The sequence below is a fragment of the Manihot esculenta genome, chromosome 16 (genome assembly GCF_001659605.2).
Source record: "Manihot esculenta cultivar AM560-2 chromosome 16, M.esculenta_v8, whole genome shotgun sequence".
Classification (NCBI taxonomy): Eukaryota; Viridiplantae; Streptophyta; class Magnoliopsida; order Malpighiales; family Euphorbiaceae; genus Manihot; species Manihot esculenta.
In genome coordinates this window covers 5946465-6018553 of record NC_035176.2, presented here as the reverse complement: position 1 = coordinate 6018553, position 72089 = coordinate 5946465, and the positions used below count along the sequence as shown (strand labels likewise).

The following is a 72089-nucleotide window of genomic DNA, read 5'->3' as shown; positions in this document are numbered from 1 at the left end:
GTCGGAAGCCTCTAGTAGGGTAAAACCATGTTTTTATGAAATGTTTTAATGTGTTTTATGTTTTAAGCATGAAAGAAAATGAGTTTTTGCATGAAAATAGCATTGGAGGAAAACTCAGGTTTGGCCGCCGAACCTCAAGTTCGGCCGCCGAACATGCATGCGTTGCGGGTGTGCTTTAGGCCCCCGAAAGCATAAGTGAGGGAAGTCCAGGTTCGGCCGCCGAACCCCAAGTTCGGCCGCCGAACATGGCATGCATGCGGAGGCACATTCGGCCCCCGAACGTGGTCTGGCCAGCCACTATAAAAGGGTCCCTTAGCCGAAAACGGGCGAGCTTTTTCCCCATTTTCGGCCAAGGTGAGCTCTTCGCCGTCCCTCACCAATCTTTGATGTTTTTCCTCTAGATCTTTCAAGATTTTCATTTCTTTTAACTTTGTTTTGAAGATTTGAGCTTTTGAGCAAAGTTTTGGAGCTTGGAGGTTCAAGAACCCAATCTCTCCCACCTCCGAGTTTTAGGTCGTCTCTCTCTCGATCTTCAAGAGGTAAGAGCCGATCTTAAGCTCATTGCATGTTTTAAGTAAGTTTTAAGTAGATCTATGGGGGTAGAATGCATGTTTAGATTATGGTTATGTTTATGGGTATAAATGTATGTTCATGAACAATGTGGATGCTTGATGTGTTGTAGATGGGGTTTATGATGGTTTGAGGCCCCTAGGAACATGTATGCTTGTGTATGTGTGTTGTAGAATAGGTTTAATGCATGTTTGGAAGGTTTGGAGGCGAAATGTGCAAAAGGAGCCAAGTTTCTGCCCTTTGGCAGAAATCAGGTTCGGCAGCCGAAGGACTTTCGGCCGCCGAACATGGCTGGGGAGGCAGCCTTTCGGCTGCCGAAGCTTGCCCCCGAAAGGGAGACTTTCGTCTCTGTCTGGCAGTTTCGACCGCCGAAAGTGCCGTCGAACATGCATGAGTTTCGTCTCTGTCTGGGAGTTTCGGCCGCCGAAGGTGCCGCCGAACCTGCCTGACTTTCGGCTCTGGAGGGACTTTCGGCCGCCGAACCTGCCGCCGAAAGTGCCCTGTCCAGGCCTCCTTTGCATGTTTTTCTATGGTTGTTTCATGATGTTTTAGGGGGTTTTTGGGGAGTAGTTTAGAGATATGTTCTAGTATGTTTGGTCCCTCATTTGAGTCCACCTGTGTAGGTTCGAACCCGAGGACCCCAGCAGTGAGTTCAGCTGCTTCGGTGTTGTCAGAGTCAGCCAGAGGTGAGTGGAACTAACTTAATCTTTTAAATTAAATGTTTTATCATGTTTCATGCATCATGATTATGCAATAGGATGATTGCATTAGTTTCACGAATATGCCGCATTGCATCGATTGTTGTTGATGTGGGTGAATGTTGGATGACCCAATTAGTCCATGACAGGAAGACCAGGACCCCATTCTACGGCCTGGCACAGAGTAAGGAAAGACCAGGACCCCATTCTACGGCCTGGCACGGTAATGGGACTCGAAGACCAGGAGCCCAGAGGAGGCCCTGGGATAATGGTAAGTAATGTATGTATGACAGGAAGACCAGGACCCCATGCTACGGCCTGGCACAGAGTTAGCTTGGACTAATTGGTGACAAGTTCACCCAACCCTTATGTGAATTGTCTGTGTTATGATGCATCTCATTGGAGCATAGTGTTAATATGTTTTATAGTTCTGCTCACTGGGCTTTTAGCTCACCCCTCTCCCTTTTACCCCCAGGCTTGCAGGTACAGGATAGAAGAGGAGGTCGGTTAGAGTAAAGCTTATTTATGTAATAGATAGAATGTGGACATGACAAATCATAGAACGATGTAATGTAAAAGTACAGTATAGTTATGTAATGAGATGATGTTTATGGATGTTAGAGATGTGCTTGACCATAGATTGTTGTATCCCTTTCTATACATGATCTTAGAGATTTTTATGATGTTTTTGTAAACCAACTCGACATATGTTATGTCACCCATTTGGGGGCACTGATGAGATCCCACAGAGGGATCAATGTTTATGAGTTATGTTATATACAGTGCATGCACAGGTTGAGTATGGTTGATGTATATGGAAAGGAAAGTTTTAATTTTTATGTATGTTGTTGATCATGTATGGGATTATACAGGTTTACAGGTTAGATGTCAGGCTTGCTACGGGTCCCGGCGGCCTTAAGCCGATCTGGATCCTAGCACCGGTAGCGGTCCGATTTTCGGGTCGTTACAGAATGGTATCAGAGCCCTAGGTTCATATGGTCGGACCTAGAGTGTCGGGCTCATAGATGTTATAGAAGGTCAAGCACAATAGGAAAGATCATGTCCACTAGGATAGGATGTGGAGTCCTGTCTTGAATAATGATGCGAAATGCCATGATGATATGCATGTGCATTAATGATATGCTATGATATGTGATGTAGGTGATGCGGGTTCATGTGTGCCCACATGAACCATATGATGCTAATGTTTGTGCTATGTGTACTGTTTTTCAGAAAACAGGATGAGAGGAACTCGTCGATCTGCACGATTGACTGGAGTACCACCTGAGGATGAGGGCACGAGCGCCCGTCCTCCAGCATTGCCGAGGGCAATGTCTAGTAGGTCTAGCAGAGAAAGAGTAGCAAGAGACCCTAGAAGGTCTTTGGATCTGGGTAGGAGCAGATCAGTTAGAGGAACAGTTCAGGGCGGAATGTCAGAGGAAGTAGGGGACCAGATGGATGTAGAGCAGAGGAGGGATGGCAGTTTGGGAGTTAGCATGTCGGAAGAAGGTATGGGAGAGTCCCAAGGAGGCACTCAGGCCTCGGGATTTGTTCAGCCACCCCACTACCCACACTTCTCACAACATCCCGGGTATTCGATGGGAGGTACATCGGATTACCCTAACTTCACCCCTTATCCCACACAGATGCCATACCCACCATACTACCCACCATATTCACAATACCCAATGTATCCACCCCCACCATACTATCCAAATCCAGCAGACCCTACCTCAGAAAATGTTGCACCACCTCCACCACCTACAGAACCAGCAGCCCCAGTTGCTCAGCCATCTAGACCTAGCTCAGCCAGTGGGAGCAAGGTTAAGATGACTAACTACATGAAATTGGGTGCTCCCCAGTATGAAAAAGGGGATGACCCATTTGTATACCTTGAAAGGGTTAAAGTGATCACAGAGGAGATTGGGGCTGATGACAGTAGAGCCATTCAGATGGCTGGGTTCACGCTTAAGTGCAAGAAGGCACGAGAGTGGTTCAAGAATTATGTGAACCCGAGAGTGGACAGCATGTCCTGGGAAGAGTTTTCAAACGAGTTTGCAGGTTGGGCTTGTAACGACCCCAAAATGGACCGTCACCGGCGCTAGGATTCAGGTCGGCTTAAGGCCGCCAGAACCCGTAGCAAGCCTGCTATACTCTCTGTGTACCTGTAAAACTCATACATGATCATACATTTTCTGTGGAAATAAAAACTCTTTGCTGAACCAAGGCTTAACCTGTGCATGCACTATCTCTGTACTCTGTACTCTGTACTCTGTACTCTGTACTCTGTACTCTGTATTCTGTACCCCTGACTAGAGCTTGCTCTAGATGGGTTCATTCATACCTGTTAAGCCTGGTGATAAAACATATATACATATCCTGATCATGTATGTAATAAAAGCTTTACAACACTACACAACTAAGGCAAGCACAACTCTAACGTTATACACAACGATAACATCTCTTTTAAACTTTACATGTCCACTCTATACTATTACAAGCTCTTTTACTCTTTCTGTACGCTGCTGAACTGTCCCTGTACACTGAACACTGAACCTGCAAAACTGGGGTTAAGGGAGTGGGATGAGCTCTATAGCCCAGTGAGTAGAACAGTAAAATATCTCAGTAAAACATGCTCTCATGGAATGCGTCATAACACAGATAAACCACATCAAGAGTAAACCTGTCACCACATAGTCCCAGTAACTCTGTGCCAGGGCGTAGAATCGAGCACCTGGTCTTCCTGTCATATATGTATATGTGTATATAACACCTCTGTACTTACCATTGCCAGGGCGTAGTCAAAGGCTCTTGGACTTTACTATATACCTGCCAGGGCGTAGTCAAAGGCTCCTGGACTTCACTATACCTGCCAGGGCGTAGTCAAAGGCTCCTGGACTTCCTGTCTGTGACTATTGGATCATTCAGCATTTACTCACATCAACAGATAACTATGCAATGCAACATATTCGTGGATACTAATGCAATCAACCTATGGCATAATCATGATGCATGAGATATGCTTAAAACATTTCATGTTCTAATTAAAAGATTAAGTTTAGTTCCACTCACCTCTGGCTAACTGGACTGACTGACTCTGCAGGCTCTGAAAACGCTGGGCAGTACTCACTACTGCTCTCTCTGGTTCCTCTGGTCTGTATAGGTACAGATAAACTCAAATGAGGGACCAAACTAACTGCTGACCAACTCTATTAAACTTCCCAAACCTCCCCTTAAACCCACTCTATACCTCATGCAAAACATGCAAAGGAAAGCTGGACAGAACACTTTCGGCGGCAGGTTCGGCGGCCGAAAGTCTTCTCCAGAGACGAAACTCAAGCACCTTCGGCGGCACCTTCGGCGGCCGAAGTCCCCAAACAGAGCCGAACATGCAAAACTCTCGGGGGCAAGCTGTGGCAGCCTAAGCCACCATGCAAGAGGTTCGGCGGCCGAAGGAACCTTCGGCTGCCGAACCTGAGTTCTTCCAGAACTCAGCCCGACGGCAAACCAAGCTCTTCCTTCCCTTCACCATCTCCAAACAGGCATATAACAACTCCTCAACACTCATATACATAAGTATATGGTCACAGGGGTCCAAAACTATCTACTAACCCCAAACAACAAATCAAACATAACACATAAACATGTATACATCTATAAATCATCAAAACCACCATGACTAACCTAAGCATGCATCTCTTTCCTTAATCCCCATAAAACCTTCAGAAAACATAGAACAAGTTCAAAAGCATTACTTACCTCCTGTAACAAGAAGATGACCACTCTGAACTATGGAAAACGGACCAACTCTCCTCAAACTCTCAAACTCTCACAAACTTAGCTTTTTGCTTCAAAACTTTCAAACTCTTGTGAACACAAGCTAACTAGTGCATGAGTTGTTAATACAGATGAGTCATGAGAGACGGAAAGGCCAAGAATCTGAGGCCAACATCTGTCAAAATACATGACTCAGCTGGCTGGCCACCTCAGCTTCGGCTACCCAATCGCATGCAAACCCATGCAACATTCGGGGGCCGAACGTGCACTTTGGAAGCCGAACCTTGAGCACTTTCGGCGGCCGAACTTACCTTCGGCGGCCGAACTTGGCTCATCTGCCTTGGGTCCTTTCAGCTCAAAACTGACTTCCATTTGACTTTAACATCTTAACACACATCATAACACATAGTAACACATAACTCCTACCTTCCTCTAGAAGTCCGATACCCCAGATTCCACTGGACGACAGGAATTCCGGTGCCGGATTCTAGCCGGGTATTATAGGGCTTTTCCCGATAGTTCAAGGGAGTTGAAGATGATAGAGTTTGAACAGTTGAGGTAGACAGAGGATATGAGTGTAGAGGAGTACACCGACAGATTCTTGGAGCTGTTGCCTTTTGCTGGGCAGAGTCTGGATACATATTCGAAGAAGTCAAGGAGGTATGTCATGAAACTTCATTCCAGGTATTCCTCCTTGATTCAGTCCGTGGACAGGGAGAGCTTCCATGCCATAGTAGATATGGCTAGGAAAATGGAGGCCAGTGCCATCATTCAGGGGACAGTTAAGCAGACAGTGGCACAGCCTTCTGGTTCTAAAACTCCGGGTGGGGGAAGATTAGATCCTTCTACCCTGAGTGCAGCAGCTTCAGGCAGTAAGAGATGGGGTAAGCCCAAGGGTAAGAAGAATAAGTTCTGGAATAAAGTCAAGTCTAGTCTGGGATTTAGGAGTGGCTCAAGCTCTGGTGCGGATAATACAGTTTGTGCGAAGTGTGGTAGGCCACACAGGGGAGTATGTCGGTTTGGGACGAACGCCTGTTTCAGATGTGGTCAGGAGGGGCATATGGCTCGAGAATATCCAAGAGCAGTCCCGATGGCTCAGTCCCAGCAGACAGCCTCAGGCAGTGTAGCGCAGCCAGCAGCTCCAGCCATGACTCAGGCCAGTGGCAGAGGCAGAGGGAGAGGGGCAGCCTCTTCTTCAGCGGGTTTCAGAGGTGAAGGTCCATCAGCTCCAGCACGGATCTTCACAATGACACAGCAGGAGGCAGATGCATCTAACACCGTAGTGGCAGGTAACTTAATCATTGGTTGTTCAGATGTGTATGCCTTGATGGACCCTGGTGCATCTCATTCTTTTATTGCTCCGAGAGCCGTGGGGAGGTTAGGTCTGATGACTTCTGGGTTAGAGTGTCCTCTCTGGGTCAGTGGACCCAAGTGTGATCCATCAGTGGCAGAGTCAGTCTGCCAGTGTAGTCCTGTGTTTGTTGAGGGAAGATGTTTGTCCGCCGACCTAGTGGTTCTAGATTTGACAGATTTTGACGTCATTCTAGGGATGGACTGGTTATCTACCCATGGTGCTACCTTGGACTGCAGGGACAAGGTAGTCAGGTTTAGAGGTCATGATGGGTCTGAGGTTGTCTTCAGAGGAGACAGGAGGGGTACTCCTAGAGGTCTGATATCAGCTCTTCAGGCTCGTAGGTTGCTCAAGAGGGGATGTCAGGGGTATTTGGCTCATGTGAGAGAGCTTAGCGGTCAGGTCAGAGAGCCCGCCTCAGTGCCAGTGGTTAGAGAGTTCTTAGATGTGTTCCCAAACGAGCTGCCAGGTTTACCACCTGCTAGGGAGATAGAGTTCGAGATAGAACTGATGCCTGGAACCCGACCGATCTCTATCCCTCCCTACAGGATGGCGCCAGCAGAATTGAAAGAGTTGAAGGAGCAGTTGCAGGAGCTGGTAGACAAGGGCTTCATCCGACCGAGTACCTCACCCTGGGGTGCTCCAGTTTTGTTCGTGAGAAAGAAGGATGGATCCCTTAGACTTTGTATCGACTACAGGCAGTTGAACAAAGTCACTACCAAGAACAAGTACCCTTTGCCAAGGATCGACGATCTATTCGACCAGTTAGCAGGAGCGGGTTGTTTCTCCAAAATAGATCTGAGATCTGGGTACCACCAGCTGAGGATCAGAGATGAGGATGTGCCAAAGACGGCTTTCAGGACCAGATATGGGCATTTTGAGTTCCTTGTAATGCCGTTCGGGCTAACCAACGCCCCTGCAGCATTCATGGATCTCATGAATAGAGTGTTTAGCCAGTACCTGGATCACTTCGTTATTGTCTTCATAGATGATATCCTAGTGTATTCCAGGAATGCAGAGGAGCATGCCCATCATCTGAGGTTGGTTCTACAGACCTTGAGGGAACATGGCTTGTATGCCAAGTTCTCTAAGTGTGAGTTCTGGCTGAGGAGCATTTCGTTCTTGGGACATGTAGTGTCAGAGAATAGGATAGAGGTGGACCCCAAGAAGACAGAAACTGTGGCTAACTGGCCTAGACCCACTTCAGTGACGGAGATCAGGAGTTTCTTGGGTTTGGCAGGTTACTACAGGAGGTTCGTTCAGGACTTCTCGAAAATAGCAACTCCTCTGACCATACTAACCAGGAAGAATCAGAAGTTTCTGTGGACCGACCAGTGCGAAGAGAGTTTTGAAGAGCTTAAGAAGAGGTTGACTTCAGCGCCAGTTTTAGCTCTGCCATCTAGTGATGAGGACTTCACAGTCTTTTGTGATGCGTCCCGTGTGGGACTGGGTTGTGTACTGATGCAAAATGAGAGGGTGATTGCTTATGCTTCGAGGCAGTTAAAGAAGCATGAGTTGAATTACCCCACACATGACCTTGAGATGGCAGCAGTAATCTTTGCACTCAAGATGTGGAGGCACTACCTCTATGGGGTAAAATGTGAGATCTTTACAGATCATAAGAGCCTGCAGTACATCCTGAGTCAAAGAGATTTGAACTTGAGACAGAGGAGATGGGTGGAGCTGCTGAGTGACTATGATTGCAAGATTCAGTATCATCCGGGTAAGGCGAATGTCGTGGCAGACGCCTTAAGCCGGAAGTCACTAGGCAGTCTATCCCACATCACGGCAGAGAGGAGACCAGTGGTGAAGGAGTTTTACAAGCTCATTGATGAAGGTCTAAAGTTGGAGTTGTCTGGTACAGGTGCCTTGGTTGCTCAGATGAAAGTGACACCCGTGTTTTTGGAGCAGGTGGCTCAGAAATAGCATGAGGACCCAGAGTTAGTGAAGATTGCCAGGACTGTTCAGTCAGGCAAGGACAGTGAGTTCAGATTCGACAATAAGGGGATCCTCCGCTATGGGAGTCGTTTGTGTGTACCAGATGACATAGGGCTAAAAGAAGACATTATGAGAGAGGCTCATAATGCAAGATACAGCATTCAGCCCGGGGCCACCAAGATGTATCAGGATCTGAAAAAGGTTTATTGGTGGCCAGCTATGAAGAGAGAAGTGGCACAGTTTGTGTCAGCCTGCGAATTGTGTCAGAGAGTGAAGCTGGAACATCAGAAGCCGGCTGGAATGCTTAACCCGCTACCTATTCCAGAGTGGAAATGGGAGAATATAGCTATGGACTTCGTAGTGGGGTTACCGGCGACGTCCAACAGATTGGACTCCATATGGGTGATTGTGGACAGACTCACCAAATCTGCTCACTTCATCCCTGTCAGGAGTGGCTATTCTGTGGACAAATTGGCGCATGTGTATGTTGAAGAGATAGTCAGACTGACGGACAGTCAGAGAGGACCATCCAGACCATAGAAGATATGCTAAGAATGTGTGTGCTGGGCTTTGGCGGTTCTTGGAGGCAGCATCTACCTTTGGTGGAGTTTGCCTACAATAACAGCCATCATGCTAGCATCGGGATGGCTCCATATGAAGCTTTATATGGGAGGAAGTGCAGGTCACCTGTTTGCTGGGAGGAAGTTGGAGAAAAGGCCTTGGCAGGGCCTGAGCTAGTAGAGATCACCAGCAGGGTGGTACCCTTAATCAGAGAAAGAATTAAGACTGCTGCAAGCAGACAGAAGAGTTATGCAGACATCCGCAGAAGGCAAGTAGAGTTCCAGGAGGGGGATCTGGTATTGCTCAAGGTGTCTCCAATGAAAGGAGTGGTTCGGTTCGAAAAGAAGGGTAAGCTGGCTCCGCGGTACATCGAACCCTTTGAAGTCCTGCAAAGGATTGGGAATGTATCGTACAAGCTGGATTTACCTGCTTCAATGGAGAGAATCCATCCGGTTTTCCATGTTTCTATGTTGAGAAAGTTCGTGTCAGATCCGGGCAAGGTTCTTAGTGAGCCTGATATGGAAATCCAAGAGGATCTCACCTATGTGGAACAGCCAGTACGGATCCTAGACACCCAGATCAGAAAGCTAAGAAACAAGGAAATCCCGATGGTGAAAGTCCTGTGGAACCACCACAATATGGAAGAATGCACTTGGGAGACACGGGAGTCCATGCTCCAGCAATATCCTCATCTCTTTTAAGGTTAGTCTCTATGTGTTTCATGTTGTATGCCTTGCATGTGCTAGTTGAGGAACATTCGGGGATGAATGTTCTTAAGGGGGGGAGAATGTAATACCCGGCTAGACTTCGGTATCAAAATTCCTACCGTCCGGTGGAATCTCGGATGTCGGAAGCCTCTAGTAGGGTAAACCATGTTTTTATGAAATGTTTTAATGTATTTTATGTTTTAAGCATGAAAGAAAATGAGTTTTTGCATGAAAATAGCATTGGAGGAAAACTCAGGTTCGGCCGCCGAACCTCAAGTTCGGCCGCCGAACCTCAAGTTCGGCCGCCGAACATGCATGCGTTGCGGGTGTGCTTTAGGCCCCCGAAAGCATAAGTGAGGGAAGTCCAGGTTCGGCCGCCGAACCCCAAGTTCGGCCGTCGAACATGGCATGCATGCGGAGGCACATTCGGCCCCCGAACGTGGTCTGGCCAGCCACTATAAAAGGGTCCCTTAGCCGAAAACGGGCGAGCTTTTTCCCCATTTTCGGCCAAGGTGAGCTCTTCGCCGTCCCTCACCAATCTTTGATATTTTTCCTCTAGATCTTTCAAGATTTTCATTTGTTTTAACTTTGTTTTGAAGATTTGAGCTTTTGAGCAAAGTTTTGGAGCTTGGAGGTTCAAGAACCCAATCTCTCCCACCTCCGAGTTTTAGGTCGTCTCTCTCTCGATCTTCAAGAGGTAAGAGCCGATCTTAAGCTCATTGCATGTTTTAAGTAAGTTTTAAGTAGATCTATGGGGGTAGAATGCATGTTTAGGTTATGGTTATGTTTATGGGTATAAATGTATGTTCATGAACAATGTGGATGCTTGATGTGTTGTAGATGGGGTTTATGATGGTTTGAGGCCCCTAGGAACATGTATGCTTGTGTATGTGTGTTGTAGAATAGGTTTAATGCATGTTTGGAAGGTTTGGAGGCGAAATGTGCAAAAGGAGCCAAGTTTCTGCCCTTTGGCAGAAACCAGGTTCGGCAGCCGAAGGACTTTCGGCCGCCGAACATGGCTGGGGAGGCAGCCTTTCGGCTGCCGAAGCTTGCCCCCGAAAGGGAGACTTTCGTCTCTGTCTGGCAGTTTCGGCCGCCGAAAGTGCCGCCGAACATGCATGAGTTTCGTCTCTGTCTGGGAGTTTCGGCCGCCGAAGGTGCCGCCGAACCTGCCTGACTTTCAGCTCTGGAGGGACTTTCGGCCGCCGAACCTGCCTCCGAAAGTGCCCTGTCCAGGCCTCCTTTGCATGTTTTTCTATGGTTGTTTCATGATGTTTTAGGGGGGTTTTTGGGGAGTAGTTTAGAGATATGTTCTAGTATGTTTGGTCCCTCATTTGAGTCCACCTGTGTAGGTTCGGACCCGAGGAACCGAGGACCCCAGCAGTGAGTTCAGCTGCTTCGGTGTTGTCAGAGTCAGCCAGAGGTGAGTGGAACTAACTTAATCTTTTAAATTAAATTTTTTATCATGTTTCATGCATCATGATTATGCAATAGGATGATTGCATTAGTTTCACGAATATGCCGCATTGCATCGATTGTTGTTGATGTGGGTGAATGTTGGATGACCCAATTAGTCCATGACAGGAAGACCAGGACCCCATTCTACGGCCTGGCACAGAGTAAGGAAAGACTCGAAGACCAGGAGGCCAGAGGAGGCCCTGGGATAATGGTAAGTAATGTATGTATGACAGGAAGACCAGGACCCCATGCTACGGCCTGGCACAGAGTTAGCTTGGACTAATTGGTGACATGTTCACCCAACCCTTATGTGAATTGTCTGTGTTATGATGCATCTCATTGGAGCATAGTGTTAATATGTTTTATAGTTCTGCTCACTGGGCTTTTAGCTCACCCCTCTCCCTTTTAGCTCACCCCTCTCCCTTTTACCCCCAGGCTTGCAGGTACAGGATAGAAGAGGAGGTCGGTTAGAGTAAAGCTTGTTTATGTAATAGATAGAATGTGGACATGACAAATCATAGAACGATGTAATGTAAAAGTACAGTATAGTTATGTAATGAGATGATGTTTATGGATGTTAGAGATGTGCTTGACCATAGATTGTTGTATCCCTTTCTATACATGATCTTAGAGATTTTTATGATGTTTTTGTAAACCAACTCGACATATGTTATGTCACCCATTTGGGGGCACTGATGAGATCCCACAGAGGGATCAATGTTTATGAGTTATGTTATATACAGTGCATGCACAGGTTGAGTATGGTTGATGTATATGGAAAGGAAAGTTTTAATTTTTATGTATGTTGTTGATCATGTATGGGATTATACAGGTTTACAGGTTAGATGTTAGGCTTGCTACGGGTCCCGACGGCCTTAAGCCGATCTGGATCCTAGCGCCGGTAGCGGTCCGATTTTCGGGTCGTTACATCTCTTATGTGTTTGGGCAAATCAGTGGGCAAATCACCTATGGCAAAGAAATTAACAATATCAGCATACCATGGTTCCTCTTCTTGGACAGCAAAGAGGTGTTCATCAAGGAAGGTCTCATTGATGGGGCATGTCTCCATCTCGGTCAGAATTCTGCTGAGGTGATCAGCCACAAGATTCTCTTTTCCCTTCTTGTCACGAATCTCCAAGTCAAACTCTTGTAGCAACAATATCCAACGTACTAGCCTTGGTTTGGACTCTTTTTTCTTGATTAAATACCTCAATGCAGCATGGTCTGAGTATATGATCACCTTGGTCCCAAGTAGATAGGACTGAAACTTCTCCAATGCAAAGACAACAGCCAACAACTCTTTTTCCGTGGTTGAATAATTGCATTGTGCAGCATCTAGGGTGCGTGAGGCATAGTGAATGACATGAGGAGAGTTACCTTTACGCTGTCCCAATACCGCTCCTACAGCAAAGTTGCTGGCATCACACATGATCTCAAATGGAAGGGTCCAATCAGGTGGCTGGATGATTGGGGCAGAAATTAGCAGTGATTTGATCAAATCAAAGGCTGTTTTGCAGCTGTCATCAAATTCAAATGGGATATCCTGCTGTAATAACCTGCACAAAGGCTGAGTTATCTTGGAAAAATCCTTGATGAACCTCCTATAAAAACCAGCATGTCCAAGGAATGATCTAATCTCCCTAATGCTGGTTGGATAGGGCAGATTTTTGATGGTGTCAATTTTGGCTTTGTCTACCTCAATCCCTTTTGCTGAAACAATATGGCCCAAGATTAAGCCATGGCTGACCATGAAGTGGCACTTCTCATAATTGAGAACCAAGTTTGTCTCCAAACACCTTTGAAGTATCTTCTCCAAGTTGGCTAGGCATTCATGGAATGAGTTGCCATACACCGTAAAGTCATCCATGAAGACTTCAATGATCTTCTCCACATAGTCAGAAAAAATGCTCATCATGCACCTTTGGAAAGTGGCTGGTGCATTGCAAAGACCGAAGGGCATCCTCCTAAATGCGAAGGTGCCAAATGGGCATGTGAAAGTGGTCTTCTCTTGATCTTCAGGTGCAATGGGAATTTTATAAAATCCCGAATATCCATCTAGGAGGCAGTAATGACTTTTTCCAGCAAGTCTTTCAAGCATTTGATTCATAAATGGCAAGGGAAAGTGGTCCTTCCTTGTGGCTGTGTTGAGCTTCCTGTAGTCCATGCAAACTCTCCACCCATTTTGCACACGAGTGGGTACTAGCTCTCCTTCAGAATTAGGGATAATGGTAATCTCAGTCTTCTTTGGTACCACATGAATGGGACTCACCCATTTACTGTCAGAAATGGGGTAGATGACCCCAATATCTAGGAGTTTCACTATCTCCTTCTTCACAACCTCCATCATTGGTGGATTCAGCCTTCTTTGTGCCTCAAGAACAGGTTTGCACTCATCCTCCATAAGTATCCGATGCATGCATGTTGATGGTGAGATACCCTTTATGTCCTCCAAGGTCCACCCAATTGCCTTCTTGTGCCTCCTCAACACATCTAAGAGCTTTCCCTCTTCTTCTTGGCTGAGCTGGTTGGAAATAATTACTGGAAGTGTATTTCCAGCTCCCAAGTAGGCATATTTGAGGTGGCTAGGCAAGGGTTTCAGATCTGGTGCTTCCTCTGTCTGCTGGTTTTCTGTCTACTTGCTGTCTGATTTGGGCTGTGATTTGAGCAGATTATCTGGTGTTGTAGACAAATCACTGGGCAAATCACCCATATCCAGCAAGTTACAGCAGTCTGCTGTTTTTTCTGCTTCAGTGATGTTGCTGTCCACTTCTCCTTTCCTGCAAAGGCCATCATAAAGTAAATTTTCTTGTTCAAAATCAAAAAATTCTTGACTTAGATCATCAATAACATCAAGGCCATAAATAGGAGAAACATCATTGGAGAATTTCATGGCATCATAAACATTAAATTTGATAACTTCCCCTTCAAACTCTATAGTCAATGTGCCATCATGCACATCAATTTTTGTTCTTGCTGTACTCAAGAATGGTCTTCCAAGTAGGATATCAGAGGTGGTGTTGCTCTTGTCTTCCTCCATGTCAATAACATAAAAATCTGCTGGAAAGACTAATTGGTCCACTTGCACCAACACATCTTCTAGTACTCCTTTAGGGTAGACAACGGATCGGTCAGCTAATTGGATCACAATGCTGGTGCCCTTGAGTGTACCTGCATTCAACAAGTTAAAAATGGAAAGAGGCATGACATTTATTGAAGCTCCAAGGTCACACATGGCCTTCTTTATTCCTACATTGCCTATTTTGCATGAAACCGCGAACATTCCTCTATCCTTGCATTTGGTTGGAAGTTTCCTTTGGATGACAGCTGAAACACACTCCCCCACACTTACCTTTTCACGTTCAGCAAGTTTCCTTCGGTTGGTGCATAGCTCTTTGAGAAACTTGGCATACCTTGGAATTTGCTTCACAGCATCAAGTAGGGGAATGTTGATTTCCACCTTGCGGAGTGTCTCAAGTATCTCTTTTTCTTCTTTCTCCTTTTGGGACCTTGCAAATCTCTTTGGGAAGGGAGGAGGTACCTTGAATTTCTCTGCTGGTTGTTGTTTCTGCCTTTGACTGGATTCTGCCTTCTCTGGTGATTTGGGCAGATCACTGCTGGACAGCTCAGTTTGACCAGCGATCGGGTCAGTTTCTACTAGTGAATTGGGCAAATCACTGCCCTGATCACTTTCTGGCAGAATTTCTTCTATGCCCTGTTTTTGCAATTTTTCAGCCCTATTGTCTTGCAACTCCTTTCCACTCCTCAATGTGATGGCACTAGCATTTTGCCTTGGATTTATCTCAGTTTGGGAGGGTAGCTTCCCTTGAGATTCATATTTGCTCATTGAAGTGGCCATTTGGCTCACTTGTTTCTCAAGATTTTGCACAGTACTTGCTAAATTCTTCACAATCTCTTCAAGAGATTCATTGGAGTTCTGAGGTGCAGCTTGAGCTTGGTTCCTTTGCTGATAGTTTGGGTATTGGTTTTCCCTTGCATAACTGAAATTCGGATGGTCCCTCCAGCCTGGATTATAAGTATTTGCATAGGGATCATACCTTCTTTGCCCATTGAAACCTCCAACAGCATTGACTTGCTGGTCCTCCTCTTGAAGGGAAGGACATAGATCAGTTGGGTGGTTGTTGGCACATATTCCACATGTCTTGGGCTGCTGAATCTGTTGGACTTGTTGGGTTTGACCCACAATAAGGCTACGGACAGCATTGGTGAGTTCAGAAATTTGGGATGCTAAAATGGAAGTACTCACCTCATTTACATTCCTTGATGGCAGCTCTTGGTCTCCAAATTGTTGAGAAGCTGCAGCCATGGAGGAAATTAAGTCCCTCATCTCTCGAGGTGATTTTTTTTCAATTGTTCCTCCACAGGCTGCGTCAATAAATTTTCTCTCTGAGGGTAGCAAACCTCCATAGAACTACTCAATGAGAGATTGGTCAGAAATATCATGCCGAGGGCAGCTTGTGCACAACTTTTTGAACCTCTCCCAGTACTCATACAAGCCTTCAGAGTGCTTTTGCTTTATGCCACTTATTTCTCGACGGATGCCTATGGCTTTTGAGGTTGGAAAGAATTTTCTCAAGAATGCTCTTACCATATCAGCCCATGATGTGATGGATCCGGGTGGCAAGTAGAATAGCCATTCTTTGGCATAGTCTTCAAGGGAAAAAGGGAAGGCTCTAAGCTTGATATCGTCTTCTGGAATGCCTTGGGGTCTCATGGTTGAGCACACAACGTGGAATGCCTTCAAATGCTTGTGAGGATCTTCATTTTCTAGGCCTCTGAATTTAGGAAGGAGATGAATCAGACCTGTCCTTAGCTCGAATGGTGCTGTCAATAGGGGATATTCAATGCATAAGGGTGCTTGATCTCCTGCTGGTTCAGCTAACTCTCTGAGAGTTCTTTCCCGTGGCTGAGGTGCTTGGATGGGCGCGTTTCCAGCTTGTATTTCAGCTTCTACATGTGCAGCAGGTGGTGCTGCCATTGCTGGATTTTCTGCCATAACCAGAAGTTCAGTTTCTGGTGCAAATTCAGTAGTAGTAGGTGCGGTGATGGAAGTTTCTGCTGGTGCAGAAATTTCTTCAGCAGGGGCAGTAGGTGGTCTGTGAGGTGGAGTTGTTGATGAAGATGGTTTTGAGGCTTGGTTCCTCAAATTTGCTTGCTTCCTTAAGCTCTTGGCAGTTTTTTCAATCTCCGGATCGTAAAGAAGAGTGTCTTTACGGCCAGACCTGGTCATAAAGGGAAAATATGTTAGTTTAAATCAAGTCCCCGGCAACGGCGCCAATTTTTGATAGGCGGTTGTCGAAGCCGTCAAAAATAAACCTATTAAACAATCAATAATAAACTTGTAGATAGTGGCAATAGGGTCGAACCACAGGGAATTGACACCAATGATTTTCCTAATAATGACTAGGTCAAGTAAATAACAAGTAATTAAAAGAGGGGGGTTTTGATTTGATGATTAAAATTAAATAGCAAAAGAAAGCAATAACTTAGATGAGAAATTTCAATAAGAGAAAAGCTTCTAGTTGAAGTATGGATCTTATTTCAGATTGTTTAGAATTGATCATTGATTCTTTAACACTCCTATTTATTCCAATAAATTAGTTTTGGATGTGGAAGACGCTTCTCACAATCCAAATTCCTCCTTAGTTCTAGTTTGATTAGGAAACGTTCGCTAATCAAACACTAGTTAACAAGTTGTCAAGGAACGTCCTTGGGGCCTTTGGCATCGAACAACTGTCAACTGCATTAAGACTTAGAGAAACCTAATTCTATCCTTGCCAACCGCGTGGTCAAGTTTAGATTATGCAATTTGATTAAATGTGTATTTGAATAACCTAAGCAATTACGGACCTAAATCATTCAAACAATATTACTTAAGCAATTTAAAAGCAATGGGCCCTTATTGATTCTAAAAGCAAAGTAATAATTATGGAAAGCTCAAATTGCATAAATATTGAAAATAAATAGAAGTTTAACAATGGAGATTTAAATCTCCCAATTCATCACAAAAATCTGAAATTCACCAACTTCAACTAGAAAGGATGGAAATTAGCCACACATGGTGGACTAAATACACAAAAGATGAAAAGAAAAGAAAAGAGAAGAGCTGCAGAGTTTCTGGCGAGAGGAAGAGGAGGCTCAATAGCTGATCAGAAGATTCTCTGCTGGTTTGGAGGCTCTTCTTTTATAGCTGAAGAATTCCATCCATCTAGGGTTTCAAAATCCCTTTTTGATTTGGTGTTTGACTCCTCTTTTGATGTTGAATTTAATTGCAATTGGAATTTCTTGGATGAGAAGCTCTTTCGTGGCTCTTGGTTTTATGTTGGTAGTGATTGGGTTGGAATTGGACTTCTGAAAATTCGGATTTCTGTTTTCTGCCCAATTTCCTGCTCTTCTGTCAGTTTCTGCTGTCAAAGTGATTTGCCTGGTGATTTGAGTGTTTTGGGCAAATCACTGACCCAATCACTTTTCTGTGAGTCAGTCCAGTTTTTTGCTCTCTGTCTTCTGCGAGTGATTTGGCCAGTGTCTTCGAGTGTCTTGGGCAAATCACTTGCCCATATCACTTCTGCCTGTTGCCTCCAGGTTTCTGCTGTCAAAGTGATTTGCCCGGTGATTTGAGTGTTTTGGGCAAATCACTGACCCAATCACTTTTCTGTCAATTTTTTGCACTTTTTCTCCAATTTTTCAAATTCTTCCTTTTCTGTAAAAACAAGATAAAAACCATAAATTAACCAAAAAAATGTGTAAATAAACAATAATAATTATGATAAAAATGTGGCTAAATTGTGCTTGATCAGCCTTACAGAAACCAATGACAAATATAAAACTACAGCTGATAAACATAGGAATTTCAAGTCATTCAATGTTGGTGACTAAGTTATGGTGTATTTACGCAAGAAACGTGATGGAGAATAGAAAAAGTTTGACTCCAAGAAGATTAGTTCATTTCAGATCATTCAGATGATTAATAACAATGCCTATGTTCTTAACCTCTCAAATGAGATAAAATTTTCAAGACGTTTAACGTAGCAGATCTATTTCAGTACTACCCTGCTGATGATAACTCGAGGTCGAGTTCTTTATAAGTGGAAGGGAATGACATGGAGCAACTAGTCTTGGACTTGACGGCAGACTTGGACCGAGCCTTACTTTTGCTGTCGACGTCTGATGGAGACCCACGATAGCTTTTCAGAAAGGAAATTTCAAAAAGCTACAAGCCTATCATAAAGTTTGATATGGAAATTCCACCGATTAGGGGGTCAATTTTGTATTTTAATTATTTTTTTAGATATTTTTATAATTTTGCATATTAGGGTTTTTTCTATTATTGATATTCTTTCCTTGGCTATTTGAAACTCGCTTTTCAATCATTCAAGAATTCTAATAAGCCTCTCTTTTCTGTTATATCGTCTTAGCCAAACGTTATTTGTTAAAATTCTTAACGAAGTCTAATCAGTCCTTTATCACTAAAGCTATAAACAATTCCTTACATTCTCTATACTCGTCAATACTGACTTGAGTGTTGGAGTGACTGCTATGAGTATCCATCACCAGCTCACGTTTTCTTCTTTACAGGTTCTAGCCAATCACAGCCCAGTCCCATTTCGGCCACGTCATCAATCTAATTTCACCGACATCAATTTTAATATATTTTTCAAAATCAATAAATATCCATTAAATATAAAACATTCAAGAGTTTAAACTAACAAAATAACTATTTAGTAGATTTTTTAAAAATTTTGGTGATATTTTTATGTATTTTTTAAAATACATGAGACCTATTAATGAGTTCCCTCATACCATAAAGATAAAATGCTTATGAACTTAGTTGTTTTCAACAACAATAACTAAACAACTTAGATATTACCATTTAAATACGAAACAAAGATAGAGACCCATTTATGAAATTAATTTATATATATATATATGATTTTTCGATCTCAAATCGTGTCCTCTTTTAACTATGCAGGATAAGAAACACGAAAAATAAAAGTAAAAAACTAAGACAAATAAGAAACAACTTAGATAGAGACCCATTTATGAGAATTAAATTTTTTTTATATATATGATTTTTCGATCTCAAATCGTGTCCTTCTCTTTTAACTATCCATGATAAGAAACACGAAAAATAAAAGTAAAAAACTAAGATCCAATGCCACACGCTCAAAAGAAAATATTAAAATTAAGGAAGATTTACAATTTAGTTTCTGAGTATTGTCATTATTAACAAGTCAATCCCTACATTTACAGAAACCTATTAAAACGTCCTTATCTTTTCTCTCCGTCAATAAAATAGTCATTCCGTCTATTTCTGCTGTTAAAAATATAATAAAAGACTAAATTACCCCCCTTCTTTTCCTCCTCCTCCTTCTTCCTCATTGGTTCTTCCTCATTGGTTCTTCCTCATATTCTTCTTCTTTGATTCTTCTTTTTCTTTTTCTTCTTCTTTGATTCTTCTTCAATTTTTCTTTTTATTCTTTTCTTTAATGAGGATGAGGAGATTTTCTTCTTCTTAATCATCATCTTCTTCTTCTCTTTCTTCTTCTCTTTCTTCTTCTTTTTCTTATTCTTCTTTTTTTCTCCTCTTTTCCTTCATCGTCATCTTCTTCTTCTTCTTATTTTTTCTTCTTTTTTAAGGAGGGGAGGAGGAGGAGGAGGAGGGACTATTTCATTGGCGGAAAGAAACGATAAGAAAGTTTTAAAAGATATAAGAAAAGATAAAAACGTTTTAATAGATTTTTGAAAATGTAGGGACTGATTTATTAATAATAGCAATATTCAAGAACTAAATAAAAGGTTTTATTTGAGAGCAAAATTAGATTTTAAAAATTTTCTCTCTCATCCTTTATCTATTTTTAACAGAAAAGATGACATAATAACTATTTTATTGACGGAGAGAAAAGTTAAGGACGTTTTAATAGGTTTTTGAAAATATAGGGACTGACTTGTTAATAATGGCAATAGCCATGGACTAAAATATAAATCTCCCTAAAATTAAATCAAACCGTGGGAATGCCGATGGAATATTTGAATCTTTTGTGTAATAAACAAGTAATATGAAGGGCAGTTTTGGTAACATATCCAGTATTTATATGGTCTTGGGGTAATAAAACTCAATATAAACTCTCACACTCAAAGCAATTTTGGTAACATATCGAGTATTTATATGGTCTTGGGGTAATAAAATTCAACATAAACTCTCACACTCAAAGCCGCTTGATTGCTCTAAAGAAGACTCGCCATTAATGGAAGCCAAAGAATTTATCGAGCTCTTTGATTCCTGCTGGTTTGAGATGGAAATTCTCAAGAATCAATCACGTTTATTGAAATCATCAGATGCTGATGCCAACCCAGTTCACCAAAATCAGGAAGAAGCATCAAAACCAGAGCTTTACAGAGTGCCAACGATTATTTCAAGGTCCATGAGTGATCAGTTGTGGCCCAAAGCAAGCTTCGGCTCTGGTTTATCTCTCTCTCCGGACTCAGTCCTCCCCACGTCAAAGCTCCAAACAATCCTTTCAGACATGGAGATAGAAGAGGGAATACAAACACAAAGACCATATGTACAAGAATCGCATACGAGGAAGACGAGAAGCAGGAGACCAGAGAAGAGAACGTTGAGCAAGAGTCTGTCAGAATTGGAATTTGAAGAGCTGAAAGGGTTTATGGATTTGGGATTTGTGTTTTCTGAGGAAGACAAGGATTCAAGCTTAGTTTCAATAATTCCAGGGTTGCAAAGACTTGGAAAAAAAGATAGCGAAGAAGAGAGTGGCGGTGTTGATGAAGCCGCAGTTTCAAGGCCATATCTTTCAGAAGCATGGCATGGTTTGGAGAGGAGAAAGAAAGAGGATGCACTGATGAATTGGAGATTGCCTGCTTTGAGGAATGAGATGGACATGAAAGATAATCTTAGATGGTGGGCTCATACTGTTGCATCTACTCTTAGATAACATAAGTTTTCAGATTCTGATCTTCCTCTTCTTGTTATTTCCGTTTCAGTTGTTTTCGGGTTAATTCATGGCTGATATGGGATGTAATTGACCTGTTTCTACAGAAATATTTTGAGCATTAGTTTGAAGAGTTTAATACGAAAAGAAAAGCAGAAGATTATTCATTTAGATTTGGTGTATGAAACAAATCAATTGATGGAAGTGGTGGTTTGGTTTGGTTTGATGATGAGATATTCTTTTTTTGATTTATTCTAATTGCACTTTTGCAGGAAGATATTACACTTGTTCAACTGTCTTGGATGGTTTGGTTTCAGTGATTTTTTTTTTTTTTTTTTTTTACAATGCTTTATAGAATTTTACAAGGCTACAACCACCAGGCATGGGTTGAGTTTTAGCTATCTGAACTGGACAGCTTTGGCTGGTTTTAATGATTCAAGAACCACATGAATCATACATTATCTTTATTCTTCCATCACAGTGACTTTTTGATTAAAAAAAAAATTATTATTCAATTCATTCAACGATTACCCATAAATGGTAGGGATAATATAGATGCCTCTGTTTGAAAAAAAAATATTTAGAAAATATTCTTTTAAAGATATTTTTTGAAAGTTATTTTTTAATAAAATATTTTACTTTCTATTATTTAATTATAATTTAAAAATAAAATATATTAACAAACTTATACATAAATTTTAATAAAGTTTTCAAATCATGGAAAATAACTTATTTTTTTAAAAATATATTATTTTTTAAAAATAATATTTTATATTAAAAAATATTTTTTATTAACTAAATTTATAATTATCTTAAATATAAAATAATTAAAAAATATTAACTAATTTTTTTTTTCTTTCTATTAGTGCTGTGGCCAGTGGACAATGGTTGCGGGATGAGATCATGAATAACATTTTATAGGAAAAATATTACTATATACACAATAATTTTCTTATAATAATTGATTATGATAAGTCTGTACAAGTCACACTAGATTAATAATCAATATCTAATTATTGTAGATATAATGATGACATTAAATAATTTTTTATTTTTCACTTGTCTTAAAATTTTATTAAGAGAAAATTAAAATTTAGATTTTATAATTTAGTAAAATTAATTATTTAGAGTGCATTAATTTTTTATGTGATTTTTTATTTTTTATTTAATAAAAAATAAAAAATTTATTCTGTGAAAGTTTTGTGTTTCTATTTTTATTATTTTTTGAAAATTATTTTTTAAAATCAAAAAATTAAAAATTATAACTATTGATTTTCTTGTTACATTCTATCAAACTTTTATTTTTCTTTGCAATTTTTATCATATTATTATTAATAGTTTAAAATTTTCATTTTTTTAATTAAATTTATTTTTTTAAAAATACACATTCATTCAATCATTTATAAAATATAATTTTACTTTATTATTATAAAAAAATTTACTATTTAATCTGTATAGCATAGTGAAATTTATTAATTAATTTTTTTAATTTTAAAAAATATATTAAAATGTATTTAGAATTTTAAATAATTTATTAATTAGTAATTTTTATTAAATTTTTTATTTTTTAGTCTTTTTATTATGAAAAAATTTATTATTTGGTCTGTCAATTTTATAAATATGTCTATCAGTTATGGATGTCGAAATCATAAAAAATAATTTATTCAAATCCAATAAATATAAATTGTGTATAGAGTAAATATGATCAAATTTATAAAAAAATTAATACTAAAAATCTCCGATAAATAACTAAAAAGTAAAAAGTAGGTTTAATCAAAATTCAATTAAAATAAAAATCAAAGACAATTAAAAATACAATAAAAGACTGAAGAGAAAATCAATATAAATAAATTTTAATTGAAAAATAGAATCCATTTCAGTTATAAGAATTGATCATTAAAGTAAAAATATTTTTATTCATTCTAATAAATTAGTTGTAGTTATAGAAAATACTACTCATAACCAATCTCTACTGAGGTGTAAATTAATTGAAAAATGTTCACTAATTAACCCTAGTCAACAATCAACCTGAAAATATATTCGGATTTAATTTATCAACCACCTTAAGAGTTAGAGAGACCCGATTCTAACTAACAAGTTAAACTGTAGTGAGTTTAAACTAGATTATGCAATTTCTTAGTGAATTATACTAATTGTTACTTATTATTGAATAATTTAAATAATTACGTATTTCAAGTATCCAAACTAATAATATATTATCTTGAAAATATGAACAACGGTCCTATTGATAATAAGAACTGAAATTGTATAAATATTAAAAAAATAAAGATAAATAATAATATTTAAATCTCACAATTTATAAAGAATCATTGATTAGAACTAAAGAAATTAGCCACATATGACCGAAAAAAGTATAAAAAGAAAAAAAAAATCAGCAAAAGAGAGAATGTGGGATGTTGCTGTCGAAAAGATGTTTAAATAGAAAAACTCTAGAGAAATTCTTTTGAAATTTTTCTTAAAATAGTTTAATTTAAATAATTTTAGTGAAATAAATCTTTTGATTTATTTTTTAGGAAGGGCAAAGGTTTTCTGATTTTTTGAGAGAAATCTCGCGAAATATGGACTGATTTAAATGCTTGAAATGAGAGAATTCCGATTTTTTCACATTATATATGCTTCTGCTGCTGTTAAAAGGTTTACCCAGATATTTGTGCAAGTCTTTCATCACATAACTTTTTTTTCTCTTTGATTTTGGCTCATCTTTACTATTTTTTTCATTTTTGTATAAAATTCATAAAATTATCAAAATAAATAGTATTCCTATCTCATTTGATCAAATATTTAATTAAAATATGTGTTGAATATATGCATCATCAACGGATTATTCTCAGTGAATTTTAAACATTTTTGCAGGAAAAATGTTTAGCCACTAAGTATGAAAAATTATTAATTGGTTCATAAATATCTACTAATTATTCTCTTCATATTAAAAATATTTTAAATAATTTTGTAATATTTAATAGTTAAAATTGATGGAGAGATTAATGTTTTTTTAAAAAAATTTCAAGATGTTTTAATATATTTTTTAAAAGATTAATGAGTTTTCTATATTATAAGTACTAAATAATAATTTTTTATTTACACCAATGGAGGGGCTAATTAATAAATTTTTTAAAAATTTAAAAATATATTAATATATTTTTTAAAATCGAGAAATTAACTAATGAGTTTTTCTATATCATAAGAACTAAATAATAATTTTTCTTATTATAATATTATATACTTTGTAAAAGTAATATATTATTTATTTTTACGTGTAACTATTTATAAAAATATTTATATTCTTATTTTATTATTAAATATCATGTTTCAAAAATATATTTTACTACTTATTTTTATATAAAAATTTATAAATTTATTTTTATATAAATAGTTTTAAAAAATAATTTTTAAGAAATAAATAATAAAAATTAAAAAAATTATTTTTAATTTTAAAAAAATAAAAATAAAAATCCTACAATATTACCGATACACCCTTAGTTTCTCTATTTTTAAATTGACAAATTAAAAAAAAATTAGCTTATAATTTAGTTCTTTTATAAATAGAGGCATATAATTTAATTTGAAATACAAAAAGATCCATCAGCTATATATGCGATTAGCAAAATAAAACTTCTCGCTCTTAAACAGTTAATAAATGCTGATATGATATTTAAAATTTAATTATAAATTTTCTTATTAGAATAAAAAAATATTTTTAAATTCATGATATGAAATAAAATTTTTCGATAATTATATTGTTGAAGATATAGTAAATATAAAAATATTTAGTCGTATTCTTAAAACTATAAATTAACGATAAAAATAAATATAAATTAATAAATATTTTTTAATTATTAAAATAAAAATATGAAAATATTTTACTACAATTTTAAAATTATTAATTAAGATAAATTATATAGTCACGTCAATAATTATCTCTTGAATGTGTTAATTTAAATATTTTACTACAATTCTAAAACTTTTAAATACGTTTAAAATATTAAATAGTTTTTTACGCATCTAAAATTTACTACAAATTATTAAATATTAACTTTAATTTAAAATTAATTATGAAGAATTTAAATCAGTAAAATAATTTTTTAAAAAATTGCTTTTATTTTTGTAGATAATTTAAATTAACACATATATCCTTTGTTTTTAAAATTTAATATTTTAATTCAATATGTTTTTTATTTCATTACATTCAAGTGGCTCCATGAAAATAATATATTTTTTTAGTTTGATAAAATTAAAATATAGAGAATTAAATTATTTATTTATAAAAATTTTAAAATATAAGTGTTAATTTTGATATAATTTTAAAAAATTATATATTAAAAATATTTTGATAATTTTAAAGATAATTAATAGAAAATTAGATGAAAAAATATCTAATTTAATGGAGTTGAAAAATAAGGACTAAATTATTGAATTTTAAAAGATAATTATATATATATATATATATATATATATATATATATATATATATATATATATATTAATTTTGATTATATAAATGCATTACTTATTTAGTACATTTAAGTTTAAAATTTTGCCTTTTCAGTATGCCGAGCAATTAATCTTAGATTTTACGGTAGATTTATATCAAACCTAATTTTTTATACTAATATTTAATAAAAATTTATGATAACTTTTTAAATAAAAAATTTCAAGATGTGCAATTTTTTAACGTGTGACGATGATTATTTTATAATTTTTCATATTAAAATTTTTTATTATTTTTTTAAAATATTTTTTAATCATTTAAAAATTTTCATAAAAATTTTTAGTTTTGAATCTCTCATTTTTATTATTTTATTTTAACTAAATTTTATTAATTAAAATTTCTAACGGAGTCTAATCAATCGTATATAAGCTTTCCTACTAATAACGCTAAAAACTTATAAAAATTTTATTCAGTTATTTTTTAACATTTTATATTTAAGATATAATAAGTAAAAGAATTTATTTTTAAAATTTTAATCTAATTATTTTGTTTAAAAAATTGTAATTTTATGAGAATTAAGTTTTTTTTTTCATATGATTTTTTTAACTATCAGGGAGCGGATAAGAAACACGGAAAATAAAAGTAAAAAACTGAGACCAAATGCAACACGCTCAAAATATAATATTAAAATTAAATCAAAACGTGCAAATGCCAATGGAATATTTGAATCTTTTGCGTAATAAACAAGTAATCTGAAGGGCAATTTTGGAAGCATATCGAGTATTTATATGGTCTTCCGGTGATAAAATTCAACATAAACTCTCACACTCAAAGTTGCTCGATTGCTCTAAAGAAGACTCGCCCCATTAATGGAAGCCAAAGAATTTATCGACCTCTTTAATTTCTGCTGGTTTGATATGGAAATTCTCAAGAAACAATCACGTTTATTGAAGTCATCAGATGTTGATGCCAACCCAGTTCACCAAAATCAGGAAGAAGCATCAAAACCAGAGCTTTACAGAGTGCCAACGATCATTTCAAGGTCCATGAGTGATCAGTTTGGCTCTGGTTTATCTCTCTCTCCGGACTCAGTCCTCCCCACGCCAAAGCTCCAAACAATCCTTTCAGACAAGGTGATAGAAGAAGGGGGAATACAAACACAGAGACCATTTGTACAAGAATCGCATACGAGGAAGACGAGAAGCAGGAGAAGAGAGAAGAGAACGTTGAGCAAGAGTTTGTCAGAATTGGAATTTGAAGAGCTAAAAGGGTTTATGGATTTGGGTTTTATGTTTTCTGAGGAAGACAAGGATTCGAGTTTAGTTTCGATAGTTCCAGGGTTGCAACGACTTGGAAAAAAAGATGGCGAAGAAGAGAGTGGCGGTGTTGATGAAGCTAAAGTTTCAAGGCCATATCTTTCAGAAGCATGGCATGGTTTGGAGAGGAGAAAGAAAGAGGATGCGCTGATGAATTGGAGATTGCCTGCTTTGAGTAATGAGATAGACATGAAAGATAATCTTAAATCGTGGGCTCATACTGTTGCATCTACTGTTAGATAACATAAGATTTCAGATTCAAAGATTTACAGTTCTGATCTCTTCTGCAAGCCTACCACTTTTCTCATTTCACTTGTTTTCGGATTAATTCATGGCTGATATGGGATGTAATTGACCTGTTTCTCCAGAAATATTTTGAGCAGTAGTTTGAAGAGTTCAATACGAAAAGAAAAGCAGAAAGTTAATCATTTAGATTTTGTCTACGAAACAATTGATGGAAGTGGTGGTTTGGTTTGATGATGAGATTTTTTTTTTCTTTTTTTCTTTTGCTTTATTCTAATTGTAGTTTTGCAGGTAGATTTTACGCTTGTTCAACTGTTTGGATGGTTTGGTTTCAGTTTTTAGACCCTGATGGTTTGGTTCTTGGTTCTTCCACCCTCCCTTGCAAAGGCCAATGGACAGTGGTGGAGGGATGGGGCCAAAGGGATCCCCCTTCCCGACCCGTTTCAGACTTCATCAAAGGAAAATTACTACTGAAATGGATCAACAATCGATATATATTATAGCTTTCTTAATAAAGAGATTAAATTCTAATTAAAATAAAATATTATTCATATTAGAAAATTGTTGTTATTTACATACGATTTTTTATTTTATCTCATATATACGGTTTCATATCATATGCCAGATATAATTTTATCATCTTATACTCTTTATAATATATAAGGAGTTCGTGACTTTCGTATACAGGTACACTACTCTCTCAAACAGTCGATTTCATAGTTTATTTAATACACTAACTGATTCAAGAATAAAAGAGATTATCAAGTCAATTCACCAGTATTTTCTCTTATTTCGCAGGTTTATATTCTAAAAAATATAATATAAACAATATTATTAGCGTCATTTATAGAAATTAATAAAAGAACCATATTTCTATATACTTTTTTCATTATTCAAAAGAGTTTGTGATCAAATTAAATTAAACTCTTTCTCCATCACTTAAATAGAATATTTATATATAGAATTATATATGAATGTATATATTTTAATTAAATTTTGTACATTAATTAAATGATTTTTTTAAAATGGTAATTAAATGATTATTGAATATCATTATTATATAATATCAAATGTATACTACATATACTTTATATACTTAAAAGTTTTATTATTAGAAGTTCAATTAACAAATATTAATATTTAAAATTATAAATAATAAAAAAAAATTTAAAATATTTTAAATTTCTAATATATAATATTTTTTTAGTTAATTAATAAAAAAATTGAAAACAAAGTAAATTTTAAAATATTTTAAATTTTAATATATAATATTTTTTTAGTTAATTAATAAGAAAATGTAAAAAAAAATCGAAAACAAAGTTAGTTTGCTAAGATCAAACCCAAGATTAAAAAGAAACTTATTAAGTGTTGCACCATTACATCACTTGTCCAACAATAATTAAAACATCACGTCTTTAATTATATAGCACATAGAGCGCGCGAAGTGTTGCTCTATCAATATCAATCCCATATAAACAGTTAGAACGAATGCGGATGATTTTGACTTTTCTATAAAAATATAATTTTATATTTTTTTAATTTAATTTAAAAGATTTTAATTAAATAAAAAAATAATTTAAAAATTTTTTAATGACTTTATAATTTAAATTTTATTTTTAATTTAAATTTTTTTATAATTTAAATGAGTTTAAATTATATTGAATTTATTTATAATATAATCAAGTTCAAATTTGAGTCTAAATGAACTTGAATTTAAGTTTGTTTATAATATAATCGAGTTTAAATTCGAGTTTAAATAAGTTCAAATTCAAATTTTTTTAGTGAATTTTAGTTGGCTCGTTAACGTGATAAGTAAGTTTAATATGAATCGAACTTAAATCGAGTTTAAGTTTATAAATAAAACTTGAGTAGAGCGGTTCGAACTTAAATTTTTAAATTTATTTTTTAATTAAGTCTGAATTTATTAAAACTCGATTCGATTCGATTATAACCCTAAAAAATAAATAAATTTTAAACTTTTAATTTTTAATTTAATTTAATTTGATTAATCAAACATTAAATGTTCATCCATAATTATAGCCAAAACAACATAATTTCCTTAAATTATGGTGAAAGAGATTCATTAATATTGAATTAGTATGAAATTTAATTAAAAAGATCTGATTAACTAAATGCAAATCTTGCTGTTTCATTTAGTATGATTTATTTTCTAAAAAAAAATTCAAATATATTTTTATAAAATTACATATAATTTTAATTATTTTAAAATGAAGATTTTTAAATTAAAAAATTAAAATTTTTCATTCTAAAAGAGAATTATAAAAAAAATTGATTAAATTAAATTCTTATAAAATTTTTTATTTTAAATAGACGGTTACAAAATGAGTGTTATTTGATTGAAGTAAATAGACTAAATAAGAACTTTCTAAAAATAGTAAATATATGGCTTATTGGTTTGTACCATTAAATTAATTTTTGGAGAAATAAAATATTCTATTTCTATAATATAAAAGAAGTAACTTATTTAAGTAATTTTTGAAAGAAAAAAAAAACTTACTCAAATAATTCTCCAATTAAATTTAATGGAATTTACAGATTTTTCTTTAATTTGTTATACTTGAATTATATTATAAATATTATTTTTTTATAATTTAAAGGCAACATTACTTCCGAAAAAATTGATTTGTATATTAAATATATTTATATTATATCTTTTAAAAAATATACTTTCTATAAACTATAGTATTTAAACTGAATAATACTGCATTTTAGTAAGAAAGAAGAAGAGTTAATCCTTTTAAGAAAAAAAATTATTTAGCAGGATTTAATGAAATTAATTTATAATTTTTTTATTTAAAAACTGCTGTAAATAGTACTCTCTTTATTTTATAATTTCTGTATATCTTTTTTTTAGTTATTTTAAAGTTATTATATATATTTTTATATTATAATAAATTATTTTATTTTATTTATAAAAAATTTCTCAAAATATTTTTTAATATTTAATAAAATTTAATATTTTAAAATGGGTATAGTTGAAAATTTAATTAAAAAAATTGTGTTTCTTCATATATGTATAATAAAATAAAATAAATAAAAATTATGGGATGAAAAAAGTAATATTTTTTAAATAATTTATTATTTAATCTTTCTATTTATTCAAACTGTTAATAACATGTGAAATAGTGTACTCCAAGGCTTAGTCTGGTGAAAAGTGCATCCTTGTAGTCTTGAGAGGTCTAAGGTTTGACTCCCCCAACCCCCTATTTCAAAAAAAAAATAACATGTGAAATAGTTAAAATTATTTTATCTTTAATTAATTTTCTAAGTCTAAAATATAATTATTTACTCTTGTAATTTAGAAATTGCAACTATTCAATTTCTGCAATTTGAAAATTACACAACTAACTAGTATATTTTTTAAAATAAAAGAGATAAGTACTAAGCTATTAATTTCAAAAAATCACATGGATTAAATACCAATTTTCTCAGAGAAATTTTCAGGGAAAAAAAATGTAAAATAAGAAATACCGTGGCCTGTGAGATTCGAACTCACGCGGGGAAACCCCACTTACTTAGCAGGCAAGCGCCTTAACCACTCGGCCAAAGCCACGAGCAGACTTCATTGCTTACAACATTTAAAATTGCAAGAAAATTAACTGAAAATTTTAAGTATAAATAAATAAGAAAAATTTTAAAATTTGAGGTTATTATGTGATATCTTAATTTTAATTATTTAATATTTTGATGTTATTTTCAAAAATTAAATAAATTTATTATTAAAATTATTTAATATTTTATTATTATATTTAACAAATTAGATGATATTGTAATTTATCTTTAATAAACAATACATTATCATCCTAACATTTATAAATTTTATTTAAATTTATTAAACTTAATTAAGAGGAAAAATGAATTAGTTTCTTCCCTAAAGGTTTAATTAGAGGATCAGTCAAATTCACTTTTGACTTCACATAATCAATGAAAATAGTTTCATTTTTCAGTTGCTACTTAATAACATTATATCTTAGACAATTATGTCTATTATTACCATTGAAGGTTTTATTCTTTGTAATAGCTACTACCGCTTGGCAATCACGATGCATTGATAAAGATGGTGTTGATTTTATTCCTAACGTAATATTTGCTAAGAAGTTTCTTAGCCACTCAGCTTCAGTTCCAACTAATTTCAAAGCAATCAACTCTACTTCATAGTGGATTTAAGAAGTTTCTTAGCCACTCAGCTTCAGTTCCAACTAATTTCAAAGCAATCAACTCTACTTCATAGTGGATTTAGCAATGATATTTTGTTTGGTTGATTTTCATGTACTTGCACTACCTCTTAGAGTGAATATATAATACTAGTGGATTTTATCTCATCTGAATCTGAAATTCAATTGGTATCACTGTATCCTTTTAATACAGCGGGAAATCCATTATATAAGATATCATAGTTCATGGTAACTATCAAATATTTCATTAGTTTAACTAATGCAGTCCAATGATCGTTATTAGGATTATGCGTATACCTACTCAATCTACATACAGCATAAACTATATCAGGTCATGAAAAATTCATTAAATGCAATAAACTCCCAATGATCCGTGCATATTCAAATTGAGCAACAGAGTCACCTCTATTTTTCTTTAATTAAGAGTTAGGATCATAAAGAGTACTCACTGATTTGACATCAAAATATCCAAACTTCCTTAAAAGCTTTTCAACGTAATACTCTTGTAATAGCATTAGACTATTATTCTTCCTTATGATTTTAACTCCTAAAATCACATTTGCCTCTCTAATATCTTTCATATCAAATTTAGAGGTAAGAAAAGTTTTTTATTTACAAATTATATCGTAACTCATACAAAAAAATAAGCATATCATCCACATATAAATAAATAATCACATATTCATCATCATTTATACATTTTGTATATACACACTTATCAAATTTCTCATGCCACGCCACTGTTTGGAGACTTGTTTTAAACTATATAAGGATTTAAGAATTTTGCAAACTTTATTTTCTTGACTAGAAATAATATAATCATTAGGTTGTACCATATAAATTTATTTTTCTAAGTCTCCATTTAAAAAAATTGTTTTAATATCCATTTGATGAATAACAAGTTTATATATAGAATCTAAAGCAATTAATACTTTAATAGAAGAAATTATAACTACAAAGGCAAATGTGTCAAAATAATTTATATCTTGTTTTTTAGAAAAACCTTTTGCTACTAGTCTTGCTTTATATTTTTCAATTAAGCTATATGATTATATTTCCTTTTGAAAATCCATTTATAACCAATAGGTTTAGTTCCGGGAGGCAAGTCTACTAAAATCCAGGTATCATTTTGAGTAATAGAATCAATTTCAACTTTAATTTTTTCCTTAAAAGGAGTTTTAGAAGATTTAATATATTCAAAAAAACTTAAAGGTTAAAGGTTCATTTTCAACAATATAAGTATAAAAGTTATTTCCAAAAGAAGTCTCTTTTTTTGTCTTTTACTTCTTAAATCTTCATTATTATTTCCAAAATTATTTTCATAAATATCTTCATTAGGTGCATGAAAAATTTTCTCAACTTTTAAAAGAAAAATATATTCAAAAAACTCAGCATTTTTGTCTCAATTATAGTATTACAATCAAGTACGTCACTTTTCAAAATAAAATATCTATATACAGCACTATGTTCAACATAACCTATAAATATGCAATCAGAAGTTTTTGAATCTACTTTTCGTTTCTTAGAGTCAGGAAAAAATTACTTTAGCAAAACACCCCCACACTTTTATATATTTTAAGTTAGGTGTATAACCTTTCTAAAGTTCATAGGATATTTTATCAATTTTCTTATAGGGTATCATATTTTGTAGATGAAAAACAGATAATAAAACTTCCCCCAAAGGTTATTAGGTGAGGAGGAACTTATTAATAAAACATTCATCGTTTCTTTTAGTATTCTATTTTTTCTTTCCGCTACTCCATTGGATTCAAGTGAAAAAAGTGGAGTAAATTCATGAATTATTCATTTTTTTTTATAAAAGTCATTAAATAAGATATATTTTTCACTTCTATATGATCTAATCCTTTTTATTTTCCTATTTAATTGGTTTTCTACTTCAGATTTATACCCAGCCTTTTCTAATAGAGTTATAGAAATTAAATTAGCTCCCATGTTAGGTACATGAAGTGCTTCTTTAAGTACAAGGTCTTGCTAGATATGAGTTTGAGAAGAAGTTTCCATTTACCAAGGACACTTACAGTCTTAGAATCACCTAAATACGCATGTTCTTCTCCTTCCACCTTTGTAGCGTAGGAGGTAAACACATTTCTATTTGTACAGATATGCCTAGTAGCACCAGAGTCTTCTAACCATTCTTATACATTAGCTACAATAAAAGTTTGAGAAATGATCGTAGTAATAATATCATCTCCTTCAACTAAATTCACTTTTGGTTTAGGAGGATTATCATTTATCACTCTTTTCCTATACTGAGGTGCATGATGACCCTGCTTACCACATACAAAACAATGTCATTTCTTTTTAAAAGTGGGATTATTAAACTTAGGTTTGTAATTAAGTTTTTTATTTTCATATCTGTTATTTGATTTGTGTACTTTTTTTGTACAAGATTTGCTTTTGTAGCCAACTCTTTACTTTTTGCAGCTTTAAGTTCCCTTCTATTTGTATTTTCAATTTTCGATATGTTAGGAAAATATTTAGTGTATGGAATAGCAGGCAGAAGAGGCCCACCATTTACAATAGCAGGAAGCTAGCAGCAGAAAGCACAGCAGAAGCAGAGACAGTAATAATGTTATTGGAAGTAGACAGTACAGAAGTAAAGGCAGTGACAATGTTTGGTTCCATGTGTGTAAAGTTCATAAATCTTTAAGATTATTGAAAAAATATGATAAAATAATAAAATCTGAGTCGTATTGGATACTATCCTTAAGGATTTATTTTGTAATCTTCCAGAATTAAACAAGTTCTTCTAAAATTTAATTTTCAGAATCAGGAATAAGGATTTATCTATAATTTATAAATCAACAGAAAACATAAAAAAGAGAAAGAATAAAGTAGAAAAATGAGGATTTATTTTGTAATCTCTCGAGATTAAATAATTTCTTCTGAAATTTAATTTCCATGATCAGGACAATAAGAATTTATCTATAATTTATAAATCAATAGAAAACATATAGAAGAGAAAGAATAAAATAAAAAAATGAAAGTGTTTTTCTTTATAAAAATGAAGAATATTTATAGTGAAAAAAATGAAAGTGTTTTTCTTTATAAAAATGAAGAATATTTATAGTGAAAAAAATAACAGTTGTAAATGGTTATAAAAATTTTGAGATAATATAATAAAATTATAAATATTAAATTTAAATATCAAATCTATAACAATAAAAAATCTTATAAATAAAATTTTTAACAATTTAATTTTAGAATATTACATTGATGTGATGGTAGTGATATCTCCAAAACGTTCTCTGCCAAATCAATTTACGTTTAGCTTTTCTCTCGTTAGAGGAAAAAAAAAAAAAAAAAGTCTCCGAGCCCGTATTATTTGATTATAATTGAGAAATGGCAATCGAGAAGTTAAAATAAATTGATTATTTCGTTAATAATTTAACAATTTAATATTTATTATTTAATGAAAATTATTAGAATTTGAGTCGTAATAAATTAATCTATTTCATTATTTTTAATACTTATTTTTAATATGAGAATTAAATTCAGAACATCTGATTGATTAGTTGAAAAGTATAATTAAAATAATTAATATATAATTAATAATATATAGAAAAAGGGTAAATAAATTTTAAACATTTGACTTTTAGTTTAATTTGATTAATCAAACATTGCACGCCCATAATTATAACCAAAACAACATAATTTAAGGGAATTATGGTGAAAGAGATTCATTAATATTAAATTAGTAAGAAATTTGATTAAAAAAAATCTGATTAACTAAATGCAAATCTCGCTCTGATTTATTTTCTAAGAAAAAAAAATTTAATAAATTTTTATAAAATCACTTATGATTTTAATTTATTTTAAAATGAAAATTTTTTAAATTAAAAAAGTATTTTATTTTATTTTAAAAAAATACGAAAAAATATTAATTGAATTAAATTTTTATAAATAAAATATTCTATTTCTGTAATTTAAAAAAAGTAACTTGTTTAAGTAATTTTTGAAAGACAAAAAAAAAGCTTACTCAAGTAATTTTCCAATTAAATTTAATGGAATTTACCAATTATTCTTTAATTTGTTATGCTTAAATTATATTATAAATATTATTATTTTTTATAATTTAAAAACAACATTACTTCCAAAAAAATTGATTTATATACTAAATATATTTATATTATATCTTTTAAAAAATATACTTCCTATAAATTATAGTATTTAAACTGAATAAGACTGCATTTTAGTAAGAAAGGAGAAGAGCTAATCCTTTTGAGAAAAAAAATTATTCAGTAGGGTTTATGAAATTAATTTATGATTTCTCTTATTTAAAAAATACAGTAATTAGTTTTTCCTTTATTTTATAATTTTTATATATTTTTTTAGTTATTTTAAAATTATTATCCACTTTTATTTTTTACATTATAATAAATTATTTTATTTTATTTTATTTTATTTATAAAAAATTTCTCAAAATATTTTTTAATATCTAATAAAATTTAATATTTTTAAAATGAATATAGTTTGAAAAGTTAATAAAAAAATTATATTTACATATAATAAGGCAAAAAGAATAAAAATTATAAAAAAAGTAATATTTTTTTAAAATAATTTATTATTTAATCTTTCTATTTATTCAAATTATTAATAACATGTGAAATTATTAAAATCTTTTTATCTCTAATTAATTTTCTAAGTCCAAAACATAATTATTTACTCCTGTAATTTAAAAATCGCAACTATTTAATTTCTGCAATTTGAAAATTACAATATCGCAACTAACTATTAAATTTTTTTAAAATAGAAGAAATAAGTACTAATTTATTAATTTCAAACAATCACATGGATTAAATATCAATTTTCTCAGAAAAATTTTCAGGGAAAAAAATGTGAAATATGGGAAAACCGTGGCCTGTGAGATTCGAACTCACGCGGGGAAACCCCACTTACTTAGCAGGCAAGCGCCTTAACCACTCGGCCAAAGCCACGAGCAGGTTTGGTTGGATATTGTAGACAAAATTCAGAAATTTAAGTATAAATAAATAAGAAGAATTTTAAAATTTGAGCTTTGATATCTTAATTTTAATTATCTAATATTTTAATATAAAATTAACGTTTGGACTTCCACCAACTTTATAATTCGTTTATTTCTAATAACATATAAATTGAGTATTACAATTTTATTTTATTTTATTTTTAAAAGTTTTCTCAAAATATCTTTTAATATTTAAAATATATATAATTAAAAAATTAAAAAAAAATTATATTTTTTAAATATATATGAAAAAGGAAAGCGTAAAAAATTATAAAAAAATATATAATTAATAATATATAAAAAAAGGCAAATAAATTTTAAACTTTTGACTTTTAGTTTAATTTGATTTGATTAATTAAATATTAAAATATACACTCTTAATTATAGCCAAAACAACATAATTTAAGGGAATTATGGTGAAAGAGATTCATTAATATTGAATTAGTACGAAATTTGATTTAAAAAATTTTGATTAACTAAATCCAAATCTCTTAACTATTTTTTGATTTGGCATAATTGATTTTTTAATAAAATAATTTAAATGAATTCTTATAAAATCTTATATGATTTTAGCTTATTTTAAAATAAAATTTTTTAAAAAATAAAATTTTTTTCATTCTAAATAAAAAAATTAAAAAATTTTAATTAAATTAAATTATTATAAAATTTTTAAAGGCCATCTACAACCCTATGTACCATTTTTTATATTATTTTAGTGCTCTGCACTAAAATAGTGCAATATTATCTCCAACCTTCTGCACCAATTTTAACACTAAAAAGAATATTCTATTTATATTATTCTCTTTTTAATATTATATTATTTATTTTACTTTAATTTTATTTATATATTTCACTCAAAAAATTCATATAATTTTATATATTCACTCTAAATATTTATATATTTTATATTTTCATCCAATATTTAAATATTTAATTATTTTATAAATAAATAAAAAAAACATATTAATTATAAAAATATATTAATTAAATAATAATTATAAAAAAATATTACTTAAACATTAATTATAAACATACATTATTTATAATTATGAATATATTAATTTAAATTAAATTTCAATAATTATAAAAATATAAAATAAATTAAAAATATAATAAATTATAAGAATAAAAAAAATTAAACTTAATTGAAAATATATATAAATTTTGAATTATATTATAATTTAAAAAAATAGAAAAAAATATAAATTTTAAATTATATTATAAATTTAAAAAAAAAAAGAGAAAATAGCGCTGCTAATGTGACACTGTAGCGAGCGCCAAAATTCCATTGGATTTTGGCGCAGCGTTGAAGGGCCATCTCCAACGCCAAAATAGAAATTAGCGCAGCATTGAAGATGGCCTAAGAAAGTTAGAGATACACCATAAAATTTATTTTGTTTGATTCAAGTAAATAAACTAAATAAGAATAACTTTCTAAAAATAATTGTTTGGTTGAAGTAAATAAACTAAATAAGAATAACTTTCTAAAAATAGTAAAAATATCTCTTATTGGTTTGCATTATTAAATTATTTTTTTGAAAAATAGAGTATTCTATTTCTTTAATGCAAGAAAAGTAACTTATTTAAATATTTTTTTTACTAAATTTAATAGAATTTATCAACTATTCTTCAATTTACTATGCTTGAAATTATATTATAAATATTATTTTTTATAATTTAAAAGTAATATTGCTTATTAAAAAATATATTTTCCATGAACTATAGTATCTGAACTGAATAAGACTGCAATTTAATAAGAAAAGATAAGAGAAAAAAAATATTTAATAGGATTTAATGAAATTAATTTATGTTTTCTCTTATTTAAAAAATATAGTAATTAATAATATTTTTTTAAATAATTTATTATTTAGTCTTTCAATTTATTCAAATTATCAGTAACATATGAAATAGTTAAAATCCTTTTGTCTCTAATTAATTTTCTGAGTACAAAACATAATAATTTAATTTTGTAATTTAAAAATATTTTTTAGTATTTAAAAAAATTTAATATTTTTAAGATGGGTATAATTAAAAAGTTAATAAAAAATTATATTTCTTAATATATGTGTGATGAAACAAAATAAATAAAAATTATAGGATAGAAAAAATAATATTTTTTTAAAATAGAAGAAATAAGTACTAAATTATTAATTTCAAAAAATCACATGGATTAAATATCAATTTTCTAAGAGAAATTTTCAGGGAAAAAAATGTGAAATAAGAAAAACCGTGGCCTGTGAGATTCGAACTCACGCGGGGAAACCCCACTTACTTAGCAGGCAAGCGCCTTAACCACTCGGCCAAAGCCACGTGCAGGTTTAGGTAAATACTATAAAGATAATTCACAAATTTGATATAAATAAATAAGAAGAATTTTAAATTTTGAGCTTTGATATCTTAATTTTAATTATCTAATATTTTGACATTATTTTTAAAAAATTAAATAAATTTAATATTAAAAAATTATTTATTATTTTATTATTATATTTAATAAATTAGATGATATTGTAATTTATTTTTAATAAATAATACATTATTATCCTAACATTTATAAATTTTATTTAAATTTATTAAACTTAATTGAGAAAAAAAAATAATTATTTATTACATGATAAACTTAATAATTTTTTTTTCAATGTAAAAATAAAATTATTAATTGTATTATTAAATAAAAAGAAATATTATTTTAAATAGAGAGACGATTATACTTAATACATTATTTAGCTAAAATATGAGCAATATGAGCGATTTGAGTGGTATGACGACGAATCCATTGAATAGTTAGAAATGTACGCTCTTAATTATAACAAAAACAATATAATTTAAGGTAAATATGGTGAAAGAAATTCATTAATATTGAATTAGTATGAAATTTGATTTAAAAAATTTTGATTAACTAAATGCAAATTTTTAACTATTCTTTCTTTTTTTTAATGATTGATTTTTTAATAAAAATTTTTAAATGAATTCTTATAAAATTATATATAATTTTAATTTATTTTATAATATTTTTTTAATTAAAAGAAATTGAATTTTTTATTTTAAATAAGAAAATTATGAAAAAAAATTAATTTAATTAAATTCTTCTAAAATTTTTTATTCTAAACATGGAGTTAGAAATAGACCACAAAACGGGTCTTGTTTAGCTGAAGTAAATAGACTAAACAAGAATAGCTTTCTAAAACTAGCAAATATATCTCTTGTTAATTTGTGCTATTAAATTAATTTTATGATAAATAGAATATTCTATTTCTCCAATGTAATTTACTTAAATAATTTTTCTGTTAAATTCAATGAAATTTAACTATTATTCTTCAATTTGCTATCCTTGAAATTATATTATAAATATTATTATTTTTTATAACTTAAAAACAATATTACTTTTGAAAAAATTAATTTATATACTAAATATATTAATACTATATTTTCTACAAAATGTATTTCTCATGAACTAGCAATTTAATAAAAAAAGATAAGAGCAAATCTTTTTGACAAAAAAAATATTTAGTAGGGTTTAATGAAATTAATTTATGATTTCTCTTGTTTAAAAAATACAGTAGTTAGTAATATTTTTTAAAATAATTTATTATTTAATCTTTCAATTTATTTAAATTATTAATAACCTGTGAAATAGTTAAAATCTTTTTGTCTCTAATAAATTTTCTAAGTCTAAAATATAATTATTTAATCTTGTAATTTAAAAATCGCAACTACTCATATAATTTTTAAAATATAAGAAATAAGTATTAAGTTGTTAATTTCAAAAAATGGATTAAATATCAATTTTTTCAGAGAAATTTTCAGGGAAAAAATTGTGAAAGAAGAAAGAGGAAAAAACCGTGGCCTGTGAGATTCGAACTCACGCGGGGAAACCCCACTTACTTAGCAGGCAAGCGCCTTAACCACTCGGCCAAAGCCACGAGCAGGCTGAGCTCCATATCACAAAATAAGTAGTTAAAAATTTGGAGTATAAATAGATAAGAAGAATTTAAAAATTTGAGAATGTGATATCTTAATTTTAATTTGATGTTTTTTTAAAAATTAAATAATTTATTATTAAAATTATTTAATTTTTTATTATTACATTTAATAAATTAGATGATATTGTAATTGACGTTTAATAAATAATATTATATCATCCTCACGTTTATAAATTTTATTTAAACTTATTAAATTTTATTTTTGTGGTAAATGCATCTGAGTAAATCTGAGAGGTCTCAGATTCTATTTTTTAATTTTCAATTCCCATTAAAAAAAAATCATTTATTACATGATAAACTTAATAAGTTTTTTTTTCTTTAAATGTAGAAATTTTGTTATTTTTTTTAAATTTAAAATATTATTTAATAATTTAATATTATACACAAACAATGGCACAAAACAAGTTATAAGTTGTGATCATAGGACAGAGTCACGTGGTAAGAGTATAATAAGTCGATACGTGGTCTCACCCATAGAAAGAAAGACCCAGACACCATAGTACCTGGTTTCTCATCAAGACTCACACTTTTCTCGAAGAGGTTGAGTTTTCACATAAAATTACCGTTAGCAGGCACAATCCAGTAGATCCCCGTTACACCTATAATCGCGGGATTTCATATTAATTAGCTGACTAAATCATTGCTGGATTTTTAGAAAATGTTATAATTAACTTCATTTTCTTACAGTATAAAAGCTAATGATCACAGAAACAAAGGTATGAAATTCTTACATAACTACTATTGAATTCTAAGCAATTCCTTATACTCGCCCTACTCTTCAGTTTACTGATTTGAGCATCGGAGTGGCTACCATAGGTACCAACCACCTCACGTTCTCTTTCTTGCAAGATTAACCAATCGCAACACAACTCTATTTTGCCTACAAAATTTGGTTCTGTTGCCGAAAACTTCATTGAATTCTATCTGTTCATTTGAATTAAAACCGGTCTTCTATCCCCTTTTCTTCTAAAAAGAAATCTCTCTTTTTTCTCTAGAAATAACCAGCAATTCACAAGCTGCTACTAAGGTTGCTACCAATAAGAGCGCTATCATTTCTTCCCACTCCTGGCAGTAGACAAAACATACCTCCTATGATAAACGAAGCAGATCTCAACAATTTGTACAATGAGCAAATGCTCTAATACATCAAAAGGTTGCAAGTTACTCTTAAGCAATACAAAGCTTGGGAGGAGGCATCATTAATGGCTCTCAAGGGAAGGGAGGAAGCCTTCATGGACACCCTAAGGATTCTGGCAGAGGTAGTCCAGACACAGACCAAAGGAAAGGCTAAGTTCAAAGAAGAAGAGTCATAAGACGATGCTCTGAAAGATATTGACTGGAAGCTGGTACGGGCTATTCAGAGGTAGCAGAAGGAGGACTACGGCCTGGACGATGCATTGCCCCTATCAGAACAGATCTTGGCAGAAACTTTCCTAACCAAGTTCAAGTTGCCAAGTTTAGGTAAGTATGATGGAACGGAAGATCCTAGAAGCCACATGGTGATCTTTAAGACAACCACGCAGCTTCAGGATGTCAATGACTTCGTGTTGTGTCGAGTGTTTCTATCAACACTCACAGATTTAGCTCAGAAATGGTACCAATATCTGAGCTCAAGTTTAATTCAGAACTTTACACAATTCATTATGTTATTTAAATCCAAGTTTATCACTTGTATACCTCCTAAAAAGTTATCTTCTGACCTACGAAAGATCCACCAAGGAGATGGCAAGTCTTTAAAGAGCTTTATCTCACAGTTTAATGTAGAAGCAATATAGGTAGAAGAATTAAATCATGAGATAGCGTGTGAAATATTAAAGAAAGGAACACACAATGTCAAGTGCATAGATTCCCTAATCAAGAACTTAGTTGCTATGTACCAACAGCTAATGGACAAAAGCCCAGAAATACATCAGGATGGATGATGAGGTCTAAAAATTGAGAGAGTACAAAAGGAAAAATCAGAAGTAGAACCAAAAGCCAAAGAGGTGAGGGTATGAAGGAGACCACAGAAGTTACCTAATCTCCTAAGGAAGGGATGACCAAAGTAAGTATAAGAATTATACTCCATTGAATGGCTCACGAACATATATTCTAATGTGGATTAAAAAAAATGACAAAGAGGTCTGGTGGTCTCCCAAGCTCAACCCTGAGAAAGCCAAAAGTCCAGATAGGACCAAGTACTGTCGTTTTTACGAAGACGACAAACATACAATGGAGGAGTGTCGGCTGCTAAAAGACGAGATTGAGAGTTTAATAAGAGACGACACACTTTGAAAGTTTGCCAGAAAAAATAGAGAATAGAGGAGGCCGAACTCGAGGTGACAACTCCTGAAACTACCCGTGACCAAGAACCTATAGGGGTTATATATGTAATTATAGAAGGATCCTGCGATGAAATAAATGAGTCGTAGAAAATGTCTTGAATATCCAAAGATAAAGACATGTCACATGTCTTTAGTACAAGAGACTTAGCCCTTAAAAGAACATATCTAACCGGAGGTAATGTCGGGTCTAGTAAGATGAGCGAAAATTAGAAAAGACCATTTAGGGTCTCAAAGATTATTCGTTCAGGGTCTTATAAGCTGGCCAAGTTAGATGGCTGAGTCATTCCCTACTCCCAAAATATTTCTAATCTGAAAAAATATTATCAATAACAGTTAACGATGTATTTTTTTCATATATTGTGTTATTCAGTGACAAGGAACGATGGGGTTGCCTTTCTCAAAAAGATCAAGAAGACAAAATAAGGCCACAAGGTGGATTCCTCCATGCCACATTCCGGATGTTAGTCCCACTAAATAAGGCCACAAGGCAGATTTCGCCAAGCCACAATCCAGGTGTTAGTCCCACTAAACAAGGCCACAATCCGAGTTTCGCCAGGTCACAATCCGGATGTTAGTCCTACTAAACAAGGCCACAAGACGGGCTCTGCTAGGCCATAATCCGAGTGTTAGTCCCACTACTAAACAAGGCCACAAGACGGGCTCTACTAGGCCATAATCCGAGTGTTAGTCCCACTAAACAAGCCCACAAAGTGGGTTCCGCTAGGCCATATGACCGAGTGTTAGTCTCGCTTCACAAAAATTTTTCAAGAAATTTCATGCACAGGCCACAAGGCAGGTATAAGCCAAGCCGACAAACTGGATGTTAGTCTCGTGTCACAAAAAGTTTCCAAGGCTACGAGGCAGATTCCGCCAGGCCATAATCCAAGTGTTAGTCCCACTAAAAAAGGCCATAAGGCGTGTTCTGCCAAGTCACAATCCGAGTGTTAATCCCGCTAAATAAGGCCACAAGGCGAGTTCTGCCAAGCCACGTGACCGGGTGTTAGTCTCACTTCATGAAAAATTTCTAAGGCATTTTATGCCTAGACCACAAGGTGAGTATAAGCTAGGCCGACTAACTGGATGTTAGTCATATTACAAAAAGTTTTCAAGGCATTTGATGCCAAGACCATAAGATGGGTATTAGCCAGGCCACATGACTGGGAATTAGTCCCACTTTACAAAAATTTTCCAAAGCATTTGATGCCCGACCATAAGGCGGATAACCGTCAGGCGAGTTTTCGAGTGTTGATCCCAAAAGAGATAGGCAAATTTCTGCCCAAAAGTGCCATAAGGCAGATAATCGCCAAGTGAGTCTTCGGCCACAAGATTAGGTATTGGTCCAAATCGAAAAATTTTTCAATTTATTTTATAGCCATAAAGAGGGCACTAGGTAAGCGTGATCAGGTGTTATGTCCTATTAGCTAGCCTGTTTTAATCATTTTTCAACAGAGGCTATGTTTACCATGTTTTTTGAATGGGTGTTAACCCCTTAGCCAATTTTTTGGGAAAATGATTGTTTAAGTCTTAATTGGATGAGGGTCCTGGACAACTCAATAAAGAAAATGGCAAGATATGCAAAAAATATAATTTTATTATAAAAGATTACATAGGAGGAGGGATGTCTTCAGTCTCCATCTAAGGCTCTCTTACATTTTCATTCTCTACATCTACTACATCATTTGCTAATTAAATTTTTAGAAAGCTAAAATTAGACATCTGTAATATCCGGCTAAACTCCAGCGTCGAAATTCCAACCTTCCAACAGAATCTTTGCTGGAATCCGGAATCTCAAAGCTGAAATCTCTTTAGAAGGGTAAAATAAGGTTTTCACAAAAAGAATTTGAAAATTTTTAGGGTTTTGTGTTAAAAAGAAAGAAAAAAGTTTTGAAGGAAACCTCAGGTTCGGTCGCCCAACCTTCAAGTTCGGCCGCCCAACCTTCAAGTTAGCCGCCCAACCTTCAAGTTTGATCGCCCAACCTTCAAGTTTGGCTGCCGAAGGTGGTTTCTCCATGCTGCCGCTGGACCATCTTGTTCGGCCGCCGAAGGTGGCTTATCCAGCCACCTATAAGAGGCCTTCAACCTGAAAATGAGAGAGTTTTCTCTTTATTTTCGGGCAGAGATAGGTCCATGCCCTCCCTTTGATATTCTTGTTGAAATTCCTTCAAGTCTTTAAGAAAATTCATGAGTTTTCTCTTATTTTTGAAGATTTGAGTTTGAATCTGAGTTTTTAAACCTTGGAGACCTTCGGAGACCGTTTTACCTCATCTCCAAGTTGGGGGTTGTTGTCACCTTTAGATCTCCAAAAGGTAAGTTTAGATCTTTGCTTTTCCTATGTTTTAATAAGTTTTAAGAAGGGGTTAAGGATTGTTAATGCATGAAATGGTTAAATCTAAAGTTTAGGGTTTGAGTTAGAATGTTTGTGAATGTTTTGCTCTTATGTTATTTTTGTTGTTGCTTGGTGAAGATTAGGCTAGTTTTCATGTCTCTTATGCATGTTAAGTGAGTATGAACATTTTTTGAGTAGTTAGGTGTAATACCCGGCTCGTTCAGGCATCGAAATTCCTACCGTCCGGTGGAATCTCGGATGTCGGATTCGTTTTAGGGGTATTGCAAGGGTCAACTGAAGTTTTCTACACGGTTTTCTAAAGGTTTTCTAACATGGTTTTAAGTGTTTGACGAGAAAAGGTCAAGGAGGGAAAAACAGAGGTTCGGCCGCCGAAGGTATGTTCGGCCGCCGAAGGTGGTAGAGTTTGTGCCCCCGAAAGCTAGGTTCGGCCGCCGAAGTTGGCTGAGTTGCGGGTGCAAGTTTAGCTGCCGAAGATGGTTGACCAAGCCACCTATAAAAGCCCTTAGGTCGGTTCAAGAGGTAAGTTTTCTTCCTCTTCCCACCCAAGGTGAGCTCATGTCCTCCTTGAGATGATTTCATGGTTTTTGCAAGTTCTTGCATGGTTTTTAATGAGTTTTATCCTTGGTTTAGAGAGTTGTGAGCTTTGAGCAAGGTTTTGGAGTTTGGAGCTTATAGAGCTTGGTTTCTCCATGTTTTGAAGTTAGGATCACACCAACTCTAGTTCTTGAAGAGGTAAGTGTTGATCCTTATGTTTTATGGTGTTTTAAGCAAGTTTTATGGAGGGATAAAGGGTAGGTTTGCATGGTTTGCATGAGTTGTGCATGAAGGGGTTTATGCATCCTTTATGCCTTTGTTTGCTCGATGTTGTTATGTGTTGTTGTGTGTGGGAGTTTAAGGTTGTTTCAGCTCCTATATATGTGTTTAAGGGTTTGTGCATGGTTTTACGAGGTTATATGCATGTTAAGAGGGTTAGAAAGGTTTAGGGAGGCTTGTTGGTGCATGGATCTGGGTTCTGGAGGAACTCAGGTTCGGCCGCCGAAAGGAGTTTCGGCCGCCGAACCCTTGAGGAGGTGGGATAGGCCGCCTAAACTCGCCCCCGAAGGTTTGGACTTTCGGCTCTGGAGTGGAGTTTCGGCCGCCGAACCTGCCGCCGAACATGCCTGACTTTCGTCTCTGGAGAGGACTTTCGGCCGCCGAAAGTGCCGCCGAAATTGCCCTGTTTTGCCTTCCTTTGCATGTTTTGCCATGCTTGTCTATGGTGTTTTAGGGGGTTTGTGGGGAGATGTTTTAGAGTTATGTTAGAGTGGTTTGACACCTCATGTGAGTGCACCTGTGTAGGATCGGATCTGAGGCGAGGTGTTTAGCTCCAGTGTGAGAGTTGGCCCAGAGTTAGCCACAGCTTGGCTTCAGGTGAGTAGAACTAACTATGCATGTTTTAACGCTAATGGTTAAGATAGTGACAGTATGAGCATGAGACACGCATCATGGATGCCATATGATACTAGGTTGTACTGCATTAGAGATTACGAATATGCTGCATTGCATTATTATTGTTGATGGGATGGACCAAGGCGATCTCAGTAGCCCGCAACCTGTTATGTCTAGATAAGACCTCTGGGAGCTCCGCAGTTAGGGGCCGGGCTCTAGTACATGTAGTGACCTGGGAGTCCATAGGGGCCGGGCACCGACAGAGGGAGTTATGGGATCATGTCTAATCCGAGATGTGAGATGTTTGTGTTATGACACATTCCATGAAAGCATGTAATGAATGAACTGTTTTATGGTTTCTACTCACTGGGCTCTTGTAGCTCACCCCATTCCCTTAACCCCAGTTTTGCAGGGCCAGAGTTCAGCAGAGTTCAGCAGAGTTCAGCAGAGTGAGCTATGGGAAAAGCAGAGTGTAAGCAGAGGTTGCAGTGTTTGGCTGTAAGAGCATAGCTAGGTTTTGCTAGAGTGGCATGTGGCATGTATATGGATGAAAGAAGCTTGATGTATATGTGTTGATGATGTAAAGAGAAAGTGATGTTATGTTATGTTATGTTATGTATGTGTGTATAGTATAGTCGTGGACATGATGTATGGACATGATGTTTTAGCATGATGTATATACAGGTTATGCATGGACAGAGCATGTGGTAAAGAAATAGAGTCTAATGAGATAATGTCGAGAGTTGTGCTTTGCCCAGTGTATGCTGAATCCCTGGTGTATGCATGTGTCCTGTTTTACGTTTCTTGATAAGAAATGTGTCAAGCTAGGCTTAACATATGATGTGTTTATAAAACTCCAGTGATCAGGGAAGAAAGGGTATAAAACCCCTTGACCCATCTGAGAGGGAAGAAAGGGTATAAAACCCCTTGACCCATAACGAAAAGTAAGGCTAGCCTGTAATATGCTGATCCTAAGAGAGTGGGTTCTATGTTTTCAGCTTAGTAGTAGATCACTGGTGTAGGCCTTGACGGCTGTGGTTTTACGGTTAAGCCTGGTAGTGTTACAGGGAAGGTGTTAAAAGCTAGTGTTCGAGTTGGACCATGTCTGGGATTGATCAGGTACACAGAGTGCAGTTTAGGCTTTCTACGGGTCCCGGCGGCCTTAAGCCGATCTGGATCCTAGCGCCGAGCAGTTTGGGCCGTTACAGAGGGATATCAATTTTCGGGCTGTTACATTAGGTGTGAGGATCGGAGTGTTTGGTGGCTTTGTGCATAGGGCAGAATCGGGTTCTGCCTTGCTGGAGAACCCAGGTTTGGCCGCTGAACCTGCTTGTGGAGGCAGCCTTTTGGCCGCCTAACCCGCCTCCAAAGGTTCCAACCTTCGAATCTGTGTAGGGTTTAGGCCGTCGAACCTGCCCCCGAAAGTCCCTGACTTTCAGATCTGTGAGGGACCTTCGGCCGCCAAACTTGCTGCCGAAAGTCCCCTGCCCAGCCTTCTTCTGCTTGTTTTGTATGCATGCTTTGGTATATTTTAGGGGGCTTTTGGAGAGTTGTTTAGAGCCTTGTAATAGTTATGTTTGGTCCCTCATTTGAGTCCATCTATGTAGGATCGGACCTGGGAGACCGTAGAGGCCTGCAGTGAAATAACTGCGTCAGTGTTAGGCGAGCGTTAGCCAGAGGTGAGTAGAACTAAACTGAATCATTATTTTAAGAAATTAAACCTTTTAAGCATGCTCATGCATTACGAATGCCATGTATATTTATTATGTTGTTTTGCATTAGAATTCACGAATATAATGCATTACATAATTTACTGTTGATGTGGATGGATATTAGATGACTCACTAGCCCTCGAGTATGATATGATATGATATGATACGGAAGTCCAGGTTGAGGTCCATTCTGCGCCTCTGGCAATATGTAAGAGAAAGTCCAAGTCAAGACCCATTCTACGCCCCTGGCATTATAAATATGTTATGTTATGTTTAAGAGGAAGTTCTGAGGTGCTCCTGTTGAAGGCCGGACATTATTGGAATATGTAGAGGGTTACTGGTGACAAGTCCATCTTGATGTGTAATATTTGTATTGTAACGCATTTCATACGAGCATATGTTTATTAAACTATTTTTATATTCTGCTCACTAGGCTCTTGTAGCTTATCCCTTTCCCCTAAATCTAGATTTGCAGGGTCAGAGATAGCTTGGGGAAGTCGGCATAGTTGCTGGTACAGTCTAATGTAATAGTATAGTTGTGGACATGTATTGTTTAATGGATTAGAATTGTGCCTTACCCTAGTTTTCGACCTTTTAATCCCCGTTTTCATGATCCTTATGTAAAAATTTTAAATTATGAGTTATGTTTGAACTAAGCTTGAGGCACGTGATGTTTATAATACTGGAGCATTTGATGAGGGCTCTAGTATGGGTTTATGTTTTCAGTTTTGATGCATGCACAGGTCGAGCCTTAGTTCATGGAAAGTTTATGTTTTTGTTATATCGTATGATCATGTATGAGATTTTATCAGGTACACAGGAGGTATAGTAGGCTTGCTACGGGCTCCGGCGATATTAAGTCGATCTGAACCCTAGCGCCGTAGCGGTCCGGTTTTTGGGTCATTACAACATCTATTTTTAGAATGCCAAAATTAGAATTCTAATTTTATATACAGTTTAAATTTAAGTATTTAATCTCTGCCTACATTTATTTTTAGCTAACTATTTTCAGTCTACAAGATTAACCGATTTCAGTCTGCACGAATTTCAATATTATAATAGTTCATATTTTTAAAATTTATTACCGTTAAAATACCTGAGCAACTAAAAAGGAAAAATTTTTAGACACCTATTTAGGATATTAAATTTCTTCATAAATGTGTAATAAAAGCACTTATTTTCTAAGAGTTTAAAAAACCCTTGTCTTAAAAACTTTTCATTCAAAATTTCTGTAATACCCGGCTAGACTCCGGTATCGGAATTCCTACCGTCCAGTGGAATCTCGGGTGTCGGAACCCTCTAGAAGGGTAAAATCATATTTTTATAAAATGTTTCCATGTATTTTATGGTTTTAAGTAAGAAAGAAATTGAATTTTTAATGAAAAAGATCAAGGGAGGAAATCCAGGTTCGGCCGCCGAACCTCATGTTCGGCCGCCGAACACGATGCACTTTAGGGAGTACCTTTGGCCTCCGAAGGTGGTCTGGCCAGCCACCTATAAAAGGCCCCATGTCCGAAAATGGGCGGGTTTTCTTCCCCATTTTCAGGCAAAGGTGAGTCCATGCTCTCCCATGGTTGGTTTTGATGTTTTTCTTCAAATCTTTCAAGTTTTAATAAGTTTTAGCTTGGTTTTGAAGATTTTTGAGCAAAAACACAAAGTTTTGAAACTTGGAGACCCGGAGCTAGATTTCTCCCTATCTCCGAGTTTGGATCGTCTCTCCTCTTGATCTTCAAGAGGTAAGCTTAGATCCTACCCTTCTTGTATGTTTTATGAAAGCTTTGAGGGGTTTTCAAAGGGTTGATGCATGCTTTAGAGTTTATGCATAATGTTAGGGTTTATGTTGGTTTTATGGGTAATGTATATGTGTTGCTAGATGTGTTGTTGTTGGGGTATAGGCTAGTTTGAGACCCCTATATGTTTATGAAAGTGTGTATGCATGTTTTTGCATGAGTTAGTTTGAGTTTGGAAAGTTTGGGAGGCATTTATGCATTTAGAGGCTGAGTTCTGCCATTCTGGAAGAACTCAGGTTCGGCAGCCGAAGCAATGTTCGGCCGCCGAACCTGCCTGTGGTGGCATGTTTTGGCTGCCAAACCCTTTCCCTGAAAGTTGGACTTTCGGCTCTGGAGGGGAGTTTTGGCAGCCGAAGGTGCCGCCGAAGATGCATGAGTTTCGGCTCTGGAAGGAACTTTCGGCCGCCGAAGGTGCATGAGTTTCGGCTCTGGAGGGACTTTCGACCGCCAAACCTGCCGCCGAAAGTGCCTTGTTCAGCCTTCCTTTGCATGATTTCTATGATTGTTTTAAGGTGTTTTAGGGGGATTTTTGGAGAGTTGTTTAGAGTTATGTTCGTCTATATTTGGTCTCTCATTTGAGTCCACCTGTATAGAAACGGACCCGAGGACTCCAGCAGTGAGATAGCTGCTTCTGAGTCAGCCTGAGGTGAGTAGAATGGATCTTTATGTTTCAAAGTAAATAAATATAAATTTGAGCATGTTCATGCATCACGAATGCCATGAGATATATTAGGTTGTTTACATTAGAATTCACGAATATGTTGCATTGTATAATATGATGATGATGTGGATGGGTGTTGGATGATCCATTAGCCCTCGTATGGTATGATATGATATGTTGTGGTATGGTATGGAAGTCCAAGTCGAGGCCCATTCTACGCCCCTGGCACGATGTTAAGAGAAAGTCCAGGTCGAGACCCATTCTACGCCCCTGGCACCTTGGAATGTTATGTTATGTTATGTTAAGGGAAAGACCAGTGGCCCATTCTACGCCCTGACACTATTGGAATGTGTAGAGGGCTATTGGTGACAAGTCCATCCTTCATGTGAGTTGTTTGTGATGTGATGCATTCCATGAAAGCATATGTTTTAAATATAATGTTTTACTATTCTGCTCACTGGGCTCTAGTAGCTCACCCTATTTCCCTTAACCCCCAGGTTTGCAGGTTCGGGATAGACCAGGAGGTTAGCAAGAGTAAAGAAGTCTCGTATGTAGTAGTTAGAAGTGGACATGAAAGATAATGTATTGTAATATTGTGATGTAAGATGTTGTACAATTATGTTTATGAGGATTAGTATTGTACTTGACCCTAGAGTTATAGTTAATCCCTTTTGTACATGATCTATGTAATGTTTTATTGATGTTTATATAAACCAAGCTTAATGTATGATATCTTACCCCATTGGAGCATTTGATGAGAGCTCCAGTGTGGGGTTTTATGATTATGAGTATGTGCATGCACAGATTAAGCTTGGTGATGAAAGAAAAAGTTCAAAGTTTTTACGCATATGTATGATCATGTATGGGATTTAACAGGTATACAGGATGTATGTTAGGCTTGCTACGGGTACCGGCGACCTTAAGTCGATCTGGATCCTAGCGCCGGTAGTGGTCCGGTTTTCGGGTCGTTATAATTTCGATCTCATTGACAAATCTTCTCTCTTTCATCTTAATAACATTTTGTCGTGATTGTTAAGAGTTATTGAGAGTGTTTCTATTTGAATAAAAAACTATATAAAATTGATTAAGTGTGTGTTCCTTTAATAGAGATTTAATGCACCTATTAAAGTTTAGGTAGAAGTTTGAGTGGTGAATCAAACTTGTAAAAGTCTAAATACTGTTCTTTTTTATATGGTAAAAGAGATTTAATGGAATGAAAACTCAATGAATGTCCTTGGAAGAGTAGATACAGGTTACATTTGCTAAACCACTATTTAAAATATTTATTTTAAGTTATTATTTATTCATACTTAGAATCGGTAGTTATAATTTTTCTTAAAACTTAATGCAATATTCAAAAAAAGTAACATATTTACCTCTTTCTCGATTACTTATTTTGAGATAACAAGTGTCATCAATATTTTTCTAAACTTTTATTAGTTTGATTATTTTTTTTAAAGTTAGAAGTAAGAGATTGAGAGAATTGAATTCAGACCTTCTGATTGATTAATTAAAAAATATAATTAAAATAATTGATATATAATTAATAATATATAAAAAACAAATAATTAATAATATATAAAAAAACAAATAATTTTAAATCTTTTACCATTCTTGTTTTAGTTTAATTTGATTTGATTAATAAAACATTAAATGCATGCCCCTTAATTATAGCCAAAACAACATAATTTAAGGAAAATATGGTGAAAGAGATTCATTAATGTTGAATTAGTATTTGAACCGAATAAGAACGCAATTTAATAAGAAAAGATAAGAGGAAATTTTTTTGAGAAAAAAAATTATTTAGTAGAGTTTAATGAAATTAATTTATGATTTTTCTGGTATAAAAATACAGTAGTTAGTAATTTTTTTTTAAAATAATTTATTATTTAGTCTTTCCATTCATTCAAACTATTAGTCAAAATCTTTTTTAAAATATAAGAAATAAGTACTAAGTTGTTAATTTCAAAAAATCACATGGATTAAATATCAAATTTTTCAGAGAAATTTTCAGGGAAAAAATTGTGAAAGAAGAAAGAGGGAAAAACCGTGGCCTGTGAGATTCGAACTCACGCGGGGAAACCCCACTTACTTAGCAGGCAAGCGCCTTAACCACTCGGCCAAAGCCACGAGCTGGCTTAGGTCGATATTATAAAATAAAACAAATAAGAATAATTTGATGACATTGTAATTTATTAATTTATAAATAAATAAGAAGAATTCTAAAATTTGAGCACGTGATATCTTAATTTTAATTTGATGTTATTTTTTAAAAATTAAAAAAAGTTTTAAAATTATTTAAGATTTTATTATTACATTTAATAAATTAGATGACATTGTAATTTATCGTTTATAAATTTTATTTAAATTTATTAAACTTAATTGAAAGGAAAAATGAATCATTTATTACTTGATAAAATTTTCAAACTTAATAATGAATCATTTATTACATGATAAAGTCGATAGGTTTTCTTCTTTTTTAATGTATAAATTTGCTATTTCTTGAAATTGAAAATGTTATTTAATAATTTAATATTATCTAAATTAAAATTTTATTTTATGATCTTATCTCAAAAGTTTTATTTTTTTATTAGTTATATATAAGACAAAATATAAAATTTATTTATTAACTTTAAAATTTAATGTAATTGTAAAAATTTAAAAGAACAACATATTATCTAATAGTTTTATTTAAAATTTTTTGGTATTATTTACTATTTAATGTAAATTTAAAATATAATTCTTGTTACCTAAGAAATTAAATTGTGGATTTTATTAAATTTCAAAGATTTTATTATAAATTATAATTGAGTTCCTAAAAAATACATTGAGAATGATAAAAAAACGTTCAAATGTTCAAAAGGCTTTAAAATTAGTAAATTCGACGACTCTTCGAAACGTCAGCTTGTAATAGTCTAAGAAAGAGAATTGAAAAAATAGAAAGGAAGGTGGATGTAATTGTTCAAATGTTATTTTCAGATAGGATTAATAGATCTTGTTTGAATTTTAGGTATTCTGATTCTTTTGATGTAGATCCCTCAATAGGACCATCTACTCAACCACAGCAACCCACCCACAGCTAATGAACTTTTTACCCAACCATCTTCATTGAATACCATACAATCTTCACATGCGGTCTTACCCAAAGAAAAATCTGTTGAAAAACAACCTATATCACTAAAAGAGCCTTTGAACACTTAGAAATAAAGTGAACCAACACCTACATCCTCTGTTCCAAAATCATCTGCTGATACTGCTGCTCTAGCCACTATAAGAAAATTTTCAAAACTCACTGCATAAAAATTTATGCATCTCATTCCTCCTAAATTTCAATCTGAGTAACCCCTCTTCTCAATTTGAAATTGAACCTGTATAAGAATTCAAGGATACATCAGAGGATGACAGCAAATCAGATCTGACAGATAGCACTTCCTTGACTTCAGAGGGTGATGAATCCCTAAAAATTCAAATGAGATGAGGTGGGAGACGTGGAATGAGAACAAAGATTGCAAAACCAGGAGAGCCTAGCAGCAAAGACAAACCATTAGATATATAAATTCTCATCTCTTTTTAAACTGCTTTTGAAACAATTTCTTAAATTTTCCGCATGATCATTTGAATAGTTTTTTGACTCTTATTTCCTTTTTTGTTGATGACAAAAAGAGGGAGAAATTGGTCATGTTTTATTATGTGTTTTATTTGTTTATATATTAGTTGTTTGTTATTTGGTTATGGCGTTGACTCTATTTTCAGTTTTTATGCTTACCTGTTGAATATATTACTAATATTGCTTCCGAAAATAATATTTTCAGTTTTTAGGAAGACATTTTTAACTCTTACTCAATTACAATACATATGATTTTAATTTCTTTTAAAAATCATTAAGTTTTGTCATCATAAAAAAGGGAAAATTGTTGGCTCCATAAGTTTTGAAAGTACTTGATTTTGATGATGTCAAAACTTAATGAATTCTGTTTATCTAACCATTTTCAGTATTAAAAGTAGAGAATCTGAAAAATATTGAAGGTTCAAAGATGTTCTTTACATCAAAAAGGAAGAAAACTCTTAAAACAACACAAGATGAATAAAAAAAGGAAAAGTGAAACTAAGTATCTTTAGAATTTATTGTAAATGAGTGAGTGAGTTGATATGCTAATTGATGATCTGAGATCCAATAGAATAGAGTTTTACAAGGGTTTTGTATTACTGAATCAGGCTTGAACTTTCTGAGGAGGGGACTCCTCTTTTATACATTGTCTTGCTTGCTGGTGACGTGTAAAGGTCTCTCCAGGATTGGGCCACGCGTCTCTGCCATGCGGATTCGGAGGTACTAGGGTATCAGCCGCCTGCTCCATGCGTAACGGCCTCTGATTCTCCCCATGCGTACATCCGTACGGATCTGCCAGGCTGTCTGAGTTGGGTCTGGACACTGGGCTGGGCTGAGAGTCGGACCAGATGCTAAGCCCAAGAGGAGAGGGCTTGCTTGGCGCGGGTTGGGCCGTCCTGAATGGAGGAGATGGGTGAGCCCGGCCTTTGAAGGCATATGGGTCCGGCTTGTTTCACGTGTGTGGGCCTCTGCTTGATGGGCTTTTGGCTATGGTCGAGGCCCTGGTTCGGGGTGAAGAAATCCAGCGGTTATCAATTGCCCCTTCACCTTCTCGGCAGTTATTGCTCCGACTGTCGAGGGGGTGAATATCAAAAACCATTAATACCGCGTCTGTTTGTGTTCAGATGCCTCCATAAAATCCTTTCACCTTTCTGGCGTTGCGCAGTCTTTGAGTCTCATCTGCCTTTTCCATTTCTGGCTTTTCTCTATTCTTTCTGTTCTTCGCGGTTTTTGCTTTTCTGTCATCATTATCTGGGCTTGTCCTTTCTTTCCTTTCCGAGGGACGTCTGGCCTGGCTAGCTTAGAGTCTAGTATAACTCTATTTTGTGCCTAGGCCTCAGACTTCGAGTATATATCAACGCCAGCTTTTCTTTGTTTTCAAACTTTCTGTTGGTATAAGGGTTGCCCTCGTTGCAATTTTCTGTCTGCTCCCTTCTTTCGGTGAGATCGTTCTGTTTCATCTGTGGAGGATCCATTTGACGCCTTCTTTAAGTGGCTGGAGGTAATCCTGGGTCTTCGTGTTATTTTGTTTTTCTCTGATAAGGATTTGTTCTGACTTGTACCTGTTTTTGAACTTTTTGCAGTGCCTGAGATAAAAATGGGTCAGTTCAAAAATTTTAAAGATTTAAGGTTACCTTCAGGGGGTCTGAACGAGGCTTTGGAGGTTCTGCTGCTAGGACAGTCGCTGGGTGAGACTGTTCGGCAAGTTGCTGAAACGGTTTCACCCAGGTCGACTGGCCGGCCTCCTCCTCTGCTTTTTGTTCGGGCCCCTGAGAGGGTGCTGGCTCCATATATGTTTCAAGACGTTGAGGGTTCTAACTTGTTCCATTGCTCTTCAGAATGTTTCGTTGATTTCCCTGAATGTGCGTGGTTGTATCAAGCCTCACATTCGGGTGTAGGTTTGCAACATTCACTTGTTCCATTGCCCTTCAGAATGTCTATCTATGATGGAACAGTGAAAAATGTTCGATACCTATATCCTGCGTGGCCTTGGTGGGAAGTACCAGTATTATGCGGAACCAAGGTCCACCGCGCCTTCTGCATCGCATTTGGGCAACCGAATGCCGACCTATGGGTGAAATGTTTTCCGTGAATCAACGTCAGGAGTTTCCCTATAGTGTTGAGACAGATCCTGGCTTTTCTGCCGAACTCACATATCGAGCTGGAGTATCCTCCGGACTGAAGACTTGAGTGCTGAGGTCGGTTAAGGTGATGTAATCGTAGATGACAAAGTACCCGGATATGTAAATCCATTAAGAATAGTCTTCCATTCTGTAATGTAGGTCCGGATATGTAGATTCTTAAAGGATAGTCTTCCATTCTGTAATGTACTTTTCTTTTAATGAAATTCCTATTTTTCGTTCATACTTGAACCTGTTTCTTTCTTTGTTTTGGATGAAGTACTGGTACTGTCTTCTTCGTAGCTTTAACTGAAATTTGTTTTTTCTGAGCTGAACTAACTGTACTCGTGAGCCGGACTTCGGACCCATTTAGCCAACTGGGCTTTCATATTTCCAAACTGGGTTGTCTGACCGATCTATGAGCTCGGTCTCTACTTAGATGAATTGAGCTTTGAGTCTCCTTCATCCGGGCTCTCAGGTGCGTTGTCCGAGCTGGACTAGCCGACCTGTCTGACCGATCTATGAGCTCGGTCTCTACTTAGATGAATTGAGCTTTGAGTCTCCTTCATCCGGGCTCTCAGGTGCGTTGTCCGAGCTGGACTAGCCGACCTGTCTGACCGATCTATGAGCTCGGTCTCTACTTAGATGAATTGAGCTTTGAGTTAGCTGGCCGGGCTCTCAGGTCATGTTGTCCGAGCTGGACTATTCCGACCTATGAGCTCGGCTTCTGATAAGTCGAACTCTAAGCTCTCAGCTCAGTATAGATCCGAGGTGCCCTTGTTTTAACAAGTCAAATCTTATATATTCTATGTGATGAGTAGGTCTAACCTTTATCATGCTTTCATCTGCTTGCATCTTTGAGTTTTTCTTTCCATTTCCTTGATACTTGCCATGGATGTGGTGAAGTGATGAATCTTGTGGGTTACGTTGTCTTGGCTGGAGATCAGATCTGAACAAGTTGGGCTTGCCTGGGCCTTTAAGTGATGGGCTATCATTGTGGACCTGGCCCTTGATAGATGTAGACAAGCCCAGCGATCATCCTTTTGCCCCTTTACCTTCTCTCCGGTTATTACTTAACCGTTGAGAGGGTAAACTTCGAGAGCAATTAATGATCGCGCCGCTCCAAGACAAAACTGTTCAGATCAACGTTCCGTCTCATTATTGCCTTTCATTTCGAATTCCTTCTGTCTTCCGAAGAAATTAGCTCTCTTCTGCTCTCTGGCTTCCTGCGACTCCTTTTGCGTTTTTCACCTTATTGTGTTCTCAGGTACGCTCCCTTGTTCTTCAATGGCAAGTTCAAAGCTTCCTGATGTTGTTAACCTTGAGTCACGTATTACTTCTTCCAATATAACTGATCACATCTCCCGGAGGCTTCTAGATACTCCGTTGTATTTTATTCGAGCACCTCGTCCAAATGAGAGGATAGTTCTTCCCTACCCTCCCCCTCCTGGTTTAGTGGATCCCCAAGAGGGTCGTAGCATAGTGTTTTTCCTAAAGCAGAGAGAATTTGGTCTACCATTTCCTTTTTCCCCTTTCTTCGTTGAGGTCTTTGAACACTTTGGGGTAACTCCTCGAATGTTATCCCCAAATTCCATTTTATTTATGTCCTGTTTCGAGTCTATCTGTCTGTGTTGGGGTTTTACACCTACGGCCTGCCTGTTTGTTACTTTTTTCCGCCTGGTTAGGGCGAAGCAAAACTTCTATTACTTTTCCCCCCGCAATGGGCTATCTCTTCTTACGGGCTACAAGGATTCTATAAAGGGGTGGATAGAGAATTTCCTTGTGGCGGAGCTGAAACTAGGGTCCTGTCGATCGTGGGATGTGGGCCTAAGTTGGGGGGAGATCTTTCCGGGCTGTAATGATCTGCCCGAATTGAGTCTTATTGAGCAGGTTGGGCTGCTTCGACTGACTTCCGTTGAGAGGAAGTATGATGTCGAGAAGTGTATGTTTGCGGCCAACCTTAGGGATATCCAGGACACGGGTATAGTGCTTTGTCCGGCTATTCTGTTTCTTCGTTGTTAAGAATATCAGATAATATGCTGATTCGGTATAATTTCTTATTTTTTGCAGCTTCTGAGGTTAAAATGGACGGCATCAAATTCCCCAAGAACCTTGACCTGTCTCGGGAGAACATGCACGCAATTTTTGACGCCTTTGGGGATGGGCGTTCTGTAACTGAGATTGCTATAGAGCTCGCTCAGGTCGCTTCCTCCGAGAAGGTCAGCCGGCCGTCTGGTAAAGCTTCTTCTCGAGCTTCCAAGCCGAGCTCTCACAGCACTAAATCAGCTCAGCCATCTAGCCATGGTGAGTTGAGCTCAAAGTCTACTGAACAAGTGGGACAGGGTGCTGCCCATTCCACTGAGGAGGTGTCAAGGGGAAAGTTTAAGTCCCCTGCTAAAGACAAGGAGACCTCTGGGACGGGGATGGAGATCATCCTCCTAGGCGATCAAAGTCCAGAGGCTTCTGGTGAAAGTGCCCCTGTCCCTGTGAGGACTGAACCTAAGGGTTCTGAGGGCATTCCAGCAAAGATCGGAGGCAAGCGCCCAGCCTCTTCTGGAAAATCTGCCTCTTCTCCCGTCCGGAAGAAGTCCAAGGTTGCGACAGGATCTTTTCCAGCTCTTCCTCCCATTGGGAAAGGGAAAGGTGTTGCTGCTGACCCGTCATTGCCTTCTCCTGGCAATTCTCTAAAGACGTCGGGTATTACATCCGAGTCTCCGGCCAGTGCTGTTGCCGACCTTCTTAGGGAGCAAATGTTTGGTGGGGCCACAGAGGCCTCGGATCCACGCCTTCTTGCTCTGACTGGCCTTTTATCCAGCTTTACCAAGGAGCAAGCATCCTTCCAGTCTCGCTCTCATGAGGAGCTCGGATCATCCATTAGGGAGATGCTTCTAATGGTAAGTCATTTTTCCTCCTCCTTTCAATTTGCTTTGTTTCTTTTTCTTGATGGTTGCGTTTTCATGTTAGGTGACGGGCCTCTTTATGGAGGTGGATATCCGTGATCGCTCCCTCCGGGAGTCCGTAGATCGCCGAATTGAAGAGGCACGTCTGGAGGAGAATATATCTGCCACCGGTGATGCGAGGGGCAATTTGGTAGCTGCTCGGGAGCAGATCCAGTCCCTCCAGGTGGAATTGCATTCTGCGTTGGAGGCCCTCAAAAAGGCTGAAGAGAAAACAGCCGAGACGGCCAAGCATACCTCATCCTTAGAAGATGAGTTGTCTCGGACTCGCAATGTTCTCCAGGAGGCTGATGAGAGGGCAGCTACCTTGGAGGTTCGCTGTAGAGGAGTGCTAGAGCAGCTGTCCTCTATGACAGAGGCTCTCAAGGAGAAGGATGAGGCCGTTAGCCAGAAAGCTGAAGTCCAGCGCCAATTTGATGCCTTAAAGGCCGATTTCGAAGGACTTCAGACTCATCTGGAGGAAATAAAGGCTCAGAGAGAGATGGCCGTAGCTCGGGTGCAGGTCCTTGAGCAGGAGTTGAGCACAAGCTCTGACCGTATCAGAGACTTGACTTCCTCGGCTGAAGAGTTCGACCTTCGCCAACAACAGCTGAAAAATGAAGTCAGAGTTTTGGAACGTAAATGTTTAGCCCTGCTTGAGGTGGTAAAGTATGCCGAAGAGAAGGCTATTGCGGAGTATCAGAAGTCTGATGAGCTAAAGGGTAAAATTGATCAGGCCTGTGAAGCTCATCTTCAGGACTACAAAGATTCTTCTGAGTTTGAGGAATTTGTAGCCGAGGCTTGTGAAGAACATCTTGATGAGTATAAAGCTTCTAGTGAAATGAAACAGGCTATCTTTGATAAGGCCTACCGCATGTATGTAACTGGCTACAATCGCGGTTGAAGAGAAGCTAGACAGGCTCCTGATATTCCTTTGGCCAAGCTTCGTAGGCGCGAAGTGGACTCAGATGGCGAGTCAGTGCTATACGGGGAGGATGATTTCCCTTTGCCCCGAGGAGATTGCCGGAGGGACCGAGATCGGCCAGCTGAGTCTTCTTCAAAGGAATCCGAGCTAGGGTCGGAGGAGGACGATCCTGATTCTGTGAAAGAAGGCCTTCACCCTGGGTCAGAAATTGCCCCTACTATTGAGAGCGCTGGTCCGAAGGACACCGAGCTTCCTTCAGGGGTGGCTGTAAATAGAAATAGTGAGGGTGGGTTTATTGATGTAAGTCCTTTAAGGACTATTCATCCTCCTTCCTCACCGGAGAAATAAATTGTAATAGTTATTAATGGAATATTAGTTTTCCTTTTTGTTTTTCATATTCTTTGACATTTATCTTTACTCTTCGTATGTGTGATGTAGACTTCATATGTTTATTCAGAAGCTCTAAATTAATCTTAAGTTGTGAGTTCGGCTCTTAGCTGTCGTCTGAGAGATCAAATCTCGTATCCATTTGATGGCAACTGTCATGCTAGTTTTTGACTTCTAGTCCTTCTTCCTTCGTTGTGACTTTGTATATTTATTTTAAATAAACTGATTTAGGCTTTTGATTATAGCCTGAATATCCGCCTAAGGATTTATGAGTTCTTCTATGGAGGGAGCTCGGCCTTTGTTTTTGGCTTTCGTATCTTGATCTTTTGAAGAAATGAATCTATCCGAGCTACGAGCTCGGTCTTGGGCTTATCGGGTCGAGCTGGGAGCTCGACCCCTTTTTTTTTTTTTTTTTTTTTTTTTTTTTTTTTTTTTTTTTTTTTGGGGGGGGGCCCTGAAGTCCTTTACCAATTATTCTTATCTGCCGGAGGTCTTACGAGATCCTGGCTGTGCCGGGGTGACCTTATTGAGGTCTTCTTTTGTTAAGACCTTATTGAGGTCTTCTTTTGGTAGGACCTCGGTGAGGTCTTCTTTTGGTAGGACCTCGGTGAGGTCTTCTTTTACTAGGACCTCGATGAGGTCTTCTCTTGCCAGGAGATCTTGGGAATCCTGGTCTTCATGCTCCGGGAGGTTTTTTAAGATCCTCACCAGCTGTTTTTATTTTGTTTTCCCGGGAGTTCTAGGGGATCTCGGTCTTCTTTTTTACTGAGGTCTCTATGTCTGAGGGAGGTTTTCTTTTGCCAGGAGATCTTGGGGATCCTGGTCTTGTAATTCCGGGACGACCTTGGGGATCCCGGTCTTCTTTCTCCAGGAGGTCTCTGTGTCCCAAGGAGGTTTTCTTTTGCCAGGAGATCTTGGGGATCCTGGTCTTGCATCCGGGAGATCTTGGGGATCTCGGTCTTCTACCTCCAGGAGGTCTCTATGTCTCAAGGAGGTCTTCTTTTGCCAGGAGATCTTGGGGATCCTGGTCTTCTACCTCTAGGAGGTCTCTATGTCTCAAGGAGGTCTTCTTTTGCCAGGAGATCTTGGGGATCCTGGTCTTCTACCTCCCGGAGGTCTCTATGTCTCAAGGAGGCCTTCTTAGTGCCAGGAGATCTTGGGGATCCTGGTCTTGCATCCGGGAGATCTTGGGGATCCCGGTCTTCTACCTCCAGGAGGTCTCTATGTCTCAAGGAGGTCTTCTTTTGCCCGGAGATCTTGGGGATCCTGGTCTTGCATCCGGGAGATCTTGGGGATCTCGGTCTTCTACCTCCAGGAGGTCTCTATGTCTCAAGGAGGTCTTCTTTTGCCAGGAGATCTTGGGGATCCTGGTCTTGCATCCGGGAGATCTTGGGGATCCCGGTCTTCTACCTCCAGGAGGTCTCTATGTCTCAAGGAGGTCTTCTTTTGCCAGGAGATCTTGGGGATCCTGGTCTTCTATCCGGGAGATCTTGGGGATCCCGGTCTTTTAGTTTTGTTCTTTCTTTTTCAAAGAGAAGTAACATTCTTAATGGAGATAACATCATTACGTAAAGAATGGCGTTATTTTATTTATTTGTGCCTTTCAGAGTACAATATTTTTCTTTACATATATTTCAAGGGAAGTACCTTTTTAAGTGCTGGATGTTCCAGGCGTGGGGCTCGGGATTTCCTTGCATATCTTCAATTCGGTATACCCCGGGCTTGACCACTTTTGTCACCTTGAATGGACCTTCCCAGGTTGGTGCTAGCTTGCCTGCTGCTGCTCTTTTTCCTGTAGCTTCCAAGTTTCTTAAAGTCAGGTCTCCCACCTTTAAGCTTCTTTCTCTGACCTTTTGATTATAATATCTTGCCGCTCGTTGTTGATAAGCAGCAGTTCGGACTTGCGCTTCTTCCCTAACTTCTTCAAGAGCATCCAGGTTGCTTCTTAACTTGTCCCCATTAGTGTCTTCGCTGAGAAATTGAACTCGATGAGTGGGGATCTGTAATTCAACTGGAACTACGGCCTCTGTACCGTAAGCGAGTGCGAACGGTGTTTCCTTAGTGGGTGCTCTGGGAGTAGTTCGGAGTGCCCATAGGATACTATTGAGTTCTTCTGCCCAATTTTCCTTTGCACCATCCAGCCGCTTTTTTAATCCTTGGAGGATTGCTCTGTTAGTGACTTCCGTTTGACCATTGGTCTGAGGATGGGCCACGGAGGAGAACTTATGCCATATACCCACGTTCGTCGTGAAGGTTTTGAAAGTGTTGCAGTCAAATTGTCTGCCGTTGTCTGAGATAAGTACTCTGGGTATGCCAAATCTGCAGATGATATGCCCCCATACGAAATCTATCATCTTTCTGGCTGTGATTGTTGCTATTGCTTCTGCCTCTGGCCATTTCGAGAAGTATTCCACAGCTACCACTACAAATTTTCTTTGCCCCGTAGTCTTGGGGAAAGGGCCCAGGATGTCAATTCCCCATTGCGAGAAAGGCCATGGACTGGATATGCTTGCCTGAGGAGTTGCAGGGGTCCTGATGGCATTAGCAAATCTCTGACATACGTCGCACCTTCGGACAAACTCTTCTGCTTCTTTCTTAACAGTGGGCCAGTAGTATCCTTGCCTGAATATTTTGTTAGCTAATGTCTCTGCTCCCTCGTGGGCCCCACATAGGCCTCTATGTATTTCCTCCATTACCCTTGCAGCTTCTTCCGGACTTACACACCGGAGCCATGGGCTGGACTTCCCCTTTCTGTATAAAGTTCCCCTTATTACTTGGTAATTGGCAGCTCGAGCTGCTATCTTTCTGGCTTCGTCTTTATCTTCAGGGAGTTCGCCCTTCTCCAAATATTTCAGATAGGGGCTCATCCAAGTTGGGCTCTGGTCCACCTGTAGTATCGTGTCTGTCTTCTTGAAAGCAGGTGTGCGGATATGTTGTATGTATACTTCGTCAGGGAGCTGCTCTAATTCTTCTTTAGTCAACCGACTAAGCAGATCTGCCTCCTCATTTTCATCCCGAGGTATTCTTTGAAATCTGACAATAACTCCCCGTTCTGCGAGCTCGGCTTCTATGGCTTTTACTTTATCAAGATAGTTCTGCATGATGGGGTCTCTGGCTTGATATACCCCCGTTACCTGGTTGATCACCAGTTGAGAGTCACTATTTACTTCGAGGTCGGTTACCCCTACTTCCGAGGCTACCAGCATCCCATTCACCAAGGCCTCGTACTCGGCCATGTTGTTAGAAGCCTTGAATTCTAACCGTAAAGCATAACATACTTTGAAGCCCTCCGGCCCCTTAAGCATTATCCCTGCGCCGCTGCCTTCAGATCCTGATGCTCCGTCTACATATAGCTTCCAGCTAAATTCTTGGGAAAGCTCTCGCTCTCCTTCCTTTCTAGGCATCTCCGAGGATGATTCTTCCTTCTCCTCGTTGAATGAGCATTCTGCTATGAAGTCAGCCAGCGCTTGAGATTTTATTGCTGTTCGAGGTCGGTATTCCAGACAGTAGGGGCTGATTTCCACGGACCATGCTAACATCCGTCCTGAAGTTTCCGGCCTACGTAGGACCTTCTTTAAGGGTTGGTTCGTCATCACAACTCCTTGGTGGCCTTCCAGATAAACTTTGAATTTCCTGACTGCTAACAACAAGGCATAAGCCAATTTTTCAATGTTCGAGTACCTGACCTCAGTGTCTCTAAGTACCTTGCTGATGTAGAAGACAGGTTTCTGCTCCCCTTCTTCCACTCTTACTAGTACTGCGCTGACTGCTTGCTCTGAGGCTGCCAAATATATCAGGAGTTCTTCCCCTTTTACGGGGCTGCTGAGCACGTGAGGCGAGCTGAGGTATTCCTTAAGCTCTGTGAAGGCTATTTGGCAGTCTTCTGTCCATTCAAAATTCGGGACCTTCCTCAATTTTTTGAAGAATGGCAAACACTTTTCTGCCGACCTTGACATAAATCGGTTAAGCGCCACCACTCTCCCGGTTAATCTCTGGACATCCCTTACGCAGGTCGGCTCTGACATATTCAATATGGCCTCTACTTTCTCCGGATTAGGCTCGATGCCTCTTCCACTCACCATGTATCCCAAGAACTTTCCGCCCCTGATGAAAAAGGCACATTTTGCCGGGTTTAACTTCATTCTGTATTTGTCTAGCACCCCAAATATCTCCCTTAGATCTGCTATGTGTTGTTGAAAAGTTGAACTTTTAACCACCATGTCATCCACATACACTTCTACATTCCTGCCAATTTGGTTCTTAAAGATTTTATTCATTAATCGTTGGTAAGTTGCCCCGGCGTTTCTTAATCCGAAAGGCATAGCTTTGTAGCAGTAAGTCCCGTCTTCAGTTATAAACGAGGTTTTCTCCTCATCCGACTTCTCCATTGGGATTTGGTGATAACCAGACATAGCATCCAAAGAAGACATATAATCAAAGCCGGCCGTCGAATCGACCATTTTATTAATATCGGGGAGGGGGTAACAATCTTTGGGGCAGGCTTTATTTAGGTCGGTGAAATCTATGCACATCCTGTATTTGCCATTGGCTTTCTTGACTAACACAGGATTTGCCAACCATTGTGGGTACATCACTTCCCTAATAAAGCCTGCTTCTTCTAACTTCTGCACTTCCTCCCGGGTGGCCTGCTGTTTTTCTCTTCCTACTACTCTCTTCTTTTGCTTCACTGGTCTGGCCTCGGGGAGGACATTCAATCGGTGTGTCATCACTTTAGGGTCAATTCTTGGCATGTCTGAGGGCTTCCATGCGAAGGTCGACGCGTGATCTCGGATCAGAGTCATGACTTCACCTTTTTGTTCTTTGGTGAGGTTGGCGTTGAGGCTGAAAATCTTACTTGCATCTGCTTCTGATAAGGGGAAGGTTTCCAATTCTCCAACTGGCTCTGTCCGGGCTTCTTTTGTTTCATCTCTGACCTCCAGAACTTCTGAGTCAAGCGCTTCTCCAGTTGAGCTTGGTTCTGTTACTGTGGCCAAGTATACCGCCCTTGCTTCTTCCTGGCTACCCCGAACCATTCCCACCCCTTCTTCCGTTGGAAACTTGAGTGCCAAATACCTGATGCTGGTGACAGCTTCAAAGCTAAACAACGCCGGCCTCCCTAAAATCGCATTGTAACTCAGTGGGAGTTTAACCACCAAAAACACCTCATGATGGGTGCGAGCTCTGGGTGCTTCTCCCAAGGTAAGGGCCAGCTTCACCTTTCCTTCCACAAATACCGGTGCTCCTCCGATCCCTTTGATGGGTGACTGGTCCCGAACCAGCTGTTCCTCCGGGATTCCCATCTGCTGAAAAACCCGATACGGCAATAGATTGACCTTACTCCCATCATCCACCAAAACCTTCTTCACCCGAAAATTATGAATGACTGCTTCAATAACAAGCGCGTCATCATGGGGCATCTGAATGCCCTGTGCATCTTCTGAAGAGAAAACGATGGCCATAGGTGAGTGTTCAACGATCTGCATGACCTCGCCATTGCTGATCTCTCCTTCCCGGTTTCTCTTCTTTCCTCGACGGCTCATCCGTCCTCCAGTTCCTCCAACAATCATATTAATAGTGCCACTAGACCCATCATTCACTGGTCCAGCTCCGGTTCTCCTGGGCATCTGGGCTGCCGGACTGGGCGGAGGCCTCTGCCCCTCCGGTTTCTTCACAAAATTTTTGAGATGCCCCCTTTTTATCAATCTTTCAATCTCCGTGATTAACTGAAAACAGTTATTTGTATCGTGGCCGTGTGTCCGGTGGTACTGACAATACTTGTCAGGATTCCTCTGATCTGCTTCCGACCTCATGGGTTTAGGCCACTAGAGGAACTCCTTATCCTGGACTGCCATGAGCACTTCGGCTCTGGAAGCGTTGAGGGGGGTAGGCTTCTCAGGAACCCAAGGGGGGAGCACTCGTGGTTCATGGGCCCTGGGAGGAGGGGGGGGCCTTTGATCCCTTCTTTCCCAGGCCTGCTTATATGGCTCAGGCCTCTTCCCATGCTTCTTCTCGTGTTTCTCCAGCCTTCCTTCCTCCGGGGCTTTCTCTTTTCCTGCCACCCCTTTGGCAAATCTACTCGTTACTAAGGCGTCATCCTGCCTTATGTATTTTTCCGCCCTCTTCATCAACTCGGCCAGTGAGGTCGGAGGTTTCCTGCTCAAAGAACCAAAGAACTCGGCAGAGGTTGTTCCCTTTTGCATGGCCTCTACCGCCCTTCCTTCGTCGAGCTCGGGAATTTGCAGGGCTTCCGTATTGAAACGGGCGACGTACTCTCTGAGAGATTCACCAGCTTTTTGCCTAACTGTTTCCAGATAGCTTGTCTTCCTATCTGCTGGCACCCCGGCTACGAACCGGCTAATGAAGCGGAGGGCAAGGTCTCCAAAACTTTTGATACTTCCGGCCTCCAGACTATTGAACCATGCCCTCGCTGGCCCCGAGAGCGTTGTTGGGAACACCTTGCACATCAGAGCATCTGACAGAGTTTGCAACTCCATGAAGGTTTTATAGTTCATGACATGTTCTCTCGGGTTTCCAGCCCCATTATAGGCCGCCATCGGCGGCATCATAAACTTTTTGGGAACGGTCTCCTGCTGCATTACCTTTGAGAAGGGAGAAGAAGTAGGCAAGGAGGTTTGACTCTGATCTTTCTTACCTAGCTCGGCTAGAAGCTGCTCCTTCAACCTTTTCAGTTTTTGGTTCATTTTCTCGTCTTCTGGGTTGGATCTTTTGCCCAAACTACATTCTTCCTCCTCTGTTTCAGTTCCCGTTTCCCTGGTTGTTTCAGCAGAATAGTCATCCACCTCTTCATTTTCTATCATCTCTCTTGCCCTTCTCCCATGGATTCGGGCCTCCGGTTCTTCCTCTTCTCCGGCATCGTGGTTGTTAGTTTGGAGGCGGATAGAGGTGGGTCGGGGTTCATCGGTTCTGGGTTCCTCCACTACTGGGAGTGCGTTTACTGGGGTGCCAAGTCCCCTTTGTTGCATTATCTGCCCCAACCAGTGAGCAGTGGTTTGTAGCTGGAGAGCCATGGTTTGAATGTCTTGGTTAGACAGGGTCATGGTGGGAGTATTCCCTGCCAAGCCTGGCGAGGGATTAAGAGAGATGGGTGTTTGGTTATTTAACGTCGTAGGGCTAGAAAAAGAGAACTGCTGCCCCTCTTGGGCGGAGCTTAAGTCATTTGGAATATTAAGGTTACTTTCTTGGTGGTTTGCCATTGTGGATCTCAGTGGGTTTTGAAAGTGAAAACTCCGGTGATGAAAAGATCTCCTTCGTTTCCCACAGACGGCGCCAATTGATGATCTGAGATCCAATAGAATAGAGTTTTACAAGGGTTTTGTATTACTGAATCAGGCTTGAACTTTCTGAGGAGGGGACTCCTCTTTTATACATTGTCTTGCTTGCTGGTGACGTGTAAAGGTCTCTCCAGGATTGGGCCACGCGTCTCTGCCATGCGGATTCGGAGGTACTAGGGTATCAGCCGCCTGCTCCATGCGTAACGGCCTCTGATTCTCCCCATGCGTACATCCGTACGGATCTGCCAGGCTGTCTGAGTTGGGTCTGGACTGTAACGACCCGGAAATCCGACCCGTTACCGGCGCTAGGATCCAGATCGGCTTAAGGCCGCCGGGACCCGTAGCAAGCCAAACATACCTCCTGTAACCTGTAATATCCCATACATGATCAACAACATACATAAAACTGTAAACTTTTTCTTTCTTTTTCCAAGCTTAACCTGAACATGTGCACATCTAATAACATAACCACCACTGGAGTCCTCATCAAATGCTCCAATGGGGTATTTCATCATTCGATAAGCTTGGACTATCAAATACATCATAAAAACATTTCTATAGATCATGTGTCAAGGGGATAACCATAAACATAGGGTCAAGCACATACTAGTCCTCAATCATCCTCATCATTACATAACTATACATTACTCTTTCATTACATTAACATAGTCATAATACTCATTACATCATATTCATGTCCACTACTATCTATTACATCATACATGACTTTACTTCACTCTAGCCGACTTCCCGATCTATCCTGTACCTGCAACTCTGGGGATAAAGGGAGTGGGATGAGCTACTAGAGCCCAGTGAGCAGAATAATAAAACATCAATTTAAATCATGCTTTCATGTATGCGCCATAACACAAACATTTCACAACAAGGATGAACTTGTCACCATTTAGCCCCTATCTTCCTTACTTATACATGCCGGGGGCGTAGAGCCGTAGCAGGCACACCCGGACTACCATAATCAATCATAGTGCCAGGGGCGTAGAGCCGTAGCAGGCACACCTGGACTCACATAAGCTATCATGACATAAAAGGGCTAATGGATCATTCAACATTCATCCACATCAACAACAAAGTATGCAATGCAACATATTCGTGAATTCTAATGCAATCAACCTGATATATCTCATGGCATTCATGATGCGTGAATCATGCTAAAACATTTCATTAATTTGCTTTAAAACTTAAAGTTTATTCCACTCACCTCTGGCTAGCTCTGAAGAGACTCTGAAGCAGCTGGCTCACTGCTGGGGGTCTCGGTTCCTCAGGTCCGAACCTACAAAGGTGGACTCAAATGAGGGACCAAACATACATGAACATGACTCTAAAATACTCCCCAAAAACCCCCTAAAACATCCTGAAAACATCACATGAAAACATGCAAGAAATGGCTGAACAGGGCACTTTCGGCGGCAGGTTCGGCGGCCGAAAGTCCCTGTGCAGCCGAAAGTCATGCAGGTTCGGCGGCACTTTCGGCGGCCGAACCTCCCAGACAGAGACGAAACTTGAGTTTCGGGGGCAGGCTTCGGCAGCCGAAACTGCCTCCACAAGGGGGTTCGGCGGCCGAAAGTCACTTCGGCGGCCGAACCTGAGTTTCTGCCGAAGGGCAGAAACTCGGCTCCCTTGTGTCCACAGCCTCCAAAATGCCTCAAAACATGCATAAACTTGTTTCTAAACATGCATACACATCATACAACACACCTAGGGGTCTCAAACTATGATATACCCCAACTACAACACTTCAAACACACAAACATCAACATACATTGTTCATCAAAGCATCAAAACCCATAAACTCATCAATAAGCTTAAACATGCATTCTACCCCATCAACTTGCATAAAACTTTCATAAAGCATAAGAGAAGCATAGATCGAAGCTTACCTCTTGAAGAAACGAGAGGAAAGGCGATCCTAGCTTGGAGATGGAGAGATTGAGCTCTTTGAACCCCCAAGTACCCAAAACTTGCTCTTAGCTCACAGATCTTCAAAAAGGAAGTTAAAACTCGTGAAAACCATGAAAGATCTAGGGAAAACATTCAAGATTGAGGGAGGAGCGGCGGAGACTCACCTTGGCCGACAATGGGAGAGAAAAAGCTCACCCGTGCGGACCAAAGGGACCCTTTTATATGTGGCTGGCCAGGCCACGTTCGGGGGCCGAATGTGCCTCCGTATCCATGCAATGTTCGGCGGCCGAACATAAGGTTCGGCGGCCGAACCTGCACTTCCCTCACTCATGCTTTCGGGGGCCTAACGTGCCTCCTAATCACATGCATGTTCGGCGGCCGAAAGTCAAGTTCGGCGGCCGAACCTGGGTTTTCCTTCAAGCTACATTCATGCAAAAAAACTCATTTAATTTCTTACTTAAAAACATGAAATACATGAAAACATTTCATAAAATCATAGTTTTACCCTTCTAGAGGTTTCCGACATCCGTGGTCCCACCGGACGGTAGGGATTCCGATACCGGAGTCTAGCCGGGTATTACATTCTCCCCCCCTTAAGAACATTCGTCCCCGAATGTTCCTCAACTAACATACAAAGCATGGCATCAATCATAACATACAATATATCATACATGCAACACATAGCATAACTGACACTCACCTCAAAACAGATGGGGGTATTGCTGGAGCATAGACTCCCGTGTTTCCCAGGTGCATTCTTCAATATTGTGGTGGTTCCAAAGGACTTTCACCATCGGGATTTCCTTGTTCCTCAGCTTTCTGATCTGAGTGTCGAGGATCCGCACTGGCTGCTCTACATAGGTGAGATCCTCTTGGATCTCTACATCAGGCTCACTAAGAACCTTTCTCGGATCTGACACATACTTCCGTAACAGAGAAACATGGAAAACCGGATGGATTCTCTCCATCGAAGTAGGCAAGTCTAGCTTGTACGACACATTACCGATCCTCTGAAGCACCTCGAAAGGACCGATGTACCGTGGAGCTAACTTACCCTTCTTCCCGAACCGAACCACTCCTTTCATAGGAGACACCTTGAGCAAAACCAAATCCCCCTCCTGAAACTCTAGCTGTCTTCTGCGGGTATCTGCATAACTCTTCTGCCGACTAGCAGCAGTCTTGATCCTTTCTCTGATTATGGGTACCACCCTGCTGGTAAGCTCTACTAACTCCGGACCCGCAAGAGTCCTCTCTCCTACTTCCTCCCAGCAGATAGGTGATCTGCACTTCCTCCCATACAAAGCTTCATATGGAGCCATCCCTATGCTAGCATGATAGCTGTTATTGTAGGCAAACTCCACCAAAGGTAGATGCTGCCTCCAAGAACCGCCAAAATCTAGCACACACATTCTGAGCATATCCTCTATTGTCTGGATGGTCCTCTCTGACTGTCCGTCTGTCTGTGGGTGGAAGGCAGTACTGAAGTCTAATCTGGTACCCATAGCGTTCTGCAGACTCCGCCAAAACCTGGAGGTGAACTGGGGCCCTCTATCTGACACTATAGATACCGGGACCCCATGCAGTCTGACAATCTCATCTACATACACTTGCGCCAACTTATCCACAGAGTAGCCACTCCTGACAGGGATGAAGTGAGCAGATTTGGTGAGTCTGTCCACAATCACCCATATGGAGTCTAATCTGTTGGACGTCGCCGGTAACCCCACTACGAAGTCCATAGCTATGTTCTCCCATTTCCATTCTGGAATCGGCAGTGGGTTCAACATTCCAGCTGGCTTCTGATGCTCTAGTTTCACCCTCTGACACACATCGCAGGCTGACACGAACAGTGCCACGTCCTTCTTCATAGCTGGCCACCAATACACTCTCTTCAGATCCTGATACATCTTGGTGGCTCCAGGGTGAACACTATACCTGGTATTATGGGCCTCCCCCATAATATCTCCCTTCAGACCAATGTCATCTGGCACACATAATCTGTTCCCGTAGCGGAGGATCCCCTTATCATCAAATCTGAACTCATTACTCTGGCCTGACTGAACCGTTTTGGCTATCCTGACCAACTCTGGGTCCTCATGCTGTTTCTGAGCTACCTGCTCCAGAAACACGGGTGTCACTCTCATCTGAGCCACTAAGGCACCTGTGCCAGACAACTCCAACTGTAATCCCTCACTCATAAGTCTGTGAAACTCCTTCACCACCGGCCTCCTCTCTGCTGAAATGTGGGATAGACTGCCGAGTGATTTCCGGCTTAAGGCGTCTGCCACAACATTCGCCTTACCCGGATGGTACTGAATCTTGCAATCATAGTCACTCAACAACTCTACCCATCTCCTCTGCCTCATGTTCAGTTCTCTCTGACTCAGGATGTACTGCAGGCTCTTATGATCTGTGAAGATCTCAC

The 72089-nt window shown here is 37.3% G+C and overlaps 1 protein-coding gene and 5 non-coding genes across 6 annotated transcripts; 1 reads left to right on the top strand and 5 right to left on the bottom strand.

The window, feature by feature from the left end:
• Positions 1 to 20211: 20211 nt before the first annotated feature.
• LOC110607653 lies at positions 20212 to 27554 on the top strand. The gene is made up of 2 exons (XM_043951765.1): positions 20212 to 20540; positions 26544 to 27554. Exons 1-2 carry the CDS (start codon positions 20324 to 20326, stop codon positions 27032 to 27034), a joined length of 708 nt encoding a protein of 235 aa, XP_043807700.1. The 5' UTR covers positions 20212 to 20323; the 3' UTR covers positions 27035 to 27554.
• Positions 27555 to 30526: 2972 nt separating this feature from the next.
• Positions 30527 to 30608, bottom strand: TRNAS-GCU. The gene has a single exon. It is a non-coding gene; the product is annotated as a tRNA-Ser (tRNA).
• A 5498-nt stretch (positions 30609 to 36106) lies between these two features.
• TRNAS-GCU lies at positions 36107 to 36188 on the bottom strand. The gene has a single exon. It is a non-coding gene; the product is annotated as a tRNA-Ser (tRNA).
• Positions 36189 to 38463: 2275 nt separating this feature from the next.
• TRNAS-GCU lies at positions 38464 to 38545 on the bottom strand. Its single transcript has one exon. It is a non-coding gene; the product is annotated as a tRNA-Ser (tRNA).
• Positions 38546 to 40073: 1528 nt separating this feature from the next.
• TRNAS-GCU lies at positions 40074 to 40155 on the bottom strand. Its single transcript has one exon. It is a non-coding gene; the product is annotated as a tRNA-Ser (tRNA).
• A 12370-nt stretch (positions 40156 to 52525) lies between these two features.
• Positions 52526 to 52607, bottom strand: TRNAS-GCU. Its single transcript has one exon. It is a non-coding gene; the product is annotated as a tRNA-Ser (tRNA).
• Positions 52608 to 72089: the final 19482 nt, after the last annotated feature.

Coding starts and splice junctions, on each gene's coding strand:
- LOC110607653 (XM_043951765.1), top strand. CDS start 20,324: ATGGAAGCCAAAGAATTTATCGAGCTCTTTGATTCCTGCTGGTTTGAG. Junction 20,541..26,543: donor CAAAGCAAGCTTCGGCTCTG/GTTTATCTCTCT, acceptor AGTTTGGCTCTG/GTTTATCTCTCTCTCCGGAC.